This window comes from Apus apus, chromosome 8, assembly GCF_020740795.1.
Source record: "Apus apus isolate bApuApu2 chromosome 8, bApuApu2.pri.cur, whole genome shotgun sequence".
Taxonomy (NCBI): domain Eukaryota; kingdom Metazoa; phylum Chordata; class Aves; order Apodiformes; family Apodidae; genus Apus; species Apus apus.
In genome coordinates this window covers 5,783,080-5,853,888 of record NC_067289.1, presented here as the reverse complement: position 1 = coordinate 5,853,888, position 70,809 = coordinate 5,783,080, and the positions used below count along the sequence as shown (strand labels likewise).

General features: G+C 41.5%; 2 protein-coding genes across 5 annotated transcripts in view; one reads left to right on the top strand and one right to left on the bottom strand.

Annotated features, from left to right (window-relative positions):
• Positions 1–1,361, bottom strand: part of LOC127387802 (transcription cofactor HES-6-like) — a 1,717-nt gene extending 356 nt beyond the window's left edge. The window contains exons 1-4 of the mRNA XM_051626585.1: positions 1,299–1,361; positions 802–897; positions 584–662; positions 1–154 (exon numbers count right to left, since the gene is read on the bottom strand). The exon at positions 1–154 is cut by the window's left edge and continues 356 nt beyond it. Of these exons, the coding sequence (XP_051482545.1) occupies positions 1–154; positions 584–662; positions 802–897; positions 1,299–1,361 (392 nt within the window). The remainder of the gene's footprint in view (positions 155–583; positions 663–801; positions 898–1,298) is intronic.
• A 12,019-nt stretch (positions 1,362–13,380) lies between these two features.
• On the top strand, positions 13,381–54,809 carry CAB39 (calcium binding protein 39). Of its 4 annotated transcripts, none has more exons than XM_051626479.1 (9): positions 13,381–13,520; positions 34,539–34,695; positions 41,542–41,706; positions 45,576–45,694; positions 48,519–48,687; positions 49,445–49,504; positions 50,148–50,213; positions 51,208–51,351; positions 52,221–54,809. In XM_051626479.1, the coding sequence occupies exons 2-9, from the start codon at positions 34,582–34,584 to the stop codon at positions 52,407–52,409; spliced, it is 1,026 nt and encodes a 341-aa protein (XP_051482439.1). In that variant the 5' UTR covers positions 13,381–13,520; positions 34,539–34,581; the 3' UTR covers positions 52,410–54,809. The 4 variants fall into 4 exon arrangements, with proteins under 4 accessions (XP_051482439.1, XP_051482440.1, XP_051482442.1 ...); XM_051626480.1 differs by lacking the exon at positions 13,381–13,520 and adding an exon at positions 13,990–14,403; XM_051626482.1 differs by lacking the exons at positions 13,381–13,520; positions 34,539–34,695 and adding an exon at positions 38,677–38,763.
• Positions 54,810–70,809: the final 16,000 nt, after the last annotated feature.

The following is a 70,809-nucleotide window of genomic DNA, read 5'->3' as shown; positions in this document are numbered from 1 at the left end:
CTGGGTAAGGATTTCAGCAGGTGGTTGAGCAGGCGTGCCCCGAGGGTCTTGTCCATCCACTCGCAGGTGAGGAGGAGGTTGTGCACCTCGTGCATGCACTGAATGTACCCGGTGCTGTACCTCTGCTGGGCTTCCAGGCCCACTTTGGAGTCAGCTGCGTTGGAGCAGAGACAAGGGGAGCCGGTGAGTGGGTAAGAGCTGCCCAGGGAGTTCTTGCTTAAATACTTTCACCAGGTTTCCCGTGGGCACAGGGTCCTGGGAGGCTCGGTGCTGAGGCCGACTGGGCTTTCAAGTGAAATGTTTGCAGGGCTCAGGGGGATGCAGGGTGCGAGCCTGCAGCCCCCGCGTCCTGCTGCCCACCGCCAAGGGCTACGCTAGACCAAAAAGCGGCTCCAGAAGGAAGCAAACCTTCCGTGCGTTAAGCGGTGCCCGGCTCCATCTCCCCATCTAGTGGAGAAAGGCAGAGCCGAGCAGCAGCCAGAGGCCTCAACAGGTTTGAAAGATGTTTTTGCCAAAGTGCCAGCGGCTAAACCTGCTGGTCCCCTCCTGCCCCGGCGCTGCCCGCGAGGGCCCGGGCACTCACCCATCAGCTTGCTGCTCTGGATGTTCTGGAGGTGCTTCACTGTCATTTCGAGGATGTCTGCTTTTTCCAGTTTAGACTGCTGGTAGTTAAAGGGTGCAGCAGTTAGAGGCAGCGAAGGATGCCCAGTTTTTCAAAAGAGACACCCTCCCATCCCCTTCCCCCTCCAAACCAGTCCCCCCACCAAAAGGACAAAAAGCAGAATAAAAATGAGCACTTACATCCAAGTGGAAGGCGCCCACGACTGTCTCCTTCAGCTGGTCCAAGCAGTTATTGATCCTTTCCCTTCGCTTCCTCTCAATGAGAGGCTTCCTTAACTGGTAGGGAAAAGAACAGGAGGAAAAATTGCAGTTGATTTTTTTTTTTGCTTTTTCTCCCTGCTGCAGTTCAGCGAGGGCAGCACCTCATCCCCTGCACGAAGCCGGTGTGGGGTGATGTGATGCTCAGCAGGGACAAGGTCTGGATGGAGCGTGCAACTATCTCCAGCTCCAGTCTGTCCCTCAGGTGGTATCAGCTCTCGATTCTCCCACTTCCACCCAAATGAAAGAGACAGAAACCTTTATAAGCCAGAGAAAGGAAGAAGAAAATAACACCCACGTGGCTGAAATTCAGAGAAAGCATCTTTATAATAAGAGGGGGGGTAAATATAAATGTCCCCTCTCTCTTTGCAAGAAGCAGCAGCCTCAGCCCTCACTCCTGTGCCACGGAGGGGACCTACCTTCCTCTCCTCCTTGGTGCTGGGCAGCTTCTGGCTGCCGCTGGCGCTGGCTGTGGCCGTCATTGTAATCCAGCCCGCCCGGGTGCCGGGAGGATGGGGCCGGGAAGGAGGCACTCGGGCAGCGGGTCGCTCCCTTTCCCGAGACGGGCTCTCGGCTGCTGTATTTATAACCCAGAATTAGCATGTGAAAGGGGACTTTCCTTGGCGGGACTTCTTTTCCCACACAAGGGGTCGAGCCCGGGGGTTTGTGGCCATCAATCAAAGCTGACAGGTCACTGCTTCTTTTCAATGACCACGCCGGCCCCCCCAAACGGCGACAGATGTCCGGCCTCCGACGCCGGGCTTTGGAGGGCTCTTTTGTTAGGGAAGAAGGGAAGGAAAATGGGCCCGCTCTGAGCAGCTTGCACGGCTCCTCGCTCCTTTTGCACAGATTCCCAGGGAGGGAAACAATAGCTGGGAAGCGGCTGAGTTACACCTGGGAAAATGCCCTCTACCCATTCTTTTTTTCCCCCTCCTCTACCTCATTGAAGCAGTGTCTCTTCTTACCTGCTAACCCAAGACCCAGCCAGTTCACATCTTGAAGCAGACTCTTAATTTAATAATAGAGTACATGAGCTATGAGTTCCTGCTCCCAGGAATTCTTACAAGGTAATGATGATCGATTAAAAACTGTTGACAGCAGATGCCTGTAGGAATATTGTTTCCCATCACAGAAATTATCTAGGGAAAACACAGGAACTTTAATTACCTCTTGGGAACCTGAATTCTTGGTTGCACATGGCTGGATGGAGGTAATACACAAATCTAGTTTTGGCTGCTGTGTAGAATTTAATATTAAGTGTACAGATGCTTACAGATCCATACAGAACTTAGGGGTGAGTTAGTTCTGTGGGATTTGTACTTCTTTGATTTTTTTTCCCCCATGCTGTGAGGAGGTTTGGGTGGCTTTGGAGGGAAGGGTGTTTTTCTGTTAGCTCCTCTGAAATGCTAGTGCAGAAGCAGATGGGCCTTTGGAGGAGTCTTGGCACAGGATTAGAATGCACTTTTATGCTTCCTCACTTCTGCCTTGTCTGGAGGGGAGTATGAAGGCATCTTTCATGATTCTGATTTTGCTTTCTGACGGTTGCTTTGCTAATGAGCAGGATTTGGCAGTGTCCTGTTGAGTTCTGCAGGTGAAGCCCTTTGGGTAGGTGTCAAATGTATCACCTTCTTGAAATGGAGAGGAAGGGGCCACAGTGGTTCAGAAGCCATCCTGACCCACTGGTGGGATTTCCCAGCACAAGGCTGGGGCTGCAGAGGCCCCTCCTTCCCTCCCAGCCCTGGGTGGGGAAGTACCCCAGCGATAAAGAGATCCAGGACATCACGTCCCTTGCTTAACTGCTGCGTGGGTGTGTGTTTGCCTGTGTGTCAATGCAAACATCCTCGCAGCATGTCTGTACACCCTGCTGCCTGGGCTCCTCGTGAAAACGTCCCCAGACACGGTATTTCACAGGCAGGGGTGGTTTGTCAGTCAGACACAGTTATGCTGTTTTATAAGCACCCTACTTGGAAAGGGCCTGACATGAGCTGGTGTGGTGGTTCTGCTGGGACAGAAGGGTTTGGGAGGGGAATGATTTGAATGTGTCCTTTGTGCCAGGTGAAGGGAGCAGGGATGGGCTCCTTTATCTCAGGTGCTTTCCCCCCACAGACAGCAGAAGGAGGTCCCATCACCCTGTGAGAGAGCCCCTTTTGTCAACCAGCCTAGACTGTTCACCAGTAAAAGATTCCTTTGTTTTTTCAAGCTTTTTCCAGCCCACTCGGGGCAGCAGAGCATTGCTGGTATTTATAAAAGGTGTGGCTGAGGTATCTGCATTGCCACAGGTCTCAGCAGTTTGGCGGGGAAGAGGCAGTGGGTGGGTTGGGGTAGGGCTCTGCCCTGCACGTGGGTAGGAGGGCACAGAGCAGGCACACTCCTGGTTCTGGGCAGTTTACTTGGGTGGTTGAGGCTGGCAGTGCCTTCTTCTTCTTCTGCCTTACTTTCCCTCCCACTGTCCTTCCCTTGTGAGGTGCCACTGCTCCCAAGCAGGGGGCTGCTCTGCCAGAGGGTTGCACATAGGCTTACCCTGCAAAGCAGCTTCCACCAAAGCTGCCTCCCAGGGCAAGGGGATGTTGGTGACCAGGCAGTGGGTACTGGGGATGGAGAGATGTGATGGGGGGCTGAGCACAGCCTGGTGGCCCTGGCACCCAGCCATGGTTGGTGCCCAGCCCATGCAGGGCAGCTGAGCCTCAGTGGGACGAGACCCCCAGCAGCCTCTGGCCTCTGCTCCGGGTGAGCTCACTGCAAGGTTCATTTATAAGACAGCACCACGGTGAAAAAGAAAAGCAGCTCTTGCTGTAAACAGTCATTTTACACCTCTCAGTCAGGGCAAAGGCCTTTATTTTGGGGGTGGGGGGTGCGGGCAGGAGAGCTGCCCAGGCTTTGGGCGGGGAGGCTGACATCTGTGCTGAGGATTGTAGGGACCCAACAGGCCAATGCAAATGAGCATTAAAAGGAGCTTTCTGCAAATTCCCGCTTTCCTTCTGCATTGCCCACTGCCAGGTTTCCCTGAAAAGGGGATTCTCCTCCATAAACAAAGCCTCCTTTTTTTCCTGGGCTTTCTGGGGGGAGAATAAAAAAAAAAAAAAAAAAAAGAAAAAAAAAAGGAAAGAGAAAGGGGTCAGTGCTGCTTGGAGTTTTCTTTTTTTGCTATTTGTCTGCATTTCACACCCTGGAGAAAGAAAACAACTTTTAACATCTGTTCCTGCACTTTTTAAGAGGGAAAGAAAGGCTCTTGAAAAGGGGGAAAGTGTGGCAGATGTTGGCAGGTTCCCTCCAACGCAGATGTCTTGCTCCGAGGAAAACTTTCTTTGGGGATTGGCGGCCGGGGCTCCTCTTCGACTCGGGACACGCGACTGCCGAGCGAGCGAGGGGACGTGGGAAAGCGCCGGCAAACAAAAGGGCTTATTCAAACAAACCTGAGAGCCGTGAACAATCTAATAACCAGCAGAGAAATGGTCAGTGGCCCCCGGCCCTTCTGGGAGGGGTTCGGGGCAGCCAGGGGCCACGGGATAAAGGAATTTCACCTCGTCCCCAGGGCTGCTGGCAGGGGTGTGCCCTCCTTGCCCCTCGCCTGCTCCTTCTAGGGCATCTTGGCCAAGAATTGTCCTTCTCGAGGTGCTGAATGATCTCAGCTGGTCCACAGACCCAGCTGCACAGGAGCTGGAAGCCCCACGGCAGCTGGGCTGTCCCACATGCACCAGCGAAGGCAGCCAGAGAGGAGCAACTATGGGACAGCAAGGATGTGGCAAGACACAGCATCTTGGTATGCAAATTTAATTAAGCTGTTAAATTAGAGGTTCTGCCAAGATAATGATTAAAGAAACCCCTAACCCTATTGATTAGAACCAGTTGAAAGATTCTTGTGAAACTGCTTTTGAGGAAATAGGACTATTTTTTCATGGAAAGTGAAAGTACTGAGAGAAAATAGTATTTTCTGTGAACCTTTTGTTCACCCTGTCTCCTTCTCTCTGACAGGTAAGCAAAAATAATTTAAAATAAGTTTTTTTTTTTTTTTCTGGTAATATTTCAGTTTAGGGACTTCACAAGATAAAAGTAAGAAGCCCAGAGTAAAGGGAGCAGAGCCAAAAAATCCTCACAAGAAAGTAACTAATTCTGGTTTGCTGTTAAAGCTGAGGAGCACCGTCAATGTTGCTCTCATTCTTTCAAGTTTTGTTCTGCCTTATCTCTGTCCCAGTCCATTTTCTCCTGCCGGTGAGGCTGCCCTGTGCTGGGGCTGCTGTGCCTCTCCTTTGCTTGGGGCTGGAGGGGAAAGGCTGGTGAGATGGAGCTGTATTCCTTCTTTGGAGGTCAAGTGCTGGGGTGAGCAGCCCTGACCCCTGCTGGGCGTGTCCCACATGTTTCTGCTGGCAGCTGGGAAGCAGGAGCTTGAGGAGGCTCATGCCACAGGAAGGATGCTGTGTGTCACCAGGGACCCACGCACCTGCCCAGGGTGGTCCCTCCTGCAACTTGGGGCGATGCTGTGGACACCAGCTCACAACGTGGCAGGACTAACCAGGAGGCCTGTGCAGTGCTGGGCCAGCCTGTGAGGCCAACCCTGGCCTGTGGCTGGCTAATGAAGCTGTCCTGCTAAACTGCTTGAGCCTTTTGCTGGGATGGATTTGCTGTGGGATGGGGGGAGCAGGGGAGCAAAGTGTGGGTCAAGCTGAGCGGGCTCAGGGCACCCTCTGCAGCCTGTGCACCTTCCCTCAGGGACGGGCTCTGTGCCTGCCTTGCCCTAAGCAAACACTCACCAGGAAAGGCTGTTTTTACAGGGGCTTTAGTCATCGTGAATAAAGAGGGTTTTGTCTGGATTTTTCAGAAGGTCAGTTCCGGTTCAAGGCTGAGGTTTAAAAGTGAGGGGTAAAGCTCTCCTTGAAAAGGTTGAAATGTGGAGGTTTCACCATAGCAGCAAATCCCAAGCAGCCTGTGCCGAAGCCCTGTGTCACCCAAGGGTGATTTGCTCCCAAAAATGTTATAGCAAGAGAGGAATGTGAGGAGCAGAAAGACATGCTGGCACAGTGACTGCAGGCGCGTGTCCGGAGGGTGCAGGCGGTGCCTGGGCAGGCTGGCTCCTGGCTGCAGCACCTCAACCACAGCCATTCCAAGATTGCTCACTGCTGGGTTGCCCTGGGGGAACCAGGGCTCTGTCTCCAGGCTGGCCTTGTTTCAGGATGTTGTACCCACCATGTTCCATCTCAGGCCGGTGCAGCAGGGTCCTTAGGGGGACCATGTGTCCAGCAGTCCAGCCAGGATAGAATAGCACTGGAAATAAGATGGGGCAGAAAAGCAAAGTGTGATTTATTTGGGCTTGGGGCGTGGAGAAGAGCATTTGCAGTCATTTGGTATTATGAGAGTCTCCTGAGAACACAGCCCTGATGCAGCAAACAGGACACTGGACTGAAGGCACCCTCACAGCTGTGGCTGTGCTGGGGAAAGCTGCTCTAGTGACCCTCTGCCTTGGAAAGCAGTGCTGGTTAAATCCCTGGGGCTGGGTTGACACTGTCTGTAATCAGGTCATGGTTTTTGGCAGGGGCCTGGGAGGTGATGTGGTTGTGGCTGGGCAAGAGTTGTGTGGCAAGTGGGGAAGGGACCTGGAGATAAGTCTTGATGTCTATGGATCAAGTGGTAGCCTGTCAAGGCAATGTCCTGTGCAATTCACCGTGGTGTAGACAGAAGTAGGAGGAGCACAGTTGGAAATTCCCCTGCCTGAGAGACACGTACAGGTAGAGAGAGAGAGAACTGGACAGTGCTATCTGCAGCATTTTTATCACAGAGGAAGTCCAGCTCCACAAGTGGCATTGGACATTTTCTGGAAACACTGTTGACATCACTCAATCCAGCTCCTTTACTGGGTGCACCAAACCTTGCTTGGCCCAGCTTGGATTCCTCAGTACCAGCTGGAGTTACCATCGTTGGGAGTGAACTCCTGGGATAGGAAATAATTACAAGGCTGGTGCCAGCTGAGTAATTCTCAGCTTTTCTTTCTCACACCCCTCCAGCCTTCCTGTGAAGGATCAGCTGATGCTTCTGCCATTGCTCAATCCATCTCTTGTCTGGTGGGTTAGCAGTGCTGCCCCCAGCCCCTGCACACCCCTCACAGCCTGTGGCTTCCTAGCTTCTCAGTCCCTGAGGCTGCAGGAGGGTCTGGGCTAGATCTGGCCTTGGTGAGCTGTACCTCTCTTCTGTGCCTGTGAGTAAATGCAGCTTTCATCCTGCCTTGGCCACGGGCCAGCAGCAGCTTTCTTTTTATAGGACATGTATACGTGTGCTGACACCACATCCTGACCCCCTGACAGAAAATACCTTGTCAGCACAACCGAGGCGACGGGGCAGTCACTGTCCCTGCCCCCCCAGCCGGTGCCTGGTCTTAGTCCTGCTTCTGCCTGGGTGGGTGGGCAGCAGCACTGCCAGGAGGGCACTAGGCTTAGCAGCAGCATTTCCTATGTGCTGCTCAGATCTGGTGCTGTAGGGCTGGGATTGCAGCACCCCAGGAAGTGAGGAAACATTCACTGGGGTATTTTTTGCTCTGGCTGGTTCAGCCTCGGCACAGCCTGGTTGCTGCTGGGACCGCAGAAACACTAGGGTTTAGTATGGGAGGGCATGAGCCATGGGTCTCTGGTCTTTGTGAGCCAAGTGCATCCTGGATTGTAAATAAAATCACATTCTGCTCTCTAAGCTAATATTTTTGTATCCGTATGTTTTAATCTAAATTTTTATCAACTAAAACAAAAAGGTTTATACTGCTTTCAGTGTTATAAATACTGTCTGGTTTCAACCATCTCTCTCTCTTTAATTTCTTTAATTTTTTTCCCCTCTTCAAATACATCTAGGAAACTCTGCTTTTTTAAAGGAATGGGGATTGCTCATTCCTTTGGAGGATCCAAAGGATGTAGGAAGTCCTGCTAGCTCTTAGGGCACAGTCACTTGGTGGAAGGACAACCAGAGTCCCATGGGGTGAAGAGCAGCCAGGAGCTGCAAGAAGGTGGTTGGGCTGGCCTGTGAAGGGGAAAACCAGAGGCTGCACTTGCTTCGGCTTCTCCATAATGAGGCATGTAAAAATAATAACAAAAACTCCCACTGTCACAACCATTTTTTTCTTTCTTGTCTATTTTTAACATTAGGAGCTGTGCCCTGGGTTTGTTCTGTCATGGTTTTTGTGAAAGAGGCCATGACCAACAGGAGCTCACCAAGGATTTTTCCAAAAAAATACCTGTGATGTTTTGTTGTGTTTTAAAGGTGGTGTTTCCTCCCATCTCCCTGTTCCTGGTACAGACATGCAGACAGTGACACATACATACAACTGCACATAGAAGATTTTCAGAAGATAAAAATTTTAGTGTAGAATGTAAATTAATTTTGTAGGTGAATCTCACTGAGCTGGGAGAAAGCAGCTCAGCCCTGCCCCAAACCAGTGCCTAACTGAAGGTGGAGACAGACAGAGCTCTGGAGTGCTCTCCTTCTCAGGAGCCAGAGATCTCATCGGGATAAGGAGGAGAGGCACAGAAAAGCTTTGGAGAGTCTCAGGGAAGGTCCCTGCAAGTTATTTGCTGGAGGGGCTTGACACATTAAAGTATCCAGTGAGATGGCAACGGCTCCTGAATTAGCTCAACCCCGCAGTGACTGAGACTGAATCCAGCTTAACAGCAGCACTAAGCCCGTGCTGTTCACTGCAGCAGGTTTCTGCTGTAAGAACGAATTAATTTGTTTCTGTAAAGTCCTTTGAAGGGGTGAAGTGCTAAGTAAGTGCATAGCAGTGCTGTGCAGAGGGTGAGGGCTTCAAAGCTCAATGGGTGCTACTTGAATATGAAGTGAGTTAGCAAACTTGATTCATAATTTCTTTAAAACATAGAAGAATGGGGAAAGCATCTGAAAAAAAAAAACACAACACACTTTGCCAGTTGTTTTGATAGTGCTGAGCCTGAGGAAGAGTCACTACAAGAAGCCAGATCCCCAGCAGATGGGCTTCCAGTTCCCCTTCCCTGACTTCAACCTTCACCTAACAGTATAAGCAGGGAAAATCCTTTCTTCTTCAATAATTTTCTGTTTTAGAATTGATTCAGTAGAAGTGGGAGAATAAAAGTGCTGAGAAGCAATCAAGGAAAAGCAGTCCTTGGAGACTGGTGGGGAAACTCAAGTTGGTAGAGATTGTTCCTCCACTACCTCTGAGGTAGTTCAGCCTCTCTTCTCCCTAAGCTTTGGGAAAGTGTTGCATGGCAAGTAGCCCTTGCACAGGCACCGGGAGCGAAGCTGGCTCATGGAAAGGATGGTCATCCAGGCACATTAAAAGGACAAAACCTAAAGGCTCCTTCCAATATATGGAATATCCTTTTAATTGTTTCACCAGTGTTCACAGCCTCATGTCTTTCCTGCATGATTTGGGCTTTGTTAGATGTATTCACTTCCAGTTCTATTGAATTAATGGATGTGCTTGGCTGGTTTTTTTTCCTTCTCTTTTTAACTCAGGAAATACATTCTTCTACAGTGCTGGTTTTCAGGGTGACTTCTGTTATTTCCTTTCATATTTACCACTCTGATGGAAATCTGGTTTGGGCTTTAGTAGTAGATCCTTGCTGGAGTGGATACTGTGCTTTATAGATAACTTCCAATTGTTCCAGGGTAATACAAAGTTTATTAAAAGGACATGGTTCTGCAGAGTGACGTACTGCTCTTCTTTCTGTCCAGGAAAGGAATTTGCAATGGATTATTTTCTTATGATTCTTCTGGCACTTGTTTTCCTTTTCTGACAATCATTACATGCTACCCTGAGTTCTTGTGATTTGCAACAGTATTTTTTAAATGTGTTTTCATTCTGAAATGGCTCCTTGAATTGAGGGTAAATTGTAGCATCCCTGTGAGGGAAAAAACCCAACAAGTTGATATGTATGACAATTACATGTATTTGTGCTTTCTACTCCAAATAGGTTTTTTTATGGGCGTGTGAGTCTGTTCATTCTGTATTAACTGAATGAACTGAAAGATAACAAAATGCTCACCCAGAGACGTTTCTTTGCAGAAAGTTTCCAGAACCTGCAGAGCACACCCCCAGCCAGTGACAGATGAAATGCAGTTTCAGGAACAGTCTCAGGCACTTGCAAAACCTGAGTGATTAAATTCAGCCACTTTGGCTTGGTCCAAAGTCCACAGAAAGACCCAGGATTCTTGTCTTTCAAACTTCAAGTAGACGATTTTCAGCATAACTGAGTAGTTATTAGTCCTAATGTTTCCTCCCCAAAGCCTTTGTGAGGGACCAGGAACCTGGGCTCTGGGCTGTGAATCACACCACTCCACACCTGTGCCCCATTCAAACATAAACTGGTGGTTGGTTATACTATTTTTCCTCTTTGTATATTTGCCAAGGCAGCTAGCAAGAAAACCCAGATTGTTTTTTCAGATGGTCCATGTTGTGCCTAGTGAGCTGGCCATGGAGATGGCAGAGGAGGACCTCCTTCCCTTTGATGGCAAGGTGGTGGCTGGCCTGAGAGTTACCAGGGTTATTTCTGCCTCTGTGCTCCCTGCTTTCCTACCGTGCTTTGTGTCACTGCTCTCTTAAGGAAACGAGCCTGGTGTGAATGACATCCTGCAAATGTGATGCTCTCACAGGGACACACTGGCCCAGCCTTGGTTTTAGCTGAACCTCAGGAGCTGGTGGTGGTCCTGGCAGCCTCCCTGTCTCCACCAAGCCTTGGTCTCAAGGAGAGCTGATGGCAGCTGGAGAGCCAGTTGCTGCCACACAGGACCCAGCATCCACACGGGGACAGGGGCCCTGTGTAAGGTACTGTCAACAGAAGCAAAGAGGTGAGCAAAACAGAGGAGGAGGATTAATTTCATGGTGTGACATAGTATTTTTCCCCACTTCGCTCATTTGTTGGTTCAGGATGGAGGTGACAGGAGCTGAATCTCAGCTGCAGGGCAGGGCACCCTGGCCTCAAACCAGCAGCAAAAAGCCCAGCATCCCATTTGTGTCCATCCTTCCTGGCACAGCACCTCAGTACTTGCCTTTCTCACTACTTTTTTTTTTTTTTTTTCCCCCCAGTGAACTAACTTGGATTTTTTAATATTTAATCACTTCCTTATTTGCAAGGATTAATTAATTCACAATGGATGTCACAGTTGTGGCTGTCAATTAGCAACTTGCAAGCGTACTAAGAGCTCTCTTATGTGCTGAATTTAATTCCAGCTTTTAAGAACTTAGAAAAGTCATGCTCTCTCTGCTCAGGGATTTCCCTGCAGTAAGCTACATGGGGCTGAAAATTGCACTAAACCCATTACGTGCATGATCTTTTTTCCAATGGTCACTTTGTGAAGCAGTAGTATCAATTTTTCAGAAGCTGGTGTTGAATCCCTGTACCAGTGCTTGCCTTTAATTCCTTCTCTCTAGTCAGTTCCCTGAGTATTATCTGTTTAAACTTGAATGTTTTAGCATAATTACAGGTTAATAATTTGGACATACACACCCTTTCCATGTTGGCTTTGAAAACAATCATTCCCAGCTCACAAACAGGATCTACAAACTACCAGTTTTGCCAACTTGCACGCTCTGAGCCCGGGCAAGCTGGGCAAGCCACTCCCCAAGGTCCTGTCACCTCGTGCAGGCAACGTGTCCCCCTGCCTGCTCCAGCTCCAGAGCTGCTTCATCTCACATCTTTGTACATGAGCAAGTACATATTTGGGGGATCCAAGCAAGTGTGCGTATATATGTATCTTTATAGAAATATATATATAAATACATATATACTTGCTCTTAAATCTTTTTAGATAAATATTTTAAAAATACACACACACATATATATATATATACACACACACACACATTTGCTTATACCCTGGAGAGCTGAGCATGGCAGGGCTGGCTGGGGCAGGCAGCTCAGCACCACGGCTGCTGTGTTCTCTCAGCCAGCTGGGGATGGTGCTTGCTGTCTGGGCTGAAGACTGTTTTTGCCTACGTTTGAGTTTGTGTGGGGTTTTTATTTGTTTGCGGGGTTTTTTGTTCTGTTTTGTTTTAAATTTGTTGACCTTCCAGCGAGGAGGGCCCGCAGTCCCCAGGGAGCTGCAGGTCCAGCAGCCTTGCAAACCCGTGGCCCTCCTCCAGCTGTCCCCACAGAAAGTGCTCCTGCTTTGCACCCACCCAGCCTCCTCCCCGGGAATGAATTCCCACTCTGTATGCCATGAGCTTCTGTGGCAGCGACTGTGCCAAGGTGAGGAGCTCAGTCCCCCTGGGCCTGGCCGCCCCAGGCGGTGCTGCCGTGTCCCGTGCTGTGTCCCAGCAGGATCCCGGGGGTGCAGGAGGTGGCTGGGCCACCAGCACCTCTCACTTTCTATAGGGCAGGCAAGGCCCATGGACACGTGGGGCTCAGGGAAGCCACGTGCTGCTGCAGGACAACATGACGGCATGGAGACACCTGACCCAAACCCTCCTGGTGACGTGACGGGTTGTGGGGACACGTAAGAAGGGAGAAGCCATCATCTGCAGCTGCCCAGGGCAGCAGGGAACCAGGAGCTTCAGGACACGTCCAGCAAACCAGGCCGGCAGGTCCCACACTGCCACACGGCTGTGACGCAGCAGGCCACGGGGCCAGGGCTTCACCTCATGGCTTGTTCCAAAAACACACATTTTTCTGCTTCAAAACCGTGTCGCGTTAGTGGACAATATCAGAGGGATCTATGCTGGGAGAGGTTTGGGCTTGTTTTTATTCAGGCTAATCTGCATTTGTCACAGCAAGGATAATAAAGGAATATGACCTGCCAGGGACAGGGGACCATCCTGGAGCCCTTCCACACCATGATGGGAACTAGCAGAAAACCTCTGGACTGTAATTCCCTGAAAACCCAACACGTGGGGCCGGCTGAAGGCCAGGTCCAAGGCACAGCACTGCCTCACAACTCACAGCTGAGCCCTCAGGAGAAACCAGTTTTCTGACAGTGCAGAGGTGAGAGGAGAGGGGGGAATAATGATCCCCCTGCACTGCTGTGTCCACCTCTGAGGTCCCCAACACAGAGGGACTTTTTAATTGGGCATGTAGCAAAAAGACGAAGGGTAATGGCCTTCAACTGGAAGAGGGGAGATTCAAGTGAGAAATGAGGAGGAAATTCTTCCCTGTGAGGGTGGTGGGACCCTGGAGCAGGTCGCCCAGGGAGGTTGTGGAAGCCCCATCCCTGGAAGTGTTTCAAGACCAGGCTGGATGGGGCTTGGAGCAACCTGGGCTGATGGGAGGCGTCCCTGCCCATGCAGGGGGGTTGGGACTAGAAGATCTACAAAGTCCTTCCAACCCAAACCAGCCTGTGGTTCCCTCATCAGTGACACAGGAGCCCCGGGGGCAGCCGGTCGTGTCGTCCCCCCCCCCACCCCCGAACCCCGGCAGCTCCGCCCTGCCGGGGCCGCGCCGCTGCCGCCGCCCTCCCAGCCGGCAGGGGGCGCCGCCGTGGGGCAGCGGGCGGAAGCGCCGCCGCTCTCCGCCGCCGCCGCGCTCCGCCGGGCGAGGGAAGGGCCGCAGCGACGCAGCGGGGCGGGGGGGGGAGGGGGCCGGGCGAGCCGGGGCCGCGCCGTTCTGCCCGCCGGAGCCCCGTTCTGCCCGCCGGAGCCCCGTTCCGCCCGCCAGGGGCAGGACACGCCGCCGAGGAGGCGCCAGGCCGCGCTCCTTCCCCAGGTACCGAGGCAGCGCGGGGGGGAGGCCGGCGGCGCGGCGGGCCGGGCCCCGGCCGGCGGTGAGGTGAGGTGAGGCGGGGCGGGGAAGGAGGCTTCCGGGCCCGGCGCATTGTCCGGCGCTGCCCCCCGCGCGGGGCCGGTGTGTGCGGGGCGGCCGCTCGGGCAGGGCCGGGCCGTGCGGCCCGGGGAGGCTGCGGGGAGGGGCGGCCGGGCCCGGCCGGTGCCCCGCGCGTTCCGGCCCTGTCCCGCCGCTCGGTGGCGGCCGCTGCTGGAAGGGACCGGCCGGGTCCTGCCCGCCGGGCTGCCCTCCGCGGCGGGGCTGCTGCTTTCCTGGAGCCGGCCGGGGGCCCGGGGAGCGGGGCAGGTCCCGGCGGGGCTGACCCCACCGGGGGTCGGTGTGTGCAGAGGTCGAGCGCGGGCGGCAGGGGAGGGCGCGGAGCAGCCCTGGCTGCTGCGGCGGCGCCTTTTATCCCCAAGTTCCTCAAGTGCCATCGCCGGGTGACGAATTAATCTGCAGAACTGCGCAGGGTTTACCTCAGCCCGCAGGAGCGGAGCCGCTCCGGGCTGGGAGGCGGCCGCTGCTGCCCGGTTCCCCCGGCCGGGCGGTCCCCCCTGGGCCGGGCTGCGGGCCGGGGGGCTCAGGCCGCTCCTTTGTTGCGTCCCGCGGGGGTGAATCCGTGGGAGGCGCGGAGCAGGCGCTGCCTCCGCGGTGCCCTCCGTGCCCAGGTCGGAGGCCTCTTCCTACAATTGTTACTCGTGTTCCTAGTCCTGAGAGGCCTCTGTGCAGGAATAGCTGCATGGGGGGGGGGGCGTTAAGGTCCTCATGGTTTTGCAAGCCGCCCCACGGAATGCGGGCACGGCGTGAGCTCAGTCGTCCATCAAAGGTAAAAAGTTTTCGTTGTGTTTTCCTACAAATCTGTGAAGCACTTTTAGGATTGATACTAGGATATATCCAGTATTTGGAGGCTTTTTTTATTTTTTAGTGTTTTTTTTTTTAAAAAAAAACAACTTAAGGTTTGGTAAGTGATCCTGTAGGTGCATCGGATTTATTTAAACCTATATGTTGTCTTATGAGCATGGTATGATTTAATTTGCATGATGAGTCAAATATTAAATTACATGACCTGGGCTCTTCAGTTTCAGTTTGGCAAGTAACATTGCGTGGAAGAACAGTTTAAATGTAGATTAGCAAGGAGATGTGATTAGCATTAGAATGTTCCAAAGTTTTATGTGGGGGCATTTTTTTTGATTTGTTTTAAACTTGCCTGTCAGAAAGCCCAATTCTAGGCCCTGTGTTTTCCTTTCAGCAGCATAGTTCATCTTCAGGAAACATGTCTTCCTTTTTGATGCAGCAAGCTCATGAAATCATATACTGTCAGAGGAAACTTTACATCCTGAGCTTGGTCCTTGGCAGCTAAGCTTTTAAATAATATATTTTTACTATTTAAAACACAGTCTACCTTTAGTTAAAACCTCTTACCTAATGCCTGTTGATGTGGCACATGCCTTTAACTGCAGAGAAAAAAACAGCCAGGAAATATTCTGGGAATTACAATAAGTGTGGTACCTGTTTTGGGGTCAGAAATAACTTGTGGGCTTTTTTCAGTTGTTGGGTGTGAACTGACAGCTTACCTGATCTGTAGGAGTGGCATGATGCCCCATGGCACTGTGTCTTGGTGGGCTTCCATCTGTCACAGACTGGCTGTTCTAAGAATCCTGCATTTTATGATGAGCTTCACGATTGTTTTGTGACGTGAGAAACTTTTGCATCGGCCAGCAAAGATACACTTGTCTTAAACCTACTAGTGTTTAAACTGTAATCTCGATGGTGGTGTGATAGACATGTTGCTGGGGACTTTCCTTGCTCAGAGAGAAAAAGTACCTCAGTATGAGAGGAGATTGTGTCTTGTGGCATCAGGAGCAAGCTGAGTAAAGGGCTTGTACTGTAAGTTTGCATGTATGGACTAACATACTGTGGAGTATTTCTAAATACTGATAATGTTGTGTTGTTGTGTTTTTTTTCAAGTTGCATTCTCTTCTGTTGATGCAGAGTTCTGACACTTTGATGTGTTCTGTAGGCATTGAGCGCATGGTTATAGATGGAGAATTATAAAACAGTCTCCTTATTTATATAATAAATATGTATACCTTGAAAAATATGAGTTCTTTGTGGCAATGTGTTGTTGAGAGATAGTGATGCTCTGTGGGTATTATCAAGCACAGACAAATGTGTATTCCCAGTGGGGGTGCGATAATATTAAGAAAACTCCACCTCTTGGAATTCCTTGATTGATTTTATGAAGCATTTATTCAGGAGGGAATAGTATCTATGTTCTGTTCTCTCATGGAAGCTAATGCATTAGTCTCTTACTAATTAATGGGTTGTAGTCAAATGAGACTTTACTATTGTGCTGTACATGCTGCACTTTCTAGGGTTTTATGGCATTTTTGTGAATATTAGAATTACCAATCAGTTGTCCTCCCTTCTGAACCAATTCTGTATTTAGTCTTGGCAGGGTTGGGTTTTTTTGTAATGAGATGTTTGCAGCCTTAATTTTTCTGTAAAATATTTCTGAAAGCTTTGATAATCCCTGTAATGCGCTTATGAAGCTTTAGACACATGCTAAAATGAAGTCTGATTTTGTGGAGTTTTGGAATGGTGCACTGATAGTTGGAGCTGGTTTGAAGCAGGGAGCAGGAAGGAACCTAGATGACCTTTTGAATTCCCTTCTGGCCCTGCTTTTCTGTACATCTGACACTTTATAAAATGGTTTAATTACAAGAGCGTCTATTGAAGTATGATTACCTTTATCTAATTGGAAGCATCTTGCAGCTTTCTGGAAGAAATAAGATTTAACTCATCTGATCCTTCAAAATTAGTAGCATAACAGCCTTGCAGTTATTTATGTGACTAATGTGCAAAGCAAAAATATGAGTTTTAATTCCGAATACCATATTTTCTACAGCTGAAATCTTGTAAATTTAGCAATTTCTGGTGAGGAAACAGTGGGCTACGTGCACTATTACCGCTTCTTAGCTACAAGTGGAAGACAGATATTAACCACATTGGACAAAAAACTTTTCAGTTGTTCAGTGATCCCAAGTCACACTGTTCACTGTAACTGTATTTTTGTAGCTGCAGATGAATCTCAAGCAAGATGAAAAATGCCTTTTGCCATTAGTCTTCAAGTTTGTTCTCTTCTGACTTTTAAAATGCTGCTTCTCCAATTTGTTGTCTTAATTTAGAGTGTGTAATAGTCTGAATTGTTTGGCAATTCAGCTCTTATTCCCCTTCCGGGCTCTCTCTTTCCTGGTGTTTTCTCTCAGTATCCTGCTTCTTGCACCACAGAATTCAGAGGTGTGAACCATAAGGAAACTGAATGTCTTGAGTTAGATGGTGAAACTTTATGCTGACATCCTTCCCCACCCCCCAAGTGCAAACACAATTAGACGATGATGCTGTCTTGAATTATTTTAACAGGCTTGAGCTAGGCTTTTAAATACCTGCTTCGGGAGTACCTAAGGCTTTAACTGATGTCATGTGAGTTTGGTCTTTCTTTAGCCTGAGCAGATTTATGTGCTTTCGTTGTTCTGCCTTATGATAAAATGGCACATTCATTTGTCCCTATTTAAATACTCATTATAATGAATTTAATTCAAGATTGATCCAAACTGGAAGCAGCCAAAATACTTTGTGTTTACTGGAATAACTGTGGTCATTCCTCAGTAGCCTTCATGGCCTTTTTTTTTTTTTTTTCCCAGACATTAATTTAAGAAAATAAATTGCTTAGGTTTAAATAAACAACTTCAATTTGCTTTCTAACTCCTTTGAGTATTCTGGTAATACTTTGTATAGTCGAAAGACACTATAAAAAGTTCTAGACTGTGGACTTCAAACAAGCTAAAATTTTAAGCCTGTCCACTAGGGCATAAAATTCTAGGGAAAATCACTAAAGGTTGTGGCTAATCCTTCTGTTGTTTGGAAATCTGCTACTACTAATAAAATACCTAGCTCCTTTCTAAAGAGCTCTGTAATTCTTCAGTCCCTTTCAAACACTCAGATAATTAGTTGCTAAAAAGCTTAATATAGCAAGACTGTTGTAAAGTAGTTACATGTAGTACAGAACTCTAGTGTTAATGTAATATGTTTTTCTAAGTTACTTAGGAGTTACTATTTGGGGATATATTAAAATGTCCAGGTATACTGACAAGTGTTTTCCAGTGAAATGGCTGCATCAGTGAAAAATTGTGTGCTGCTTTTGATCCTAACCCTGCTGTGCATTTAAAAATGAATCTATATTGTTAACCAATTAATTTTTATTATTATTAGAATGCAACTAGAAGTTTAACTGCAAACCCTGCAAGATTTGGAACCTGACACTTAAAAATAACTGAGAGAGAACCTGGCTATAAATTAAATTGAATTAATATGTCAGCTTTTCAGGGAGCTGAGTGTGTGTTTGTGTTCAGCCATTCGTGTGTGAAATGTCTTACCTCCTTTGAAGTGGTCTAGGTTAAAACAGATGATTAAAAAATTGAGTAGCATTCCCAGAAATGTGGCATGTGTAATCTTCTGGCTACTAGGAAGGTAGACCACTGATATCTAAAGAAATACCTTTTTGACATGTTTTTGTTGTTTTATGTACTGGCCTTTAAGTCAAACATACCAGTGCACAGAAAGATGAAGAAAACTTGTTACACAGGCAGCTGTGGAAGGCTCCTGTCTCGCCATCCAACTCTCATCTCTGGTGCCACTTTGAATTTTGCCAGGCAAAAGCTGACTGTTACTTTTCTCATCATTTTCTCTCCATTCCCTAGGCCAAGAGCCCATCTGGGAAGGTTTACTATGATTGATACCCCTTTTTTTCCAAGTATTTATTCAGAGCCACACCAGCTTCCCAGCTCATCTGCTGAGGGAGGTTTCTTTAAAAAAATCTGTAGATATTGAATTATCAGGAACATCTTGTATGGTGTGGTAGATGTGTGCTGATAGCACACATTCAGAGCATCCTGCTACTGTGGAGTCTCTGATCTTTTCCTCTGGGTAAGCAGTTTCAAGAGTTTTTGCTACAGTTGTAAAAATGAGGCAGAAGTTACTAGTGTCATTACATTTTACTTGGACTGGTGCATGTAAATAAAGTGTGCACTTCAGCAGATGATGGGCTTTTTATTATTAAATGTCAGAAGATATTTTTGCCTGATATAACAGTTTGTAAAATTAACCAGCATATAACGTTTGTACTTTATTGACCATCATGTCTAGACAAAGAAAAAGCAGGAGAAAAGTTCATTCAGAGAAATAAGATTTTAGAAAAGAAAATGTACCTAATGAGACCTTGGTGCTAGACATGCATGGAGTGTTACACAGGTGAGCACTGAAGCCTCTCCCACACAGTATATGAATGCCTTGTTCTTCTAACCTGTAACACCTGCTATTCAAGTCCTAAGTTTCTTCTGACCAGAAATTAGATGTGATGGAGAAACTTTACAGTGGAATTTAACAAGATACCTTGTAGGGGAAAGAGTTGAGGCCGGTTACTTGATACAGAGTTTTTGTGTATGCTCAGTACTACATTAAAAAAGTGTTGAGAAAGCAAAGTTAATCTCTCAAAAGTTAACAGATACTCAGAACATCACTTTGCTTATGCTGATTTGGTACTAAAAGTTTTATGATATTCTTGTTTTCAAGTTCCTTTCAGCAGCACCATTTGTTCAGTCAATGCATAAGAGAGGCTCAGTGAAGGGACATCCTTCTCATGTACGTGTTTAGTCATGATGTAGTATTTGGTCTTTCAGTATATAGTGTAAAACTTAGTTCTGTGGAGACAGAAGGATTCAGGTCCTTGTGGGTTTTTCTTTGGTTTGCTTTGTTTCCAGTGAAATCCATTCATGATGTGAGATTCAGTTGCCTAAACTTAGATATCTAGTATTATTTTAGATCCTCCAAGGCATCTGTCCAAGACAGGGAAGAGGTTTATGATTTTCTGAAGGATTAGTTGGAGACCAGCTCTGCCCTTACAGTGCATTTCCAGTGGTATTTGTCATTTAGGTATGCGATTTGCTACCATGGTATTAATTGTTAGCCTCAGAATCTCTCCCCTGGAAAGGGGACAGTTACTTAAATAGTGACCACATGGCAGACACTTGGATTATGTGTTGCCTAATGAGAAAGGAAGATTGAGGATAAAATTCTGATATCTGGGGCAGTACTTGAGAGTCTTGACTGAGGGACCAGGCAGGTTTTGCTGCCCTCTGCATTGTTGCGTGCTTTCCAGCTTCAAAAGGCAGAGTTTCTATGGAAAATTCTTCTTTTTTGCAGCCTGGTATAATTTGTCAGTGGAATGAAAAGGCTTTTCTTAAAAAAAGTACAATTAAGGGAAACTAAAATAATAAAGATAAACAGAAAACCTTAAATCTTGAAGTGTTGGGTGTTGGACATGAGGGCCTTGGCTACTTGAACATAAGAAGTTCAGCTTGTGTCAAATAGGGTCTGACAGTAAACAGGTACTATCCTGCAGGGCTGTGTAGGATCCCTTGTTGACAGGCAGCAAACAAGCTGCTCCAGCAACCTGGTGAAATACTCTTTTTTTCCATGGGTTTAATAGATAATCATTGACAACAAAGGAGGCTCCATCTTTTCTAAACTAGTGCTATTCTGGTTATGATTAATTAGGTTTGTAATCTCTAAGAAAAGCAGTATATTGACTCATCAGCATTGACTAATATAGTTCCGTTTTACATCTATAATTGACATTGGGCAATATTTAAACTCTTGCTAGCTCTGTAATAGGGTGGAGCTGGAGTAAACAGTTTTTCTGTTAGGAACTGCATCCATTCACAGAGCAGTTTGGGCAGAGTCTTGGCATAGCTGTGCAGTCAGACTGGTGTGACCCTTACAACATGTTACAGTGAGGGAATTAATGTCCTTGGGTTCAAGAGCGCCTTTTTATTTCAGGCTTATGGAATATTTTCTGAAAATGACACAAAAACTTCATGGCGTTTGCACATGGTGATAAACTTCCGAATATATTGAAGTTTTAAACTCTGTGAAAGAATTGCATTTCAGTTTTCTTCATTTATTTAACTTTGAAAAAACAAGCGGTCCCAGCCACCAGCTTTCTAGCTGGTGATTGTGGTTACTCCTTCTTAACTGTGTATATACATTTTAATCTATCTTAAGGAGACATGAACTCTGTTTAGTGAGCTTTCCTTCTTGTTTTGGAACTTTCATGTGTGTGTATGTATAATTTTAACAGCCAAGGAAGTGTGAAAGTAGTGTCCATTCAACAGAAGACAGATTACATTTTTTCCATTGAGACTAACCATGCAAGGCTTCTTGCATCCCTTAGGAATTGCGTTGGATAGTTGCTGGAGTGGAGTCTGAAGAGCAGTTCTCTGTAGACTGTGCTGGCAGTCACCTCTCATGTATTACACAGGTTAAGGACTTTACAGTATCAAATGTAGGAAACAAATTCTGTTTCGGAATGAGCCATCCTTGAGCTCTTTAGCAGACAAGGAGAAGGACTGTTGGCCACAAGTACGGAATCTTTCCCCTCTGAAGGGGTTAATTTGAACTTTCAGAATTACTTATAAGCACTGAAAAGTCTTATTAAGCACAGCAGAAGTTTCTACTACTTGTCACTTCTATTTATTATGGTACTTTAGCTTCCAGTGTTGTGGATTCATGCCTCTGAGATTTACACAAAAACAGAAAGCTTGGCCTTTCATCAAGTCCCTAAATTAGATAGCCCAACTAAACTATAATTTTAAAATGGTTGTCAATGGTAAAATTTAGAGTTTGTGTTTTAGGAGTTAACAGGGAAATCCAGATAGTTAGAAAAGCAGTAAATATGGAGTCTTGCACATTGTTTATTTAAATCTTGTTTGACTTAGTAGTGAAAAAAAAAAAAGTATTTTAATAGATATCTGGATTCTGTAATTTCCCCTGGTTTACTTTTGTATCTAATGGGTGGTTGACTAGATTTTGTGATTGTCACTGCATGCATTGTACTTTTGTTATTTTCAGAAATTTTAAAGATACCATTACAGATTACCTTACAAAATTTATAACCAATAGTACATTTTGACTGCAGTCAAACCTTAGGTTACAGTTTTAAACCAGAATCTTGAAAGCATAACCTTACCACTCATTCTTGAATTTAGCATTTTCCTAATATGTTGATTACTTCTGTTGTTGAAAATGGAACTGAAGCATGGGAAATGTTTTTGAGAACTATGATTTCTTTTTGCTCACCTTTAGTAATTAGAAAAAGTCTTTTAGCATCCAAGAGGTGTTGTTTTTTTTTTAAACACTTAAAGCTTTTTAGCACCTTCAGAGTTTATGAAGACTGTGAATTTTGTGTCTGTAAATTTTTACTTCTACAGTATTTGAATGTTTGATTTAAGGGCTTTTGTTTGGTTGGAGACTTGGTGATGTAGAAAGCAATGACATTATACTGTTGTAAACTCATATCAAGGTAATTTTTATGATCCCTATTTAAATAAAATAATTGTTAAGCTGGTGTACCAATTAACCGTTTTAAAGGTGGTTGTTTTTAACCCTGCATAGCCCTAAGGAGCAGAGGGGGTTGACAAGATACTGATGTGGCAGCCAACATTAATAATATACAATGTAGGAGTATAACTGTCAGCTAAAATGCAAGCCTTTCCACCTGGGCTTGGTGTCAGCCCTTTGGAAGATCTTCTGTCCTTTGGAAAGGTTTTTTCAGTAGTTGCAGGGATGATGTGTAATCAGTCATTCCTTGGGTCAAATTCTAGAGATGATAAGTTCTGCTAGTGTTCATGTTTCTCTTGGTAGCATTACATGTTAGAGGAAAGTTGGGAGCTCTTATTTTAGTGTTGCAAAACAAACAATTTGATAGTTCCTTTTTCCAGTCCAATTCTTCTTAGTAGATCAGATAAGGGAACTCTGTCCCTCAGAGATGCTTCAGTTTTTCCACTGTGTTAGTTGGCCTAATACTGTTGCTTCTTGTTACAAGCCTTATTTTTTACTGACTGTCTCTAGACTGGTAGCTCCCAAACATTTTTGGTTTGTGAACTTCAGTGCGTGTTGCAGCAGAGATGCGGACTCCTATACAGAAAATATCAACAGTCCTATACAGAAAATATCAACAGTCCTGGTTTTAGATACATTCTGTGAACCGTCTGGACTTGGATAATCGATCATATCTACAGCAGTTATTGCTAGCTGCTTAGAAGTAAAATCAGTTGGGAAGTCTTCTGTTTGGAAAGGTATCTTTCTGCTATGGTATTCCCCTCTGCCTCCCCTTTTTAATACAAAAATGCTTTTTTGAAACTTCTGGGCAACTTGTCTTAGTTGTAGCAAGTGGGACCTGTAAGGTATTTTGCTCTGTGTTTTGGGTGGATTAAATTTAAATGTTGAACTTCTTATGAGTACCTTCTACCCACCTGTCCCAAGGTGGTTGTTTTATTGTATTTGTTACTCTGATGGAAACAGAGAAGTTCACTTGTCATGATGTAGCCTATCTGGAAAGATAGCACAAGTGTCCTCAGAATAGAAAGCCAGATGAAATTAGCATGTATCTATATGTTATGAAATACCAGAGTCATCTGGCACATTGTTTCTATTTTGTTTCTTTTTAGCATACAAGTAGCTTTCGGTAAGTAACTGGAACTCTTGGGCAGTGTTGGGAGGGAAAACAGCTCTCGTGCGTTTTCAGGAATACCTGACTTTTCGGAGCGTGTATGTTGACGTACCCTGCTGCATCTTAGATCTTTGGATTGGCATCTTGGGAGTCATTGGAAGGACTCTTAGGTTGGCATGGAAAGAGCTCAGACACATTTTGGAGGACAGTCTGGATCATTCCCCCTTCTTGATTTCTATGCTGCAGAGCATTTATTAGGGTGGAGGTCAGGGTTAACTTGAAACCTCTCTCCCTCTGCCTCAAATGTTTGCTACAAAAGGAAAATACAGTGCTGTGGTTTTAAAAGTGCTGGCTCTTGCCTCATCTCTCCTGAAGGTTTGAGTTATGGGTAGTTGTCCTAATCCCAGTATGCATCATCTCTGCCCTTAAATGTATCTTTCTGTGCTCTCTTGCCCCAAAGGAACACACCTGTCTTGGCAGTTGAGGTGCCATGTGATTTATGTAGCAGAAATCAAATACATTAGTGACTCTGAAGATTTAGACCAAACATGAGGTCTGGCAGGAGAAAGAGGTGGTTTCAGGGGACTGTGTAAAGGACATTTTTCTTACAGGTGCTTTATCTTGACGTTAGTTACGTGGCATTTCTGTAACACGATGTTTGGTTCTTGGGAAAACTGAGTAAATTACCCTTTAAGGTTTGTTTTTTTTAGCTTGTTTGTTTTTTATTATCATGGCACACAATTTGATCATCAATTAAAAAATGAGTTCTAGATTTAGTTGAAAAGGTAGATAACATTATCAATGCATTTTCTCTTTCCTGAGCCTATGACAGTTTTCTTCAGGCTAAATTTCAACCAGCTGCTGTTCTGATAGCAGTGAGATGTACATTTGAATGTCACAGAAGTTCTAGCCTATAATGTGTATTGATTTTTTTGCCATTTCAAGTGGTGCCATGAAGCTAATGCTTCATCTTGAATATTTAGGAAAAAAAGAGGAGTTTCTCCTGATTAGCCTCTGATTTTGCTGATTTCTGCCCTGTTCTCCAATCTGCCTTGTTGTCCTTGGTGCAGTGTTCTTGGGAGGAAGCGTGGATTTTCATCTGAGGGTAAGCTGAGTGAAAGTTTCATACTAAAAGATACCTCCACACAGCTAGTTTGGGAAAGCAGCACACTTGCTGTATGGTGATACTGATGTTGGCTGGGAGTCTGAAGGGAAGAGTGTTCTTCATAATGGTACTTACACCAGTAGAGCCCAAGCACAGCTGCAGTTATCATGGTCAGAGGTTGTGCTTTTTACTATTATAAGCTGTATCTGCACTAGTAGGATTTACCCACAGAGCTGTGTCAGTAAACCCTTTGTATTGTCATGAAAACCTTGTTTTAAGTGCCAGGGACCATGGCAAAAAAAGTAGTTTGATAGAAAGCAAATTTGTCAGATGGGTAATGACCTTATGGATCAACTTGGATATTGCCTGTATGTCAGCTGCTAGTACTAGGTAAGAGGGCATTTAAGGAAAAAAAAGTAACAGCTTTTCCCATTTATGGAACAAAGATGTAATAGCATAGAAGGAAAGGATTCACAGTAATGGTGGAGTCATGATTCTGAGTAATTTATTGATTACCCTCTCCTGCTGTCTCTGTGACTCAGTATGTAACTCCCATAGGTTGTCAGGAACTCCCTTTCACAGAGGAGATATGTCATCACTGAATAATGTGCTGAGTTCTCTCTGTTCTGTGTGGCAAGAATCAGCTTGGATTGTGAGAGCTGATCTTGGAATAATTTACTTTTTTATCTTTGTGTCAATCCACTGAGATATCTCTGTGGAGGTAAAAATGGCAGAATTGAGGAGTCATCTGTGATCTCAGGAGTCTGACCAATTGACTCAAAATCTTTTTGCAGTGCAGGTTGCTGTGCCTGGGCTTAGGTTTCTGCCATGGTTATGTCAAGCCACTGCACAAAAGTGAACCCAGAGACATTAAGTTATGCTTGATTGTATGTCATCTCAACTAGTTTCTATAGGGCTGTTGGGACTGAGGTGAATGTGCAGTAGCCTACCATAAATAGTCTTTAATTGTGAACTCACAAATTGATAATTTTGGAAGGGAAGCCTTAACAAGTGTAATATGTCAAAGCAGAGACTGATGTATTTTGCTGCATTCTGCCTACAACAGTGGCCAGTAGTAATAAGTTAGGAAAGATGGATACTCTTTGATGTATCTTCCCAGTTCTTAAGTCTGTGTTTTCAGGATACTCCTGTGCTACATCATGATCCCTGCTTTATAGCCCTTAGTAACTTCCTGCTTTAGTATGGTTGTTCCTTAAGCAATCTTGTTCTTTTTTAGGTTATTTTTCGTAAAGATATGTTGTTCTTCAGATAAATTAGACGAAGAGCTATGATATGTTGACTTGAGATAAACTTAAGTTGAACAACAGAAGTTTCTAGCAGGACATGGAATTTGGTCTTAAAGGGAAGTGAAGGAACCATGAGAAAAATGTTGTTGATGTTCTTTTTTTTTTTTTTTAAAGTAATACTATAACAGTTTGTATTGAAAATATAGTTGCGTAGATTCTTTTTCCATTTTGTTTGTTGTTGTTTTTTTTTCCTAGCTTTTTTACTTGTGCTTCTAGTGAATGGCTTTACTGAGTGTAGTTTTTTGTTTATTGAGGGAACATTCTCTAAAGAAAATTAGACCTTGGATTGTACCTGAAGAGATCCCAGGACCATTCTCATGGTTTAATTATTCTCAACTTCTCTTCAAAACAAAATGCCCAGATAGTGCACACACATTTCTCTTCCTGTCTTGTGCTAGTACTTACGATTCTCATCCTCCTTCCTTACGTAAGAAATGAATGTTTTAGATACTCTCTTTTTCCTGTAGTCATTGCACCAGCTTTCTGGTTACAAGCTCAGTGCTGATGTTGTGTTGCTGCTGGGGTTTCCTGTGTCTCCCCTGTGCAGTTTCTGGTATTTGCACAGCCCTCTTTAGTTACTGGGACATGTTAACTGTGGACCATATTGGACTATGTGAAATGATGTCAGAGATTAAACTGCAGCACCCTTTCTGCCTCTCCTTTTACCACTTCTTCACTGTCAAAATTAACCCTTAGATGTATATCAGAAATCTGATGCAAAGATAAAACCTCTGGAAAGAAATCAAAACAGTATGTACCAAGGAATAGAAATAGAGAGGAGGATCTATTGCTTCAAAGGTGGCTAGAATGGCACATACATAATTGCAGAGTTTTTCATGTGACAAATACTCTGGGTTTTGTGATGATGTGCTAAAGGCATCTGAGCCAGAGGGGTTGACTGTAATGCCAGGTTGTGAGAAAATTATTTGAGCTTCAGCCTGGCTAGAAGTGGGCATATCAACTGGCAACTTTTCTTACAGCTCCAAGTTGTTTTTGTTTTGTGTGCAGTGGGCTGGAGATACTAGTTAGTAGTGAAACTTGTGATTATTTATTTTTTTACATTTACCAAGGAATGGTTGAGGCATTTACATGTTTGCCTGTATACCATATTGCAATATAGCAGTAAGGTTTGTGGGGAAATGAATGGGTGAGGTAACTCTAAATAGCACACCAAGGAAAAAAAGCTGAGTCATAAGATTTCCTTGAGTATAAAGCAAGAGCTGGAATCTAAAATCCTTACCATTACTATTAACAAACGTTTATGCTTATGCTGTATCTCTGAAGCCCCTTCAGTGCAGCAGCCTTATTTAAAAACAATTTCTACGTAAGTTTTGCAAAAGCTCTGTAGCTCTGTGTTGAACTGCAATGAAGAAAATAATGTACAAGTCACAAAGTATAATGTAGCTTTAAGAGGCTGCAGTGAGCTAGTAGAGCTTAGTGGCAGTAGCTGCCTGTCTCCTCCCCCAGCATGGTGCAGGTGTCTGCTGGAGAAGTAGGCTCTTGAAGAGGAAGAAGGATCAGTAAAGTGATTGAGTGGCAAAAGAGAAGCCTGCTAAATTAAAGGAATCAGCTGGCATTTGGTGCTAAAGAAACAAGCAGGCCTGTGAACTGCTGGGAATTTCTTTTTAAATTTTCAGAAAGTGTTGAAGCTATTTCAGGTTATGTATCTCATTTTTACACAGAAATGGATTTTCCAAATTTTTTTTCTGACTGCCTTGATTTGATCTTTTTTTGTTTATTTGTCATCTATGTTAAAGCAGGTAATTTTTCTCTGAGTTAAGTTAGCATTCATAGAGGATTTTTTCCTTCCATTGTCATCTTTAAATAATTCTGTGGTGCAGAATTGTGAGACTGTTTTTGAATCACACTAAAGCTGGTGTACTGCAGACTTGATGGAATAAATGAATAGCGAATTTTAAGGAAGGTGCTAGTGTTCAATGGTGAATGGGACATGCCAGGGATGAGATGAACATGCCTGTGTTGCAAGAAAATGTGTATGTGTGTATATATATGTAAAACCAATATTCCTCACAAAATATCACAACAGATCCAAACACATCATTGATTGCTTTAGCCATTTACTATGTCAAAAGTTTTACTACTCAAATGTGGAACATCGTGATGTAGTCCTTCCGTCTGTGTTTTCAAGTTATCTTGAAAGAAATTATGAAAAGATTAATAAAATTCTTTAGAAGATAGCATAGATATCTTTGAGCTGGAGTAAAATCCTAAACTTTGCCAGATGGTAGTGCCAGTAATTATTATTTGCAAGCTTAGCTGTTCTGTGAATTACATGCAGGTAAAGCCATGTTTATACTAAACAGTTTATGCTGGAGCCCTGAAATGGATTGAGGTGTGGCTTCTGCTCTTTATCAGTCTCATTTCCTCCATTGATAAATTTTGCTATTTAGATACGTATTTTGGTGAGAATGTTTCTGTTTGTTTAGCTTATCATAAAGAAAACTGGAAGTTTACTTCAGTACAATGCAGAGGCACTAGAGTTGGTAAACCATATAACTAGAACCAGGCTACTGAAAGATGTAGTAGACAACAGCAAGTGAAAAGTCTGGAAGAATGTTTTAATGATGAATGTGAGTGCGCAGTTTAAATAATACACTGAAGGAAATTATGGATGCTACTCTTGGTTAACTTTACTTCTGCAATTGGGAGTTGTAAAGCCTCTCAGGAAGATGTGCCATAGCCAGAAATGTACAGGGGTGAGCTGGCAGTGGCATTTTGGATGCCTCAGAGTGGCACCTGGTTGTGGTCCTGCCATGCCAGCTGCTGGCACTTGCCTCTTCTTGCTAAGGGTACCTACAGAAAGTGCAGTCAGTAACTTAAGTTATGGGTGAATACTCATATAACCAGTACAATTCTATAATCTTGTACAAGAGGGCTGAATAGCTAACATGATACCTGCTTCTGGCTTTGAAGTGCTTGAATATTATTTTCCCAAGGAGTACGGTAGCTTGAACAAAAAAATAGTTCTTGATCACAGGAATGGCTGTCAGTCTTCCTTCTGGATGCTGGGTGTGTCAGAGAGTGAAGCAGTGCTTTTAAAAATACATAATTTCGTGTTCTATTTCTGCTTTTTTCATTCCAGACAGCCTGCACAGCACCTGAATTCTAGCTGAACTAATGGCCACTTGTAACAGTAAGACCTGATGAAAACTGATTTATGTTACTGTCTTCAATATTGGCTTAATGGTCCTTGTTAAGCCAAAAGGCATACAACAAAAGAGCAGGTTCTGCAGGGAAGTTGTTTCTATCAGGACAAACACACACTTGCTGCCTTTTCTTTTTAATACAAACGTGCCTCTCTTTAGGAAGATGCAGCATGTGTTTTCAGTCGTAGAGTGATAAATTGTCAATTAAAAATCTGTCTACAGAGTAGGCCCAACTGTTCATTGTGAATCAAGGTATTTTGCCTTTGTCGACTCAATAACTTATTAAATTGTATTTGCTTAAGTCGATCTCCCATGTGTTATTAATGCTGTTGAAGGTAATTGACAGATGATAGGATTTCAGGACAGAGGTTGGCAGCTTCCTTCTGCCTGGATGTGCGGGGAAGGTGGTGTGCCCTCCCTTCCTGCTTGCCCTAGCCCACTCCTCCTTTTTCCCTTGGGCTGGATCTGGCTCACAGTGTCTTGTGCTGGTTTGCCTGAAGAACCTTTCAAGAATATTTTTTTCTTTCCATTGTTTTCATTTGGAGGAATAGCAGACCACTCAAAATAACTGATGGATGAACCTTCCCCCTTCAGTCTTACTCTTGATTCAGCTCCAGCCTTTCTATGAAGTGCCCTTACCTTGAGGTCATGAGATGAGGGAGCTGGTTCACAACTACTTGCTGGTCAAAGGGATGCTTCTTCTATGTTCCCCACACTTTCATTGCTTGTTTTCCTTTTGCATGTTAGTTTTCTGGTAGCCTAGTGGGTTGAATCAGCTCCTGGATGGGTCAGCTGGCCCTGAAGTAAAAGCAGGAGGAGCTCAGTAGAGGGGCAATGCGACCTCCTTGTCATCAGTGGCCAGCTGTTGGGTTGGCTCATTTATCCTGGGGAGCCTTACCACATTAAAATTATGTTGGATTTTCTTTTGTCTTTAGCAGTTTTCTACTTATGTGCACAGTCGCTGGATGTTACATATGCTTTTTCACTAGGCTTGAATGTTTTTAACATGTCCAGAAAGCTTACCAAAAGCAGTCCCTTAAACTCTTGGTGTGAAACAAGGCAAGAAAATCTAGCTGAAAACTAAGGCAATTAAACTGTGAGGTCTACAATAGAATAAGAAACTGAGTTTACTGTATCTGGTTGTTTCACAAAATTGGGAATGTAGAGGTTTTTACATTGTTTTAAGTAGCATTTTGCATGGGGGAAAGGTGAGCATTTGCTCTCCTGGACTGGAGTTGTGTGAACACTTCAATTCATCTTATGCCTTATTTATGGATTATACTTCTATGCAGAGGAAGAAGGTTACAACTTATTTCTGGTGTGTGTGTGACAAGCAGGAAGGCTGAGTTTGCTGTTTTCTCTTGGCTAATACAGCTAGTGTCCCTTTGCCTTCGTTCTAGCTTTAAAAGCCTGCAGTCACTGAGACTTCAGTGTCAGTAAGTCATTTGTCTATGGAACAACATTTTGCACATGTCACTGCAGTCATGAGCATTATTGGACTATTTATTGTACCAGTATTTTTCTTGGAAATAGTAATGCAGGCATCTTACCATGTGGCTTACTTAAAAAGCCACACCACCTACAACAAATAAACCCTTCTACTCTTAAGTCATTTTTTTTTACACTTTAGTAGGTTTCTGCTGTTACATAGGTTACATTTTCTCACCCTTCAAATAAGAAAAAGTTAACAATTGCAGAAGGAGCATACTCCAGGCTAGTGAATTTAGATAATTATTATAAGAGAGGGATCTGTTTATCTTGCTTCTCTATTTCTGTTCTTGCAGCAATCTTTTGCTGTGGGAGAGCTGTCCTCATAGAGAAATGCTTTTAAATGTTACCTGCAGAATGAAAAATGCAATCTTATGTATGAAACACATTAGTTTTTAATTGGACATTGATTGATTGTATGGTCAATGCAGTGAATGAAAAATATAAAGCCTTATATACATAAAGGAAACTATGTATGGATGCATGCTGCATTGTCAGAGTTGGAAATTATATACTGTGTGAAACAGTGGGACTACTATCTCTTGATATCACAAAAGCCCAAATGTCCCAGGGTGCCTGAGTGTGTGTCAGTCACTTTGTGTCACTCGTGCTGAAATCTCTGGGTATTTGGCTGCATGCCATGTTGGTATTTGGCAGTCCGTTTGGATTTATAACACCATTTAAGGTTTCTAAATGTGGCCGTGACACCAGTGCTTTGAGGACCTTCAATTTTGTGATTTTTGGCATGCTTGAATAGAAGTGAAATTAAACACATGCCTAAGAAAGCTTAAGTTCTGTGTGATGTCGATGATGGTCTCTTAACAAATGGCTAAAAGCAGTGAGGTGTCTGGGAAGGTCAGGTGGAATTGAGCAGCCCAGCAGAGCCCAGAGCTGTCCATGTATGTGTTGTAGTTTAGCTCTTCAAGATTCCTATGTCCCCTTTCTTAAGCCACAATCAGTATGTTAAAATATTAAACAGTTATCATTTGACGTGATGTAAAGTCTGTTCTTATTTACAGAAAATGTCATCTGATGATGTTTCCTTTTTTTCTCATTCTGCAGATGTGGGTGGCTGCAGTTCTTTCCGATCGCTCACAGATGTTGTCATTGTCTATTGTTTGCACAGTGCTGCTTGGGGTAGTTTTGCTGGGCTGAAAAGGGAACAGCTTGTCTATGTTCTCACTGCATGAAGCTCTGAGGGACAAAGCACTGCCCCTACCCTTTTTTGGCAGGATGTGGCACAGGTTCTTTATTACTAGAGTTTTGCTTCATGGTTGGTGGGCTCTTCAGTCTTGAGGCCCCAGATGATGTACTTGGCAGTGCCATTGCATTTCTTCCCCTAATAAAATTGAAATAGCAGAAATAATGCATTTCTTTTGTTTTACATAAGTGAAATACCCTGAAGCAAAATGTCACCTTCAGTAATCAGTGATGTAAATTTCCTCCTTAATAGTGTTGGCAGTCTTTCCTCATTTTTCTAATTTGCTTATGAGAAATTCATACAGAAACTTACCTGAATAGAGAAAAATGTTTAGAATAAATATATGCTAGTGACTTGTTACTAATTGATTATTTTTTTTTAGATATGCTCATACATACAGTAAAACTTGTGTATGACTTGTGTATGCCAGTAGGTGTATCTGTTTTGTGCAGAACCTGGAAGTTTTAATTTAATAAGTCAAAGTGGTAGATAGACTGTAATTTAAAGAAGAAATTGAGCACTATCTGGGGAGGAATCAGGTTTTGCTAACCTAGACATTTGGTACACGATGAGGACAATTTTTTTGTAATTACTTTGTGTTCCTTTATGTTATGCATATTATGTATGTAATGCAGTCTTTTAGTTTAGAAGTAACGTAGTTGTGATCCAGAAAATGACCGTGCAGACACATTTTCTTGTTTTTTTTAAATTTTCTTTGTATATTGCTGTAGTGCCATCTTTGTGATTCCATATAATTTGTTCATACTCTCCAATAAGTGTTTTGATTCCTTCTGGATATTACTCTGTTTTAAGGCATCATTGAAGGAATTAAGACTAGCTCCTTTTTGAGCCAGTCCTGCTCTGTTACATGGGCATCGCAATCTTCCAGAATGAATATGCTGAGTAGTTGTTAAATACTGTTATTATGAGTGATGGCATGCATGTTTGAAAGAATCCAGCTTTGTTTTCAGGGCCCATCTTAATTTGGCAGGGGTAGTAATCACAGGGAGAGATAAAGGGAACATTTCAAATGTTGCTGTGATGCTCGAGGTATGTCATTTATGTTGTGGGGAAATTTTATGTATTTTCACACTTGTCTCTTTCCTAGAGAAAAGAAAAATCTGGTGTGAAACTACAGTAATTTTCATTAAATGTTGTTTTGAATGCTGTTACATTTTCATTAAATAACAATGAATAGTCATGCTTTTCTTGAAGGTAGTTTTCTGTTCCACTACATGTGACAGTCGAGGTGTAGAATTCTCTTGCCTAAGTAATGACCTGTGGGCACCTTTTTATCCGTTAGGGTACCAGTTCTGCATTTTTAATTTCAGTGTTACAACCTCATGTTTGTGCAGATTATGAATGAAAGATTATTCTAGTGAGACAGCTACTACACTGCAAAATAGAAACGAGAAAGTCCATGTGATCAATTAAAGAATGGAAATGGCTGGTGGAAGGTTTTGTTCCAACCTTCATCCTGATACTTTTGTCTGAAATTAATCTGATGAAAAACTACCTACCTTAGGCTTTTTATGAGCTGTGTTAGGTCAGTTGCAGGCATGGAACAGTGAAGGTATGATCTCTATAGCTGGTTACCTGAAATACCTGTTTATGGAAATTTTTCTTGGGTAAAGATCTGAGTGCTTCTGTTTGGGGGACAAGGGAAGAGTGACTGATGTCTAGTGAAAGGTGTCCCTGCCCATGCAGGGGATTGGAACTAGATGATCTTAAAGGTCCCTTCCAACCCCAGCCATTCTGTGATTCTATAATTCTATCGTTCTTCATCTTTAGCTGTTGCCCTTGGGCTAACACAACTAGTTTGTGTTTAAAATGACTCAAAATTAACATAAAATTGGTATTTTTAATCCCTGATCAAAACATTATTGAATGAGATCAGGATTAACATTTTAGAGTTAATGGTGAATGAGCTGGTATTTTAATCAAGGATCAAAGTGCATGGTGTTAGATAAGAAACATTACCATGTACTGGTTATGGTTGACTTGTTACTGACTTCACAGGCGTTGTATGGAGATAGAAATTACTAACTTTCAGGGTTATATCCTTTCTTTGTAATGGCAATGTAATCTCTGCTCGGTCAGCTTTAGCTATCTTTTGTGTCTAGCATAAGTAGCACTGTCAGCATTTTTAATGCAGGATTTCCTGTTCTTTCCTGTCTAGATTAGAGTTCTAGAAGTATACTTTATGGAATTCACTTGCAAGAAGCTTTTATTATTGTTTAAATGGGGCTATATGTGTTTAGTAAGAAAATATTTTGTATACTTATTTATACTAGTAATACTTTCCTGTTTTGTACACAGAAGTGAATGTGTGTGTAAGCATATATATGCAAATATACAGAGAAATGGAAAATGTATTTGATTCAAGAGCCAAATATTCTTAAGGAAGGAAAATTGCTCCAGTAAGATGAGTTTTATCTTTTTGGAAAAGCTGCATATCAGGTGTTAATATTCCAAAGAGCTTTATTTATGTCCCTGTTATTGGTGACGTATTTTGTTTCCCATTAAATGTGTGGGGTGAGACTGTGTTTCAATATGAAGTTACAGTAGTATTTATTGATACAAAAAAGCCAAGACAGACAAGTGCTTTGACACAGGAATAAGCTGACGTGTGTAGCCTCATCATGCTCGTGGTTCCTGCACTAAGGCACAGGCTTTGAGGTCTACTGTGCATTTGTTATGGAATGAATATGGGTGAAAGATGTACCTGGACAGCCATTGCAGAGTGACTGAGACGTGATCACTTGTGTGTAAAAGACCTAATATAAGATGACATTTTGCTTGATAGCATTAATTGGAATGATTTATCCTAGTTAGTCTTGTCCATATGTAGCATTTGTACAGTATGTGACTTTGGATATAATTAATGTACTTTTTTGTTTGTTCCTGTAGCATAAGATTGCAATCTTATTGTGAGCTCTTGAATTTTGAATCTTGTGTTTTAAAAGAATCACAAACAGAAGCATTTAAGTTTTTTGTGGCAAGCTGTCAGAGATGGTTATTCTACATACAAATACCTTTGCTACACTCCTTTGATCTTCCTGTGTGTTATTACACTGACTTCATGTTTCTATTTCTGACATGGTTTTTTTCTTCTCCATTTCCAGGTGAAGCAGGAGCTGTAGAAGGAAGACCCTGTGGCTTGCAATCATGCCATTCCCCTTTGGCAAGTCCCATAAGTCTCCTGCAGACATAGTGAAGAACCTGAAGGAGAGCATGGCAGTTCTAGAAAAGCAAGATATCTCTGACAAAAAGGCAGAAAAGGTACAGTTGGGAATTTCCAATTGCTAAACAGAAATTGAAAGGGCAAAAAGAAATTTACAACTGTTGAAGCTGAATCAATTAGGAATTAATTTTAGCTTTTATACTCTGACAAAGGACAAGGTATTATGTACCACATACCTTTAAACAAGGGTGTTTTGTATTGGTTGGCTTTGCATTTTTATGCCACTGGCAGCTGATATGATACTTAAAGTAATTTGGCTTGGAACTGTAGGATGTTGCATTCTTTAATAAGCAGCTCACAGCCATGCAGTGTTCTGGTACTTGTGTCCACAATAGTGGCTTTACTAGTGTGCAGTAATTTTTCTGTTTGTGCTTGTCCATGCAAATGTTTGCAGAGGAGTATGGCTGTTACTGAAATGGAGGAACTTTGTGTCTCCATAGATGTCAGTAGAGGATATACTTTCTCCTGTCCTTGCCTTTCCTTAAATGAAAAGTCCCTGTCCTAGCGCAGTTTCCTTGAGATGGGATGGTTTGCTACTTCAGAATCTGAGCTATCTTTCAGGATCTGTACCTTGTTACAGTCATTTACTAGTAGTCTTGAGGGCTTTACTGAAAGTTGCCTTCAGGTTCAGCCTGTGTGCAGCTGCACCCCACCTAGTGACTTGTATGGCAGGAGGATTTACTCTTTAGATGGAGTTTTTCCTTACAAACTCAGCACAAGAGCATAGGTTACAATACTTTTTTAAAAAAACAAAACAAAACCCAAAATCAAACAAAAAATACAAGCAAAGTATCTCCCTCCCCAGCCTACCAGCTTTTGAAGCAGGCTGTGAGACTTGTCTTTTATTCCCTCCTGACATTGTTTTAAGTGTTCTGTGCCATTTTGGCATCTTTGCAGAGTCACGTATAGGAGTTAGTCACAATCTTTTTCATTTTCACCAGCATTTTAAAGCAGAATGTGGCCAGTTTCTCTACATACAGGTTCACTTAGATTTGGCACTGTTACTTGAAGTGCAGAAGAATCTGGGTCTTAACTGAATTGCAGATTTCATCCTGATACTCTTCAAAATCAGCATCTTCTGCCCCAGTGCCAGTACCTGGTATGTTCCAGGTCTCTTGCAGTGTACTATAGTATTTTTCCCTGATGGTTTTTCTTCTCTTGCTTGAGCTATTGTTTTGCAAGCCTGTGTGGAAGCTGGAAGGATCTTGATTTGCTGCTGCTTTTCTTTCTTTAATAAAGTCATCTGTCAGGAGAGATGGGGTAGGTGCGTTCTGAAGAGTCTGTGATGAGACATAGCTCTGCCTCCTTCATCTCAGCCTCATTATTAATTCCTGGAGATGTGGCTTGATCTTAAAGTCTGTGCTCTTTCGTGTCATCTTTTTCTTTTTGCTTAGACCCCTAATGGGGAACAGACCAGCTTCATTCCTTTGTGCATAGCTGTGCACTGTATCACATGCCTGTGTTCCTGATGCTGCAGCTGAAGATTATTATGTACCATTTGCTTCTTGCTGGCCTTTAATTCTCTACCTCCATCTTCTTTAAAGACCTCATTTATGTGAGTCTGCTGCTCTGTCTAGAAACAATATGCTAAGCCTGTGGAGTTTATCCTGAGTCATATAGAAAGCAGCACATTCTGCTTGAAGGAGAAAAGAAGGCAACCCATGTTCACTAGGTTAAATGTGAGGACAGTTAAATACTGACTTTCACAAGACTGGGCTGGGTATGGTAGTGCTGGCCTCTGTCATCCTCGTTAGTCACGAAAGAGACCAGTGGATGAATTTGAACATTCACGACACCGGTGTCCACATCTCCTTACGGACATTCTTCAGGAAATAGTTGTCATTGGCAAGCCAGGACTTCCACGCAGGTGACTGTGGTTGTAGCAGTTTATCTCAGGCTCTCAGGTTGTTTGCTGGTTTGGTAGAAGTTCTTCAATATCTTAAGGACCAGGCATCACATCACTGAGGGTACAGCTCTGATTAAACACCCTGAATTCGTGCCCTCTTCCTGTCCAGTCTATAGAAATGACAGGAGTAACTTTGAAGTTTAAAGATGTCATGGGTCTGAGCAGTAGCCATTATTAAAAAAGAAGAAAAAATTCTACAAGCCTGTGTCTCAATATTTGGGCATTTTTTTTTCTTTCACTGCTGCTTTCATTACTATGGTCCTTTCTGCAATGTGTCTTCCCAGCCTCCTTGTGTGAAGAATGCTGTGCTGCTGAAAGGCTGAATTCTGTGGCTAGTAGTGGAAGAAATACAGAAAAACTCACTAGACATAAAGCACAGAAATTATGACCCTTTAGGAAAAAGGGGGACGAATGCCAGGGCTTTTTATCATTCCATTTTATTAGTGATTAGACTTGTATGAAATCTTTCTCTCTCAATTATTTCTGTTTTATTGTTGCTGTTTCATCCAGGGGTGTGCTTTTGTAGGCTGTCATATAACAGCAATGAACTTCCAAGGCATGGTACATACTCAGTGTTGATGTACTATTTGTGGTAAAGTCATTCCTTTGGGTGCAGGCAATACTTCTTATCCTACACTACTTTTTTGTTAAGTACACAGAGTAGCATATTTTCTTTAATCTTGAACGTACGGAATTTGAAATATGTATGTTGATTTGACTAAAAAAAAAATCGGCACATGTTGAAGTGAAGTGAGTTTTTCAAAATTTAATTGGAGGTTCCAGAGACAAACTAGTAAATTTCTACTGCAGTACCACAGTGGGTTTATTTTTAATATATATTTCCCCATAGTTCCCACTGCACGGTGGCAGCACAATGCTGTTATGAAATGTTTAGTTTGCTACTATGAAGAGGAAGCTTGTGCATAATTGGCCAAAACATTTGCAAATACAGATTTCTAAGAAAATGAGACAAATAATTTTCCATCTAAATTATCCAGATTAATCCAAATTAATTTGCAAATTATGCTTAAACAGAATACTTCAGGTTTTTTCAGTATTCAGATTGAAATTTAAAACCTTTCTTTTGTGAGAGGGGGGGAAAAGCAAAGGAGGTAAAAAAGATTCTTAAAGCTTGGACAGTGTGTATTCCTGTATGTTGTTTATAATCAAAATGGAAGACATTTTTCCAAGCAGAAGATGTAAAACAGTAGTGGTCACAAGGTGTCTTCTTCAATTATGAAACATTCTGCCCTGTAATGCTGGAAAATTTATTTTATAAATTAAAATCTGAAATTAAAAAAGTGAATTCTAGTTGCATGTTAATCTACCTTTTTTTGAGCTCTATGAATACTGGAGAAAAAATAACCAGGTTCTTCTCCAGGTCATTTGGAAACATTCTTTAGGTTTGTGGTATGAAGTGGCTGTGAAAGCTGCCCGGGGTGTTGCTGCAGCACCGGGGGCTTGTTGGCTGCAGCCTTTCCTTTAGGATAGAGGGGATGGCTTGCTGTCTTGTAGTGTTTTTGGAAGGGAAACTTGAAATGACGATGGTAGATAATTGAAGATGTATTAATCACATATGCTGTTAGTTTTCCATTACTTGTGTCTTTTCAGAAAGGGGCTAAAGGGAAGGGGAAGGAAAGCTCTGTACAAAACGGACCTACCCTTGATCTAGCCCATTAGTTAGTCTCTCACTCGTATCTCTTCCTCCTCTTTGGCTGGCATCAGCATTTATTTTTATGCTGCCAGTTCACTTGGTTTGTGGCACGCGTTTACTGTTGTGAAGGTAAATATTTACTCATGTAATAAACTTGTTCTTCCCTACCCTCTGACCTTGGGTTAACCTGCTCCTAACAGCTCTGGTTTTGGCTTTTGGATAATTGTTTCAGCCGTGTTGTTAACCCATGGGGGTTGACTATTGCAGGCATGGTCGGTCTGTCTTCATTAAGTTCCCAGCTCAATATGAGGAACAGTCTGCTGCCTTTATGGGATAGTGCAATATGCTATTTTGATTCAGCTGAGTGTAACGTGTCATGTTGCCATAGACATAGCTCAGATTTCATTCAATGAGTTAACACTGTCATTTACAAAGCAGTAACATTTAAAATTTGTTGTGCATGTGTGTACAATTAATTAGTGGTTGGAAGAAGGCTAAAGGTTAAGTAATCTGCCTTTGCTGCTTCATGGGGCTGTTACTCCAAAGGTACAGATGGGACTTCTTCTGGAAGTAATGGGTGAGAAGATAAGCTTCTCTTCTAATTGAACTTAGCTCGTTAATGCTAGATGTCTGCAGAAAAATAATGCTATAATTTTTGGCCTTTGAAATAAACTAGTGGTACTGCTGTAGATAATAATACATCTAGAGAATTGTAGGGTTTTGTAAGTATTTTGAAATCTAATAAATTTAAATAGAATTACAAAATGGTGTTTGTTACTTAGGATAGATACTGCTTTAGACTAGTGAAAAGATCCACCACATACAGGCTCAAAATTATAGCTAGTTTACCTTTTTGATAGATGCTTTTATTAATAGTGAAGTTTATGTAATTGAGTTGTTGATGTGATAGAATCCATAGCCATAGACCCACAGCCTGCTGAGCTCACCTGAAATACATAAGGACTCGTCATGTGTTCTTTATCTTTTTCTACTGATTCTGGAAGTAAAGGCAAGTGTAAATACTTGAGTTGTACAAGTCTAAATGAAGTACTTGATATTTGATCTGCTTAGCATTTAAGGAAATAGTGAATTCTGGGTGAGGTTGTAGAGTGCCTGTCTATAAAGCTGTTCAGAGCATGGCTGACTATGGGTCCAGTAGGACTTTGAGGCTGGCTCTCCTTGAGGTGGCTGGACCCTGATGACCCTCTGAGATACCTTGCAACATAAGCTGTTCGGTATTTCTGTGTCTCTAACCATTACTTCCCACTAAAGCTCTGTTTCGTTCCAGTTCAAGTGAGGCACATTCTGATGTTCTTGACAGTTGTGAACAGCATGAGAAATAAATTTAACTGCTGGTGTCTCTTGAAGTTATTGAGTTTTATGTTCACCCTAGGCCAGAGGCTTTTTTAAGGAAAAAAAGCCAACAAAATAACAAAAAAACCCCACCCCACTCAGTGCTTGGAAACACTGTATTTTTTTTCTGTCTGCTTTGTAAGCTTTTCCATTACTATCATCTTTCTTGGGGTGGTGGCTAGGGAGGGAGCCCTCAGTTGTGGTTATTAACATTTTGGGAAGATAATTTTGTTCTCTGAGGTTTTGGTATGAAAAATTCTCCACTGGCATTTTTCTTAATTTCAGACATACCCTCAGTATTGCCAACATCTTACTTAAAATAGGTAGCTTCTTGAATGTCTGCCTTTCTTCCTCTTTCATCTTGCTTTCAAAATTAGCGTGCATGGACAAACTGCAATAGAATCTCTGTTGCTCCTTCCTCTTTTCTTGGTATCCATGCTTCAAAGGCGGTTCTTCAGATCTCTACATTTGACAGATGTTCCTGTTCTTTTCCTAGTAAAGAGATATTTCTTCTAAACTTTAAAGAAATAGAACAGTTGTGTGGTGTAATACTACTACTATATGGTGAGCTGGCTTTCTCATTTTGTCTTCAGAAGCTGTCATGAGCAGTCTTATCAAGCACCTGTTTCTTGATGTCTTGCTAACAGTGCACAGAAAATCCTTTGGAATTTCAATTAAGGAGGAGACAACTGGGACTAGGAGCCTGCAGTTAGTAACGGGAGGGAGGCAGCAGAGAGTGGAAAGATTTGGAGGAGCTAAAAATCATATGGAGCCTCCTTAAATGTCATGGAATCTTTACTTGCATACCTAGCAAAGCTGAAATGGCTTTGACTTGAATAGAGCATGGGTCATGCTGGTCTTAAGCCTCTCTAAATGCACAAATAAGTCTTTTTACATACCCCTTATAAGACAGGCAGTAGCCAAAAAGTGATCATTTTTTTTTTACTTAATTTTACTTGTGCTACCAATCATAAATACTTCACATTAAAGTGTATCCATAGCTTGTTGGCAGGCTTATCTAATTACTAAAAATTAGTTCACTTACAAGCCATTCACACTTGTTAGGCACGTGAAGAGCTAATACAATATAATTAAACCAGTTACTTGTGATAACTTTCAGCATTTGGTCCCCACGCTACATAAACATATATATTGAAAGGAGTAGTTCTTTTTTTCTCCCAGGTAGCTTTGTTTTAAAAGTCAGAAGTGAACGAGATAACTCTGCTTCCGCTGCTAAATGTTGCTTTAGCACATCACAGCAGCACAGGAATTCCTTGCTCTGGCTTCCCTAGGCAAGAGGTCAGACCTCTCTGTGTTCCTTAAGATGGACTTGAAATGAGAAGCACCTTAGCTGTATTTTTTTGAGTGCATCTCTTTCTGGGTCTAGTTGTCAGTTTCTTTTTGTATACTGAGTTAATAAAGGAGGTTCTCTTCAAGGAATTGTTAGTTGGAAAGGAAAAATTTTGTCCCCACTGACTGGAATGGGAGCCTTTGTATTTGAGAAAATCTGATGAGTGCAAAACCCGTGGGAGGGGTGGATTTGCTCTCTCTGAGCACTTTGCTATAAACAGGCAGGTGTCTCCATGTCATGTTTTCCAATCTCATCCTGTGTGTACCTCTGTTTTGTAGAATGGAATTTTTTTCAGGTTCTTATATTATCACACTGCTGTTCTTTCGGGGATTTTTGAATGGGAAGTTTAAAGGCAATAAAAAGGAAGTGATTTTTTTTACTTTTGGTAACTTGTCAAAAAACTTGTGTGTGTCTTTGCCTCTGCTTTTTTTTTTTTTTTAATAACATATAACAGTCTTATTTGCAGAAATATTATCCATTGTTTTTTTAACAAGTTGTCATTTCCTGATTATTTTTTTTCCCCTTAATAGAAGTTTACAGAATACAAGAATAATAGAGTTCACAGTTACAAAGACAAATGACATTGTACTCTAACTGTATTCTTTTCCTATTTTCTTTAGGCCACTGAGGAGGTCTCAAAAAACCTTGTTGCCATGAAAGAAATCTTGTATGGCACAAATGAAAAAGAACCACAGACAGAAGCTGTGGCACAGCTTGCTCAAGAGCTATACAACAGTGGTCTCCTTAGTACCCTAGTAGCCGACTTGCAGCTAATTGATTTTGAGGTAAGAGAATAAGTTTGGCATTACTTATATTGTGTATGTTAAAATAAATACATCTGAGTTGGTTAACCTCAGTTGGTTAAGACAACTTTTAATCTTCAGCTTTTTTTTTCAGGGTGGGACAAAACCACTAGAAAGAGAACTCATTGCTCCAAACTACCTAGAAAATTGAGATCATATAGAACATGAAATCCATTAATACCGTCACATAAACTACACAAAATTGAAGTAGATAAACCTGTAATCCTGATGTTACAGTTCTGTTAAAATTATGGAATCATTCTTAATTGTTGTATACACAGAAAGGTTAATCACTTAGTAATGCCACAGTAAATACACAATATAATACTACAAGACAAGTCTATATTCTCATCTGATTACATTAAATTACTTTAAAATATTTAAGGTAAGGCTGCTATGAAGAACTAACAGTTCAGTATCTCTCTCTCTTCAGAAACAAGTGATGCAACCTTTTTTCTGTTTTCCTCATCTTTTTTCTGTTTATTAAAAAAAAGAACAAACACAAGTTTTGTTGATTACTTCAGAATAGCAGTACTTAATTGGTATTATATACACATGCCTCTGTACAAACCTCTATCTGGCATTTGTCAGCACGTCATACAGAATCATTTAGCTTCCCAGTGCCATAGTGAAAAATCACCCTATTTAGTTATAATTGGGTTCTTCTGTTTTCCCTGAGGTCCGGCAAGAACCATTGTCTAGGAAAGGAGCCAAAAATCTATGTATCTCACTCCACAGCCTTGACCATAAAGACCATCCCGCCTAAGGTTGCCTAAAAATGATACTGTTCATAAACAAGTTGTTGATGTTGCAAGCACAACAGTTTAAAGCCCTATTGTAGTGTGACATTCCAAAAACAATGGCTTTCTTCCCTGTTCTTTCTTCTCTCCTCTACACCCCACCCATAGCTCCCTCTGATGTGTTTAATTGCCATTCTGGTGGTATTTTTTTTTTTTCCCTACCCCCACAACTGTTTATACTAAACATAAAACATTCAAGTTGTTAAATAAGCAAGGAGACCTGGGAAAGCTGGGAGGGAATGCTGAAATGAAATGGCCTTTAATTGCAGAAGAAAGGAAACGGTGAAACGTCATCTGGATTCTGCTGACCTCTAGATTCTTATCAGCTTGGTGTTTACTCAGCCCGTTATTAGTGGAGGAAACCTTCATTATCTCCTGGTAATGAAGAATGATAACAATTTGTACAGGCTTACTCTCATTAAGGAGAACTATTCATTTTATTCTAAGGGGACGTGAAAAGATTGCAAGTAGTTTCCTGCTTGTGGACTTGCTTCTGCCTTGTTACACAAGGGTATGACGGTTCCCCCTGGAGAGAGAACAGGTCATTCAAACTGCTTTCTAGGCTGGACCAGGTCTGCTTTTTAAGGATAGGATCTGGCAGATTGTCCAGCTATTGTTGTTACCTAGGATTAATGTCAACATACCTGTGCTCCAAATCTTCAGTAGCTTCCCAGCTGTTACAAGGTCAATCAGATGTTGCCTTTGATATCCCAGATCCCTGTGGCTGGGGGTTTACTGCATTGGAAATTATTTCTCCATTACTGATGAAGATAGGAACTTGATTTCCTGTTGGCTCTTAAACTTGAAGAGTAGGTCTAGAATTTATTCCTTCTGGTGCCCCACCACAGCTTGAGGTCATTCAGCAATGAAGTAAGCATAATTTTTTGTGTGTCAAGAACTTCACTCTCATTTCTGGAGGTTTCCTTGTAGAGCAGGAATAGTGAGCTAATTAATAGGCAGGAACTGTTCACTCTGACTCTTTAAGCTGTCTCAAATTTATTTGAATCTGAACAGTATGGTGAAAAAAAAAAAACCAAGAAAAGTACAAAGTAGAAACCAGAAATATAACATGTAGTGTTTTAATTAAGAAAATGTCTTGTTTGTTCAGACCTTGCTGTATATAAAGGCCTGTTTAAAATTATTTCCTTAACAGGAAGTTTGTTTTCCACATAAAGATGTCAACTCAACACAACCATCTACTTACCAGTCTTATAACCTGACTAGTTATCTCCATGCTGATTCACGCTAGTGTGTCTGTAGGAGAGGTGGTATCCCATGTGGAACTGTTTTTTTGTTCTTGTTTTTATTTTTAATTAAAAAAAAACAACAAATAACACAAAAAAAAACAACCAAAAAAATAAAAAGACCTTTTGCATAAGGGAGCCTGAATCCTTCTGCTCAGAAAACAATGCTAGCACAGTCTCCCTCTCACCTCTTGCAGTCGTGACTATTGGCACAAGGTTCAGTGTCTGTTTGCCCTTGTTAGGCCATGAGATCACTTTGTAATACATCCTTCCAACAATAACTAGCTTTGGTATAACTGTGTACCACTGTCTGTTCAATTATGTGCATAATAAGGAAATGCTGTTCTTGCAGGGGAATCCAAAGCAAGTTGTGAGATCCAGAGCAAAACTGACAATGTTAGTGAATGAGAGTTGATGACTATATTATGTGGAGTTTGAGTAAAGCAATTTCTGGAAACACTGCTCTACTCATTTCAGAACAAAGAATTCTGGTGTTGCTTTGGGCTGCCTTTCAATGGAATTGTAATTAAGAAAACAAGTGTTCACAAACAAACTCTTATATCCTGCAAACAACACTGTAACAAAGCCATCCATGGCAATTCACAAACATGCCATTTGTAAAACTTCAGTCCTCCTACATTTTTATAAACATTGTTTTTTTTCCTTATTCAATCCTGACATTGATTAGAAAACTTAAGCTTTGAATAATTGCTGTTGCTTTTTAAATTCTTCATTAAATATGCCTTGCATTTTGCTCAAAAGCTTGCTGGTGTTGCTCAGAGCATCTATAGTACAGCTGGAGATTGGCAAGAAATATTATCTACGTAAGGTTTTTTTGTATGGCATTCAGGAACCTTCAGGTGGAGTTGCTTAATGGGCCTCTATTTGCAAGTCCAGAATTAGTACAAGTTTGCATAGGCTTTTTCTGGATCAGATCTGGTAACACACAGGAATGAAGTTGTCTTTATGGCAATCCAAAATGGAAAGTTAGTTGCAGAAATCTGACTTGTAAATGGTGAATGTGAATGACAGTGCAAAGGGCTTATATTCATAATCAGCTTTTTGTTAGATGTCCATGCCAGTTTGTCATCTTTAGCTGTAGTCTGACATGAGAAATAAATAGAAACTGGATATATATTCAACCAAGAGAACATTTCCAGGTAATTTTTTCCTGTGTAGTGCTATCCTTGGGCATTGTCTTATGTTTAATCTGTGCTGAATTCCAGCATCGTCATCTTATTTGTACTTCTTTTTCCATTGAAAAATGCAAGACTTGCACTTTGAGTCAGTGGATGATTTCACTTTGTAGTTTTTATTTATTTATTTAGCTTCCATAAGGTACAGTTTTAAGTTTGATGTTGAGACTACAGTCAGAAATGCTCTGCACACTCTGCCTGGTGGCATGACATCTTCCTAGGCAAGGGAGAAGATAATGGAATATTGAAAAAAAACCACTTTCAGGCAAGAGCCCATTTAAAAACTGGTATGTTATTAGCAAAAGCAAGTATAAAACAAGCCTAGGAGATTGATGCTACATAGAAATATCTGTTGAAACATCACCTGGCTTTATTTCTTAATGTAAATTACCTGTGACCTGGCTGCAACATGATGTAGTGCTCTGAATGCTTTGGAGTGTTTTCAGGTGGGTATAAAGAATCGGAGTATTCGCTCTGTTTAAGGTCAGAGTACAGAGGCTGACTGAACTGCAGTACTCAGATGGTAGGAATGCCTCAGAAGATGATGTTTCATTGTTACTTGCCTAGTGGACTTTGAATATTGTGTGTTTAACTGCTGATGTTTTTGACAGGGCAAAAAAGATGTCGCACAAATTTTCAACAACATTCTCAGAAGGCAAATTGGTACAAGAACTCCCACAGTTGAATACATCTGCACCCAACAGAATATATTGTTCATGCTATTAAAAGGGTATGTACACTGTGAAGCATAAATAGGCTTTTACATTAAGTAAGAAGTTGTTAGTTTTGTTTGTCTTGGGGCCTGTAAGTCCCCTAAGTAAAGGAAAATTTGAGTAATAAACTGCCAAAAATACACTTTTGCATGAAATGTGACTGAAAACTGAGAACTGTTAGTAACTTGAAATATTTTTACTGGGGTAGGGTAGACATTTTCCTTTCAAAATAACTATTTGATCCTATTTAAACTGTTTTATTGTGGACTGAATCCTTCATCAAGATTTAAAGGCTGTTTCTTTTTCTTTAACCATTGTAATTTCCAGTTTTCCGTCTTACCCCCAGTTCTTAGTCTGGTCTTAGACTTCTTATTCATAGGGATTTATATTCCTGTAGTGACACAAATGCACTAACTCAAACCTGACCAAACAAAGGAATGATTTGGGGCATATGGTGCATGCCAGATGGCTGTTTTCTTCCTCTATTCTTGTGTTGTCTGGTGTGCTGGATATTGGAAAATCATGCCATCTTGAATAGGCGTTTGCACATGTAGAGCTGTGGACCTCAAACAGGAAAGCAGAAAGGTGGTGTTAACATTTTCATGTTAAAATAAGATTTTTAAAAAAACTGAGAATGTGCTCTCTCTAATTAAAAATAATTGCTCATGTTTCTGATAACATTTACTAAGAAAGTCCTGAAAATTGCAATTCCAGTGTGTTATTTTGGGATAGAGAAGTTAATAAAAAAATTAATCCTTTAAAAATTCAGCTATTTCAAATACTAGTTTTATAATTTGTGTTGAAGGTGCTGATCAGTACTTTCTCCACCTACTGGGATTGGGTATGAAAAGGTCCTGCTTCCCAGCAGGATACTTGCCTGTGTTATGATGGTAGCATTGAGATGAGGACAATCAAGTATAATTTTAAATATTTAAACAGGAAGCTTTTTTTTTTTCCTTTTCTCTTCTCCTAGTTCGTAGTTAGTCATTAGAGATGTTGACTTACCTGCCTGACACATATGCTGAATTAATTTCATCTATTTTATTGTCGTGTCTCTACATTTACCTAATCTTGGCCATTGTGTAGGCCACTGGAAAGTGGATCATATAAGAAACCTCTGTGGAGAAAGCAGGAGTTTTATATCTTCTAGTTTCCTGCTAGCTCCAAAGGCTTAGCACTAGAAGCAGTATGGAATATTTGCTTCAATTCGTGACTATAAGATGAACATTTGTCTGCCAGAAGTGCTCTGTTGGTTGTGTGGTTTTTTCCCCCTGCGTTACAGCCCTGATTTTGGGAGGAAGTCAGATTTAAATATTAGAGGGACAAAATGAATATATTAATTGTGGCATAACACAAAAGAAAATACTGATTTAGTACTTCTTAAAAATGAATTGCAAAAGAAGCAAAGACATTTGAGGTGCAGAGAGATGAGACTACTTTCTCAGCATGCTGTCTTTGATATGTGACTGAATGAGGGCTGTAACACATTCGTCCTCATTTTTAGTCTGTTTGTCACTCTTCAGAGAACATGATTCTGACAGGGATTGTTGAAACATTTATTCATAAATCAGGATGTTTGAAGTGGGCATTTAGTTAGCTTTAGTGATTTAATTGTACATTTGGTATCCAACGGAGTCAAATTTATGTATGGCATGAGTTCCAAAAAGTTCAGTACATTTCTAATCTCTGTGACAGGTTAAATGGGAAAGTATTGCAGGATTTAACAGGAAAATTAATAACAAAATGTTTTATATGGTAATATAGTTAGTGCTTAGTGTGCATAATGATACTTTGCTGCTGAATTATTCTAGTGAATCTAAGTTAGCTGCCAGTGGTATAGGTGGGAGGCCAGAAGGTATGTAAGAGGCTTTAACTGCTCCAGAGCCAGGTAGGTAACAGCAGACCCAACTTTTCTGTAGGGTGGGATAGCTAGATTGCAATGGGCTGAAATGGCTTGGAAAGGCAGTCCCATCTTTTTTCAGGTTCCAGCTGTTGGCTTGCTTGGGAAAACAAAGACCTAGTAGCAACTACAAAGGTGCATTTCTGTCAAAAGTGTCTGAAACACACTGTTGTGAGGGTTTGGCAGCTGCTGTTGATGTCTGCTAAAATCAACTGAGAGAAGCCTCTAGTATTTCAGCAAGAAAGCTTGCCAAGGAAGTATAGAAGCAATTTCTAAATGAAGCCATCAGGGATGGCTTCATTGCTTCCATCAAATCAGAGATGGACATGTTCCAGAGGCCTCTTGCTAAGTATCTGCACCTCCTTACGAGGGCTGATGAAGACTTGGGAGCAGAGATGATGTTTAATATTGTCTTTACAATCAGAGGAGAGTTGCCAGTTTTCAAGTTTGAAGCCCACGTAGCGTAGAGTAGCCAGTGATGCTGAAAAATGGTTTCATTAAAGAGGAGACATGAATTTTTGTTCAGTATTGGTAACCCTTTATGCTTATATAGTGGGTAGCTTTATGTAGATTGCTGTTATGTTTAAGCAAACAGCTTTCAAGACAGAAATCACTGCTTTCCAGATGTCTGAAATCCCACCAATATGAAAAAAAACCTGATTTTGAGTGTGAAGAAAATATTTTTGGTTAGTCTTGCCTCTCAGTTTGTGAAAGACATTTGTATTGACTGTAATTTGGCATTTAACTGGCAATGATTTCAGTAATATTTCCTAGAGGTATTTAAAAGTGGAATTTAATGTTTAAATAAGTACCTCTAATGTTTTGCATTTTTATTTACTTGGTAGTGCCGAAAATAAATTGGCCATGTGGTGTTGCACTGTTAACTTGTGAAAGTATTTATAAAGAATCATTGTGTTTTGTTGTGCTTTTTTTTTAAATAGGTACGAATCTCCAGAGATTGCTCTAAATTGTGGAATAATGCTTAGAGAATGCATCAGGCATGAACCACTTGCTAAAATAATCTTGTGGTCAGAACAATTCTATGATTTCTTCAGATATGTGGAAATGTCAACATTTGACATTGCTTCAGATGCATTTGCCACATTCAAGGTAATTTACATACAACATTTGAATTACTATTTCTGTAGTTCTCTGCTTAAAGAACCCAGATATTGTGTGTTTCATTTTTGGGCAAAACAAGCCTGGAGGTGAGGGGGCAGGAGGGAGGAAAGGTGTGATGCAAATGGGTAAGTTGGACACTCTAACTCCTTATTTCTCAGAATGCAAGACATTTTTTAAAAAAAAAAATTAATAAATATACACACTGTGTTCCTCATAACTTTTATTCTGGAAAGCAAGATTACCATGCATTAGCTCAATATGTGTGCACTTGGGGGCTTTTAAATTTGTGCCTCCAGCTCTTAAAGTGAGCGAAGTCCTTTTCACTGTGTTATGAACCTGAGTATATTTGATGATCACACTTTGGGAAATTTTTTTGTTGTCCTAAAACAACCAGTTATGGGACTTAAAGTATAATATCAATCAATATTAAATAGAGGGTCTTAATCTTGGTTGTATACAGTTTTGTGCATAGAGCATAGCCCTGATCCAGGAATAGCATTCTGCAGTGATGATTCCACAGGCTGTTTACCTGTGTGACTTAACATAACACATAGCAGACCTTTCCTGACTGATGCCAAGATCCTTAGCAATGTCCAGGTAATTGCATTCATGTCCTAAATTTCTTTATTTAGTGAAATAGCAAATTTTTCTATTGGTTGCCTTATGTGTACTCAGTGTTTAATAGGAATGTATATGTACTATTGAAATATCTTAGTGACAATATTGGTTTTGTGCTCTTTTACAGGATTTGCTTACAAGACACAAGTTGCTAAGTGCAGAATTTTTGGAACAACATTATGATAGGGTGAGCAGATAATGTTTTAATATTCAGAATTTCCTAGTGCTCTGTATCTTATTTGACAAAATCAGTATTTTCATTCCTTGTGTAGCTTTCTTTTTGGACATTTACACACAATATTAAACCAATTGAACTTACAGTAATTGCTGCCAATCAGTGAAGATCAAGACCTTATTGTTGAATGCAGAAAGGTGTAAAAACAAGAGAATGTGGCAGAAATCTAGTTCTGTGAAAACTAGATCTGATTTTTCCGCTAGAGGGAACCCTTTTCTTGTCTTTTTCTTGTGTCTGTATTAGCCCATAGGAGCCACAGAATACAAGATAGCCGTTATCCACCTGCTGGGGACTCCTGAAATTAATGAGCAGTGTTCAGTACCAGGAACTATTATCGTTTAAGAAATAAGAGGATAACTATTTCCACCACATTGCAGTCTAAATATTAAAAGCTCCTAAAAGAGAACACCAAATTTGTTTAAAATGTTTACAAGGTTTAAATAATACTGACTTAGAGAAGTCTACTGAGATTTCAGATTTTGTTTACTCTTTTGTTATGAAATTGCATCTCCTCCAGTTTGTTATAATCATTTGGAAGAAGAGCATGTATGATGCTTGGAAAGGTCCTGACCCTTCTCTTTTTTCCTGTGTTTAGTTCTTCAGTGAATATGAGAAGTTACTTCATTCAGAAAATTATGTGACAAAGAGACAGTCACTTAAGGTAAGGCAATTTAATTTTCTTCTTAAATGCAAAGTTAGAGAATTCCTTTAATTTCAAAGCTGGTTGACTTTAATTGAAGTGGCTTCAGTAGCTGCCTTGGATAGTGCTTATTTCAGTTTTTCATATGTTGATTTTTGGGATCAGCTAGTTTTCTTTAGTCCAGTCCTTCCATTATGTAGTGTCCAGCACACACCAAGGCATTTCTCCCTCTGTCCAGAAACAGCTCAATGCAAGTGCAGAGTTTTTTAGTGAATTTTTTCCTTTAACAAATCTGGACACATTTAGATCATTTAATAAATATTCACATGGTGTGACTAGAGCAATACAAATCTTAAATTCAAGTAGGTCAGATGTAGTGAATGTAAATATAATACATAACTTACAGCAAAAGTGGTAGTTGTGGGGAATATCTTTTTACTCCCTTCTGGACAAAAGGTGGCAAAAGAAGTGTAAATATTTCTCATGTGAAGTAGTAACTTTATTTGGTTCTTTTGTTGTTGTTGTTGTTGGCTGGTTTTGTTTGGTTTTTAAAACTACATTCTTATTGGTAATATATAGCTTCTGTATAAGTGAAAGTTATAGAGTTGCTTTGGTTAGAAAAAACCCTTACGATCATGTCCCTCAGCACCACACTTACACATCTTTAAATACCTTCAGGAATGGTGACTTGACCAGTTCCCTGGGCAGCCTGTTCCAGTGCCTGGTGATCCTTCAATGAAATCACGGGGCAAAAAGAATGAAAAAGACTTTTCATCAGTTTCAATTCATAAGAAGGGGTGGGGAAGGTGATTTTTCACTTGTTGAGAAAAAGGCGAAGCTGGGTCATCAAAATAGGAGTAAAACACACTTAGAACTTTGGGCATTTGAGTTCTGTTGTTGCTATCTTTACAGACTGGTGTCAACTATTCAGTGTGTTTTAAAGCACTTATGAAAAAGTTGTTTCTTATGTCCAATGTCAGGAATTTTTTAATTTGGGCTTGCTTTCCACTTCTAGCTTCTTGGTGAATTGTTACTGGACAGACACAACTTCACGATTATGACGAAGTACATCAGTAAACCTGAAAATCTCAAGTTGATGATGAACCTTCTACGAGACAAGAGTCGTAACATTCAGTTTGAGGCCTTTCATGTGTTTAAGGTATGTTTAAAAAAGCCCAGAGTAAAATAAAGAACAAAAGGAACCCCGCCAGAAGTTTTTCTGTTAAGTAAACTACTCAGCTGAGTCTAAATGAAGTTTATCTTGATGTTTACTAAGTTGCTAAATAAAGAAGAGTACTTATGTTTGTCTTTATTATGATCCATCTTTACAACTAGCTATCTTTGTATCTTTTGATAATTGTATAGACTTCTAGGGATTTTCATAAGTTTGTCAGTGTTATTTATTAGAAAATTTTGGAATTAAGAAAGGTGAATTGCAGTAAGATAAGGAGGAATGCATGTTTTCATATGAAATCGTGAAGCATCTTGGAGTTCCAGGGTTTTCTTCCATGCTTCATAATCTGAAGTATAGCAGTATTTTAGTCAAGTCACCTACATTTCAAATCCTGAATTGTAGCTTGCACATTGTAACAGATACCTTCTTGCTTTGCAGCAGACAGGCAAATAGCTAAGAGTTTGGAGATACAGTTTGCAGTATAAAAGTTTTCAGTGACCTTTAGGATGCTGTATATAATCTGAAGCCATGCATTGCTGCATGATGTAACTGTGAAGGGTGGTCTAGTGGTTTCTGCTGAGAGTGCTGTGGCTGATCACCTCCCACAAATGGAATTTACCTTGGTACTGCTGTTCAGCCTCTATTCTAGTAATAAAACAGAGTAATTTTTTTTAAAACATGCATTTACTCCATTATTTTTGCTGTAGAGATACTCGAATATGGAATGAATGAAACATCATTTCAAGTTACAGTCATCACTGTTTTAAGGTTTTATTTTTGGTTGTGGTTGGTTTTTTTTAGACTTAGCCTTCCGTTTCCTACGATTCTGCTAAATGCCTTTTATTTTCTTGCAGGTGTTTGTAGCCAATCCTAACAAGACACAGCCTATATTAGACATCCTTCTAAAGAACCAGACCAAACTTATTGAGTTCCTCAGCAAGTTTCAGAATGACAGGACCGAGGATGAACAATTTAATGATGAGAAGACCTATTTAGTTAAACAGATCAGGGATTTGAAGAGACCAGCACAGCAAGAAGCTTAATCTCCAATAAACCCTTAAAATATTAAACCCAAATTCAGCATTTGCTGTTAGATATTCAGCATCAGGCACTCTTATCGATTCATGAGGAACATTACTGCTAATCTGCTGTTCAGTGAACGGTTTTTGTTTTTCTCTTTTCTTTTTTAGTCCAAGTTGAAAAACATAGCTGCTGCTTTCTTGCACAATGTGGACTTTCTCGATATTTGTGTCATTTCAGAATTCAAAGACACTGCTTGTTTTAGGAGTCCTGAAAAGAGAGATTCTAGGTTCGTGAAAGCAAACATATAGATACTAGTTTGGTTTAGGAGAGGTGGTGTTCATGTAGTTAAGTAACAGGTTGCATGCTTGCAAATCTGAATAAATCTGTATGTTTGCACTTACCTTGTTTGAGATATGAGCACAATGTGACCTGTGCATACCTGGCACCGTAGTATAAGATTATATGCCTTGATTTAAAAAAAAAAAAGTGCAGTGCTTTATTTGTAATCAAGGGGAAATGTATCCAAGATGTGAGCTTATTGGGATAAACAATTGTCTTGCAAATAAACTGATATTGAAACTTAGCAACCTTTAAAAGAGTGAAATCTCAAGGTTCATAAGGAAAATGTATATATGCCTTTCACTGCTTTATAGATTTTTTTTTTGACATGATTTGATTTTCTGAGAAATGACTTGTAAACTTGGAAATATGTTCTAAGGGTTTTTGTTAATTTTACTTTAAAGGTATTTCAGACAGTAGACCTAGCAGTGACATTTTGCATTTCATTTCAATGATGCTTGCTGGTTTCTTTTGTATATAACTCCTAGGCTGCTCATTTCTTTAAAATATGATTTAATTTGTACAGCAGAGGAATGTTATTGTATTAGTCTGTAACTATTACCTAATATTGAGTTTTGCAAAATGAATGCTCATATGTAATGAATACTTCAGATCACATGGAAATGCTGATTTAACAATCTTGAGTACTGCAGCATTAAAAAAAAAAAAACAAAACACAACCCCAAACAAATTCTTTGTATTCACTTATCTAACGGGGTGCCATCAGTTAGGGTAGGCTGAAACAGAGAACTGGAACCCTTTATACTACATTCTTACTGGATAATATTGGCCTTATTCAATTAAACTAGGATTGTGCTCACCAGCTCTGCAAATGGCAAAGATTAAGCTGAATTAATATTGATTCCTTTTACTTCTGAGGAGCCTGCAGTATATAATTTCTTTCTTACAGTAAATAACTCAGTGCAGTAGTTGTGCCAGTGAATGATTTAATTCCCTCCAACTTCAAGAAACAATTTAATGTCCCCAGGGTAACAAAATAATTTGATTTTGCAGATTTTGTTCTTTAATGCTGCAATCTATCAGTATTTATAAAAATTTGCACCGTGTACTGTGACCGTACAAAAGGAATCTACTAAGGATAGCTAAATGATGTTATTAAAATTGTATCTATCCATCATATAGTAATGTTAAGATCACAACCAACCAAACTTATGGATTGGAGTCTCAAAAGTTCGAATTCTGCATGGCTGAGTCTGGTTGAGAATGCTATAGAAAGTGTTTGTTGCTTCCTGTCCTCCTCCCAGTTAAAATACTGTGCAATCAGCAAGATTGAACTCCTAAGTTATGTTTAAGCTGATTTGAAAGCCTTCACAAGGGAAGTCAGGTGGCTCCAGAAAATGGAGTGGTTTCACTCAGTTGTTTAAAATTGCTCTTAACATTATAATTGGTCTTTTGCAGGTTCTTAACATGTCCTTTGCAAATCGATTCATTTTGCCTACAGGAAAGGAAAGAGCTTACTCTTACTGAGGATCACTTAGGCAGAATTGGCCACGAGGTGGCATTGTAGTTCAGTACTAACAGGCTGTTATATTTTGATTTATCATAGCTGAGTGGAGGAAAACATTATTTGCCAAGTTATTCACCATAATATGTAAGGCTTCCTCTTTAGAAAAATGTAGATGTGCTAAGGATTTCTGTATGTAAAGAAGTGAAAACGTGGACTGGGATAGAGGTTACTCTATATTAGGCCTTGGAAACAATGGCTACAGTGACTTTTTTAATATGTGGAAACATTTGAATGTTGGCTTTTGAAAAGAAGTTGTATTTAAATTAAAGCTCATTTGATGTGCTCTTCGTATTAAAAACTATTGTTCTGGAAGTGGTTTCTTATCTGCTTGAAGGCTTAAGGGTGTTACTAAAAGTTATTTAAATGTGAGCGGGTTTGGGTTTTGCTTTTTTTTTTTTTTTTTTTTTTTAATTTTTAATAAGAGATGTATACAATTGTAATTCTACTTCCGTGGTAGCATTTCATTTCTCCTGAGGAAAATGCATTTCTTATAAAAAAAAAAAAAATCTGGCTGGCCCCATAATTTAAATTGAAATAAAATTTTGAAGAAAAATGTGTGTTCTTTATTGTGTTACTGAAGAGGATGAGTTTTCTATGGACGTGTGTCTGTTCTCCTTTATTGCCTTAAGGGGTTCACCTTTCTCCCTTTTTAAATCATTAAAATCATTTAAATCATTTAAATCATTATAATCATTTAAATCATTTAATTTTAAATCATTAAAGACTCTGGCTTGCAAAAACATTTTTTAAGGAATTAAGCCAAAGTGCTGTATTAGGCAGGTAATAAATTTTAATTGTTGGTAGTCTCTCTTGCCTATTTGTAGCATTACTTTCATTGATTCTATTCCTTTTTTGCATGACCAAAGGCAAAGTGAGGAGATGCCATTTCCTGAGTCATGTCTAGAGGCAGGACCTGATAGGATTGGTTGGAGTGAATCCTTGATGATTTTTTACCCTTCCCTTCTCTCCAAATTTCAGGAGCTGGAAAGTGTGTGCAACTGGTACCTCTTTCCTTAGGATATCTTGTGGTCTCTTTCTCTTTGAAGCTGTCTGGCTGTTTTCCACAGGTAACACCCCAAGTTATACAGAGTGGCAAACGTCCAGAGAACATGTTGCACTTAAAAAAAACCCACAAAAAACAAACCCCCAAAACATTCAGTTTCTGATGCAGATTCTTCAGATGGTTTTGTCTAGCAAAATGACTGAAAAATCCTGGTTTCCTGCCAGGAACATACCTTGCAGGCAAAAATATTTGCTCTTTTATAGGCCCCACTAGATGTTACTCTTGTTTGAGCCTTTATATAAAATATATGTTTTCCCTTGCTGACAGTAAGATGACAGGTTACAAGGGGAATGAGTAATTTATACTTCCAGTCAAACAAACTGCAAATTTTAATTAAAGAAAGGTCAAATTGGGTACTTGACTGGGTGTTTGAATGACATGGCCCCAGTGGGGGGAGGCACGGGAAATGCAAGGAGGTGCTGCACTGATTTCTTAAAATCTGTTTTCCCTGCAGAGCTGATCAGCAGGACCTGCCTTAGGAGTTGCCATCTCTAGGAACCTGTGGAAGTTGCCCTCGGAGCCCACAGGAGCAGGTCATGGACAAAGCTGCTTTCAGTAAGTTGCCTCTGTGGCCAGCCAAGTCATTCCTAGTCAGCAAACTTCACCAGTCTTCCTTTTGCTGCTACCCCTTTCCCCCCTTTATTCTAGGCCTTTGCTGGTTGCTTTGTTGAAAGATTTTGCTTTCCATATTGCTTTCCCTTCCGTGGCTGTTCACTGGAGCTGCTGCCGTCCTTGTGTGCATTACCCTTATTTTCTGTCATAATTTTGGGTTTTTCTCATGATACATCCGTACTCTTTTCTCCAAGGATTGGAGAATGGATGGATCTCCATGCTTGTTTGAGTGCTGTTTTTCTTAGCTTTTCAGAATATTGTAGCTTAAGTTGATGGTTGGTATAATGAGGAAGAATTAAGCCTTTTCTTTTTCATGTTACCTCTTAAAAAAAAATCTGTGTTAATCTGAGCTTGTGAAGAGTTGTTCCCAGTGTATGAAATCTGTATTCACAACTGTACCTGGGTAGATCCAGTTTCGATCCCATGTCAAAATATCAAAAAATTCAAAATAGGGAAAGAAATTAAAAGGAGGAAGGAGGGGGACCCTTCCATATTCTGCATTCTTGGAAGGAAATTGGCTATTTCATGGGAGAAAAGGCCTCTTCTGCTTCCTACATAATGGTATTTTGAATCACCTCTAAAAAGCACCACCACAGAACCCTGAGTTATCCAGCCAATACATAATTAGTTTTTTGGTAAGTATGCTGTATTCACAATGAAATATAAAGGCAAGCTCCTCTTTAGAGGACTCGTGCTGGAGATTCTGCTTTACAGAAGTGAAGTATGGATATTTTCTTTTCTTCCTCAGAAGTGTCCTGTCCAGAACTGCCTTTGTGTCACTTGTCATAAATAGACCCTTTGTGCTAAAGGTTTCTTCACCCTTTATTGCAGAAGGGCTTTCCAGTGGTGGGGTGGTGGGGCTGAGCATGACACCAGTAGGTAGGGTTGGGTTTCCACCACTAAGGGAGAGCACCACATCTGGAGCCCCATTGCAGAGTGTTCCTAACACAAGGACTGATTGAGAGGGCATGTTTGGGGGGAAGGAAGATAAAGAATGTGATGTAATATGAAGATATTTTTTCATATGTTTGAGGCTGGTAGTGGATCTATTTGGAAAAACAAGTGATAAATGTATATGCTACTTTTTGTATCTATAGGAGCAGCTATGTATGTGCTGGTTACGTTGAAGGGTTCCAACTGAAGTTGTCTATTCCTGCCTAAAATTAAAACAACAGTAGATGTTTTTCCATTTTTTTCCCCAGCAAATTCCTTGCACTGAACTCTCATGGAGGACCCTGTTGCAGTTCTTGTTTCTTCCCCTTCTGGCAGACCTTTGGGAAAGCCTCACATCCCACCATGAAGAAACCGAGGGTGATAAAAATGTGAGTGTTGCTCAGCAAGGTTCTGCTGCTAAAACAGATGTTGAACTGAATTTAATATTGCTTAGTGTTACTTAGAGACTCTCAGGAGAGGATTATATTTGCATTTAATTTGAACAAAAAGAAGAATAGAAGCTATAGATTGGGGTTTTTTTAGGTCTGTTTTGGCAAGTTTAAAAATGCTGTGTGTTTTAACATTAAATAGCCTTTGTAACTATAATTTGGTGTATCTCAATAAGGCATGCAATGTATGTAGTGCAGTGTTTAAACAACTGAGTGGTGAGCAAGCCAAGTTCTTGGCCTCAGCTCTTTAATAGCCTCAACAGATTATACAGTATTAAAAGAAAACATGTCTCTAAGAGAAATCAGACTGTATTGCAGGCTTCTGGGCATCTAGACAGGTAGAGAAATACCATCTGGAGAGACTAAAAGGTGCAAAGGTTCAACCGGCTGCAAAAGTTAGCTTGCAGCAGCTCAATTTCCTCATCCTTTTCCATCTCTGGAATCACAGAGTGCTGGCTTATGCCACCTAATATCCAGATAATTATATGAAAACCGCATTTACAAATGTACAGTAATACTACATTTCTGCATAAAACATTTTTGCTCCAGCAAAACTAGGAGAGCAATCTCACAAACAAAACCAGTGAACTGGCAGAGTTAGGCTTTTCTAGAAAGTGTTTCTTCAGGCTATTTGAACAATAGGGAAATCCTTTAGGCTTAACTTTGCATTGCTGCACATTCTGAAAGATTGAGGAGTCCTTACAAAACACAGACATGCAGGTTAGGGTTGAATCTTAGTTGTAAGTAATACCAGAACAATGCTTAGAAAGAAAAAAAGCATGATAAAGCTAACATAACAGGAACAGTTACAGTCATACAGACTAGCATAAGATTAGCTCACTGGAGGTTGTGAATAGCTTGTCAATATCTGCTATTAAAATTAAAGATGAAATATTTTCCCTTATTAGGTTGTAGGCTGTCAGGGTGCAATATATGTAATACAATACACACTACACAGCCAGGATTGGAGTTTTGGCTTCAGTTTATCTGATGTAAAAACCAGATATTTTATGAATAACAAAGCATGTAAAAGTTATGATGGACAGTGACTGCAACTGTTCCTGCTTCTTGATGTCTTTGGGAAGCTGAAGCCCAGCTTTCCAGTTTCTAATGCCAGTCTTCCCTTCTCTTGGGTATTCACCTGCAGGTGGAAGAGGACAGACCTGGTGACAAAAACAACATGATAAAGTATCGGGGGAAAGCACATGTCTCTTTGCAGCTACTTTACAATTTAAAAATGTTTCTTCTTTATATCTTTGCTACAAGAATAAACTGAAAGCTAGCATGGGTTAATTTAAAGTTTTGTACAAAAACTTTTAGAAGAGCAGTAAGTTATGAGTTCATTTCTTTTAGCTGAATGTTTCTTCTGAACTATGTTTTTGCTTTTATTCTTGACTTCTGTGAATTAAACTTCCCGTGGCTGCACATTGCACTTTTAGTAATTAGTAACACTTACAGCTGTGCACAGCTGGTTTTGTAGTTTGTAGTGTGCTCTGTTGTAAGGTTCATATGGGAAAAAGGAAGCAGGCTAAATTAATGGGCACAGTGAGTTATTGACAGTTTTAGATGTCCTGGTTCTGAGCAGAAAGTCCTCTGCATTTTGCCAATAAAGATGTACAAAACCTAGGAACTGCTAATAATTGTATGGATATTGATGCTGGCTGTTGACTCTTCAGAATGAGCACTAAACTGCTGTCTAGTTTTGAAAAACATCTGCTGGGCAGGTGACTCCCAAGGTGAAATACCACGCTGTGGCTTGTGTTTTCAGCTTGCTCCCACCTGCTGCACCAGCCCTGCTGCCAACCCCTGGGCAGGAAGGAGCCAGCACTGATGCTGGTGCAGCTGCCCCTTGCAGCTCCTGCCTCATCCCTCAGGCTTCTTTCACATTAGATAAAATCCTCCAGGAAAAAGAACATGGCTTAAGATAGGGCAGTGAAGGGGAGGGTCAGACAAGATCCTGTTTTGCAGCAGAGCTGTCATCATTCTTGTAGCACAGCATTGCAACGTGAACAGCAGTTTTCTGTTATTTGTCTTTGACTCAGAGAACCATGTTTAGTCAGCCACGTGAGCTGAAGTGTTTCTGATCTGGGGATATGATAGTTTGTAGATTTTCTTTATCTCTTCCAGTGTTTCCACTCCTTGCTTCTTAACTTCCAAGTCCATGAAGGCTGTTTTCTGCAGGTCTGTTTTCTGTTAGTCAATCGCTGTCTTGCTGAGTCTGATCCTTCACTTAGAAAATCTGAATCCTCTTGGCAAATCTCTTCTTTCCACTCTTGCCCTTCCCCAGTTTCTGTGGTTTGTCTTTTCAGTCCTTTTTCCAAGGGGCTCTTGAATATTTTGGGAAATTATCTGTAATGGCTTCTTGTAAGAAGTGCAGTTATTTATGTCTAATCATTTTTTCTGTGGTTGTAGGAGTTTCTCATCCACTATCATTGCTGCAGGCAACATGTGGTTCCCTACAGGCCACTATTTGTATATCATTAGTAAACAGTGAGTAAGCAAAGTGGGAGTAGGTGACAAGTACAGCACATATGGGGCTCACAGCACTGTGTCAGGCACGTGAGGATTTTGCTGGTGATGTGGAGAAGGATGGGAAGAGAACTGGTGTAGTTTGACAAGGATGAACCTTAGTAACAGTTGAGGTGTGCCACAGGTTTGGCCTGGGGGTTGATTGACCCAAGTAATGTTAGGAAGCCAGGTGCTGTCAAACCCACACACAGCTGTGTGGGGCACTAAATACCTGGAGCTGATCACAGATTTATAAAGCAGCCAGTGTTTCACCTCTGCTTTCAAAGTGTTGCCCTGTTTGTATAAACCCTTATGTTTGGGTTTCTAGTGTCAATCATGGGCTCTGTCAGTGACTGACGTTTTGCAATCTTTCCTGTCACTTCTGTGCTGTAGGTAGATGGCTGGGACAGTCTCCTAATCTCAAGCTAGCTGGCAGGATGTTATTGCAGGTGAACCTTGCTCTCCAGACTGTCAAATGGCATCTGTGTCATCCTGTGGCTAGACAGCAGTCTGCACTGAATCTTCTGAACTCAGCAGAGGAGAGCCGATCTTTGATTTCCTATTCTCTCAGTTCATTAGTCCATAAAATACTGTTTCTGTTGCAGCAGTTTTGCTGTGCCTCTACCAGAAGTGACAGGTTTAAGGACTAATCTTTGCCCCTGGTGCCCAGGTGTTCAGTCTGACCCTTGCAATTTCAATGCGGCATCGATATCTCAACCAGACCCTGTTGCCCTCCACTGCTCTCTTATTCATTACCACTCTCGGGATTAGAAAAGGGAATTGCAAATCAAACAGCATTTAAATTGGTACACCAAAGGGGTAAATGAGCTTGAAACATTGCCTGAACAAGAGCTTCTTGGCCTGACATGAAGGCTGTTCTCAGGACTGGCCTGCAGCCTCTCCTGGAGAGCACTGGGTGATGATACCCATGTCGCTGTTATTTGTTGCCTGATGGAACTGCTTTTTGTGCCAACATGTCCACACCTCTCCAGCCTTATCCTCTGGCACAGTTTAGAGCTCTTTGAGGGCTGCTGGAAATTATTCTGTCTGCTGCAGTGAGGTCCTTCAGGCTGTAGGTGCTGAACTTCCTAACACTCATGGTCTGTTTCTGAGAGGTCTGCAATGTGTGCACTTTTACATTCACATTACAAGAAGATTTTGCTTTATTTGAGGTGGAAAAAAAAGAAGTCCACAGGTGAAGGTTCAAATGTCCTGTGACAGCCAGGAGATGGCTTTAATTTTATTGTCCTTATCATACAGTGTGGCCTTTTACTGAGGAGGCAGAAGATGAGAAGGTACCTCTACCCCAACAGAGTACTGGCAGTTCTAATCGGAGGTTCTCCACACCTCAACTAAAACCTCTGTGCCCAAATGGGTAGTTCTCTGTTGCTTTCTGCCTCTGAAAGTATCCAAAATTCATGTGGATTCTCAGCAGCATTGTGCAGTCTGGGTAGTCCACGTCATTCAAAATTAAATACTATGTTTCAATCCTCTTTACAAACCAATCTTAAAAAAAATAAATTGGCAGAAATAGCCTTTTTTCCCCTCATGAAAAATTTCTGTTTCTCAGAATTCTCTTTCAGAGGAGTTCCCTATGGAAAATTCCCAACCAGCTCCAATTCTAAAACTTGATGCCAAAAAACATCTAGCAGACATTAGCGGAGGGTGACTTGGGGTGTAATGTATCATTTAATCCTAATTAGGACAACAGAGCCACATGAATTTGACAACACAAGCCAGCACTCAGCATCCCTAACTCAACATCCACCAAAACCACACATACAGAACAGGGAAAAAGAGTTACAATCTTTTTTCAGTTTTGAAACCTCAGTTCAACCCTGAGAAAGAAGCTGGCAAAATGTCATCAGATGCACTGTATCTTCTTCCTCTTACTGACTTCCAAATCTAAAGTCTTTACTTTTTAAACAAGATTATGCTTGTTTTATTTTTTTTTTAGCAGATATTTTCACCAACAACCATTCAGAGAGAGAGGAAAATCTCCTCCTGTAAGAAGTCTGCTGGGGAGAAAATTATCTGGCATGTTTGCAGGCACAACAGACTTAAATGTTGAAGTTTGTTCTGCTGATGTACAAGAAATAGTAGTCTTCAGTCCTTCTCCCACAGCTCTGCTGCTGCTTTTCTACTCCGAAGAGAGACCAGCTCTGACAAAGTCCTGTTCCCTTCAGCAGAAAAAGGATTTGGGATTCAAGCCTATCACAAAAGGTAACTTAAAACCCATTTGTGGAAGCTTCTGGGCAGGAACCATGGCTTGGTATTGCAAGATAGTGTCTGAACTAAATTTGGTTTAGTTTGTTTTTTTGGATTTTCGCATTTGTTGACTTTCATCTGCAGCCTTCAGAATCCAATGCAAGATGGGCACTAACCAAATGTCCTTATCAATGTGCTTCATTCTGACTTGTGCATGTCTTTGATGCTGTTTGCCTCAGAGCCTTCAATTCAAGGCAAGACTTGAATTTTCAATGTAAAAGAGAAGCAGCAGCAGAAAATTCTTCTTAGAATAACAAAGAACTATGAAGAAACCCCTTTCATGTCCTCCATGCATTATAAAAAAGGAAAGAAAGGAGCAGTCCAAAGGTTCTGTGCCCCCTTCCTTTGAGGTCTCCTTTCATGATTTGTTCAATCAGTTCTATCCTTGTTTTCTCTAGTGTGAGCCTTCCCCACAAAGAAAAAGATGAATAAAGTTTCACTTGTTTGTCATTGTGTAAAATATGGAGCTTTCACTACTGCCTTTCAGGTGCCATTGTGAGCTGCTCTTGCACTTTGAAACAACAGTCAAAATCCTACTGGCTTTTCCAGTTGTTGCATCTTGTTTTTGAGATTGCTAAAGATGAAAGTCAAAATGAGGTGACAGCATTTAGGACCTGTTTCATTTCTCAGAGTTGCGGAGTGAGAAGCACTCAACATTTCACTGCTCCTGCAGGGAAAGACCAGCCAAATGAATGAAATCTTGTTTCTGAAGAGTTGAGCATGGTTGCAAATCTCATCATGGCAAGATTTCCACATGAGCAGCTGTTGGCAGTTCTGAAATGTTCAGTTAGCCTGGTATCTCTTCAGAATATATGAATACAAATATGTATTTAAAAAGGAAAAGGTGGAAAGTAATAGGAAGTCATGCAGGGTGATATGCAAACCCCGAACATTCCTTGTTTGTCTTGTGTCTTCTCATTGAGTGCAGCACTGCAGAATGTCACAAGTGCTGAATACTTTCTCTAGCCAAGTGATGCATTTTAATTCAATTCACTGTTAAAAGTTCAGTTATTCATTAAAGGCACCCAGTTGTCCAGAAAGACATGCTGACCTTGGAATACTGTTAGTGATATGAACTAGAAAAACGTTATTTCATGTAATTCACACACAAAAACCCATGGAGAGATTCTTGGCCAGTTAACTACACAGATGTTTATGTTTCCCCTTGGCTAGTTCATCTGAAAATGTCCGTGTGATGCTGCTCATTTTCTGATATCAGCAAATCGGGGTGGGAGGTGTGTGTCCTTTGGCTTCTCTCTCACAGAATCTGGACTTTGCTGCTGCTGTTAGTTGTCCCTCACAACTGGGAGGCTGAGCCTCAGCCCCTCAGGCAGCTCCAACCTCTCCTTTGACTGGGGTGGGAGCCCTTGGGCATTCCTGGTTAGTGGATCACCTCTGAAGGGTGTTTTCATGATAGAAGGCAACAGATACAAAAGCTTTGCAAAATTCAAGCTGCATTTATCCACAACAAGGAATGTACAGTTCTCAGCAAACAGTAAAACCTTTATGCATTTCCATGCTCTTAGTTTTTGTTTTCCAGTGCTCAAGTGTTCTCTGTGTTGAGGTTGAATCTCTCAGGGCCCAGGAGCACTGTGCCAGCAGATGTCTTCTTTCCTGTAACAGAGAGGTCCTCTTTTTTCCTAGCATCTTGTGCCCTTGCTTAGCCTCAGTGTAAAATATCCTTCGCTGAAGAAACATGTTTCTTCTTTCTCTCATCTGCCCAGGGCTCTCTTTATTTTTCTTTTCTTTGATCTTCTTAGGTCCAGCACTAGTTTGATCTTGTTTTCCTCTGCTGGTTGTTATCCCATCGTCAGCCAGTGAGAGAGACATTCAAGAAAACCGGCTTTGTCAGGAACAGAGTTACTCTTTTGTTCTCTAGAATTACAAAGGGCTTGGCTTCTAATGGTCTTAGCTCAAGCCATGCTTGAATAAGCAGATATAAGACACTGTAGTCTTTACTCAGCTTAGGAACGTGGGCCAATGGGCAATGAAAGATGGTCAAAGATAAGGAAGCAAAAACTTAAGTTTCAAACAAATAGATTTGATTTGTGAGGTTTCCTTACCTACAAAGAGTCAGTGAAGCTGTAACAGCTCAGTCTACTTGTGAAAACTGGGCCTGCAGCAAAAAACCCAAGTGTGCTTCAGCAAGGGTGAAGGCTTGAAAACATATGGCATATTTTTTGGTTCTGTCAAGACAATGTTATCTCCTACTATCTAGGAAAGTGCGATCAAAGAAACACGGTCTTTGGGGGTTGCTGGTATCAGCTGAGCAAGTGAAGTCAGTGATGTTTAAAGGTCAGAGCAGTGTTGATGAGAGAGACGTGTTGAAAGGGCAGAAGAACCACAGAGGACTTCCTGCGTCACTGCAGCAGGTGCTGTATGAAGTTGAGAGAAGAGCTGAACAAAGCAAACCACAGCAGTGACAGGATATTTAAAGCAAAATGGGGAAATAGTGAGTCATCCTGGTTTATTAAAGCGGAGGGAGAGAGATTTCTATCTCTGTTAGTTTCTCTATGGGATATAATGGTAGCCTTTAACAAAAGGGGGAGGAAAATGCTAATTTCATTCCCTTTAACCTTACCAACCAAAATCCCTGTAGACCATGAAAGTTACCAATTATGTAGTGTTGTTAACAAAAAGTGAGTGTTTTTCAGGAGTCTTGAGTTTAATCTTTATTTGTAACTGAAGTGGTATGGTGCTTGGTTGTAAACAAACACATCTGTCTTCCTAAGTGTGTCTCCGATGTCCAGAGTTACACAGTTTTGGTGAAAGCAGGTAGCTGAGGACATCTCCTCAGCCATGGCAGTGCTCTATGAAGACACCCAGACTCAAGAGTGTGATGCCACAGGTCTGATTGTCTCCTAACAGACCTCTCCTGACAGCTCTCCTGGTCTGTCACCCAGCTAGTGGTTCAGGGCAAGCTCAATAACTGCTCTGCTGTGTATTGATCTGAAGACTTGCTTGCAAGGCCTTAAACAGATGGCAAGCACTGGTTTATTTGGAGTAGATCATCCCCGTACAATAGGTAATAGGGTTGAACTGGGCATTTATTTTCTTGGATTCAATATTGCCTGCTGAAAATTGGACTCTGAATGCTTGTTTGGAGGAAGACCCTGCCAATGCTTTTCCCAAGAGGTTCCTGCTGGTTTATGCAGGTTTATACTTCAAACCCTCCAGTACATTAACTGACCACTTTGTCCATCTGAAGTTTTTCATAATAACTTTTATGCAAGTTCTGTTGCTGCTTATTACTCTGGTAGTAAACGAGGTTGCACACAAGGGATGTCTGTGGTGCCCAGCTCTGACACAGGTGATGCCCTCCCACTTAACAAAGCAGGCTGGTGCTGTCAGGAGAGCTCACCGATGGAGACTGTCCTTATGGTTTGTTACTATCTGTCTTCTGGTATGAAGACAGACACCTTGCAAGAAATGAAACTCTGATAATGTGCACAGTGTGTGTGTGTGTGTGGGGATAGGTTAGTGTTGACAACATTAGTGCTTGGTCACCTACGTGATGGATCGTGCTGCTGTAGTAGCCTGCAGGATACATTACTCATCAAATACTAATTTTAACAAACAGGAATGTTTTAAGATGTTTGTGTCTTGTATCCCCCTGGGACTGTCTGCTGCCCTTCTGAAATCTTTACAGGAATTGTAAAATGAGACACTTAAGTAAAGGTTCCCCATTTTTTTCTTGGAACTATGTCCTGGAAAAGACCTCAAACTCAGGATAGAGATTTTTGAAGTAATGCTCTTGCTTACGCCTTCTGAGCTCTTGCCTCTTAGGGCCATTCCTCACTGAAGTAGCTGATATTTTGACTTTTATCCAGGGGAGTTTGAGCCAGATCAGTATATACCTTTAGGCATCCACATGGATTTTTTATATACTTGTGCCATCGTGCATACCTGCAGCCATGTGCTGTTCTGGAGTCACGTCTGGAACATGGACATTCTGGGTATGGCTTGTGGTAGATTGTGGGATACTGTAACTTCTTTTTCTTGACCCAGAAAATAAGTTATTTTAATACACGAGGTGCTTTCAGCTCATTAATAGCATAATATGTTCATTCAGGGATGCAGCCTTAAGTGCTGCTGGGTAAGAGATTTTCTTGGATTCAGACACCAGTGTGTTTTCATGTGTCACTGAGATCTGTGAAAGATGATTCAGAAGTCACAAGAGCACAGGGTGGCAAATCAGCTCATAAGACTACTGATTTTTTTTATTTTTTATTACTAAATTCAAGTGGTCTGTGTGTTTTCAGGAGCTACACAGTTCTCTCTCACTCTGTTCCCCAGTGTTTCATCTTCTTCACTTGGACAATAAAGATGGCAGGAGATTTTTAAAATTCCTGTATGGTGAATTCTTCAATGCAAGAGAGGTTTTTAGCTTAGATATACAGTTTTTCTCTCCACTAGTCTGACCTGGATGACTATATTTTTTGCTTTTTTGGAAAATTTTACAGGGGATGAGAAAAAATCTGGAAAAACACTAATGAAGTCAAACCTGTGAGTGATTAAAAAGGAGACTGCCAGCTTCCTGTGCCACTTAAGCTGGGCACTGTGGGCTTACTAAGAAGATGGAGAAGAGTCAAAATGTGCACCCCAGGACTTCACCAGGGCAAATTTCAATGTAAATGGGGAGCCATAGAATGCAGCAGAAATAAATATGTGGAAATACCCCAAAAGGTAACCCCAGTCATGCTTGAAATGTCCAAGAGAGTGCTCACCTTGCAGAACTGAAGCTTTGCCTGCTCCTTGCACAGCCAACTACATGGCTGTTGATGCAGCTGTGTTACATACTTTGAAAAAGCCTGAGAGGAATCTTATGTTCATGGCTCTCCAGCCTGAAAATACTGCCCCCTGGGTGTTAAGATGACTCTGAATGCTCTACTGACCAGCATCTTCACTGGCAGAACAGGGCCTGGCTGTGTCCACATCATCTGATAGCTGATGGATTTTTTTTTTATATATGTAGGATTAAAGTAAAATACACACTCTTGGGAAGGGGGGTAATTGGTGAGGAAGGATGCAGTTTAATAGGCCTTGAAGGTAGAAACAAAGAAGTGGAGGCTGCCACTGGTGGATTTCTTGTACAAGAAGAGAGTGTGGAGAGCTTGTTTTAGCTGCATGACTATTGGGCCCATGTAATTAGATGGATTAGAAGTAATACAAATTTTTCATTGTTTGTCCATTGGCACTATTGGCTTCTAATTGTGTTGGAGCCCAGTTGACCCCATGAAGCAGTCTGTTCTAGTGTTAGACTAGGCCAGTTTTCAAAGAAACAACAATGAACAGTGAAGTGGGTGTGTGTTTGAGAAAGGTTTCACAGAAGCTTGTTCTTCTAAGTGTTTCACCATTAAATATTATTTCTTCCTCAGTCCCTTAGGAGGCAGACTCTGGCAGAAAGAATTTGCCTGTGGCTCATCAGCTGGGTGAAGTTGAGAGTCCTGGAAAAAGTCCTTAATGACTGAGTTCTGCAAGGAGCCTTGATCTTAATCCCTAGTCTGTAAGCTGACCAGGCTAAAGTGCTGCTGCCATGTTTGTGAAGCTGGAGCCCTGTGGTGTGAGTGTACCAGACACTGTACTTGGGAGTGAGTATCTACAACCCTTTTTGTGCCCCAAAGGAAAGCCAGCTGCTTTTCCTTAATCCCTTGGAAGATAAACTCAGTTTCCAAGTAATCAGCTGAATTTCAGGCTCTACGTCTCATCTTTAAAAGTAGTCAAGGATAGTTAATAGTAGTGAAGAAGGAGCAAATAGGTGGGAATTAGTAATGCCTCTAGCCCTATATTGAATTGCTTATCCTTTTGTAGGGCTGAAGCAAAGAAAAGCTGAAGACTCCTAGAAAAGGTGTTTCCTGACAGCTTCTTTAATGCTTGAACATGTTTCAGCTGGTGAGTGTGAGGAGAAGCAGACAGATAATTTCCATCACTTAAGAGACTAAGAATAAATGTTGGTACCCTTTTTCTTCTCAGTAATATTAATCTCTCAGAGTTGAGGAGTAGTGGCTCATGGGCACATCTGCAAACAAAGCAGTTTTATTGTTCACCAGAAATGCTAATGGGTGACTGGGCCAAGCCAGCTAAATTGATGGGAGCAGTTGAGGGTGAAGGTGGAGCTGATGAGGCCCTGCTTGGTGCTGTGCAGAGAAACCTGGCCTTGGAGTAAGAGAGGTTAGAGAAGTCAGTGATCCTAGATATAGACACCTATGCTCAGGGTTTGAACAAAACCTGGTTTTGGTAAAGGTGGTCTTAGGTGTCATCTTTGTCCCTGGGACCTTCTGAACAGGAGGATGGCAATTACTAGATGTGGTTGAATTTGCTTGCATTGGCTTTTATTTCATTTGGGCTGCGAGGCAGAGGATACTGACCTAGCACAGGCTGATCGTTTTCTGCCAGTTGCCAAGGCTGAGCTTGCTTGGATTTGTATAATATGTGCTGATGCTATAAATAAAAGCAGCTCTGTCTCTTGGGCTGAAAACTCTGTCAACCATGCAATGCTGAGATTTTGTTAGGTATTAATTAAGTTAGGGATATGTATAAGGCACGTGTGCTGCCAGCAGGAATGGCAGATTCTTTCCATGTGACCCAGTTTGCAGCAGGTTTGGGTGTGACAGACAAGGTGTCTGAGCAAAAGAGTTGTTCAGAGTCACCCTCCCAAACAGAAAGCAAAACTGTCGATGTCCAAGCTTAGGTTCACAATGACACATTATTGTCTATATGTCTGTCTGACATGCTGGCCATGGTTTTGTTCTTGTTTTTTCTCATCTCTCTGTTGTGTATTTTCAGTGCTGTGTTCAAAGGCAAGGCATCAAAAAGAAGTACCAAACTGAAGAAGCCAGGGCAAGAAGGAGGGAGCCTGCTGTGCAGATGTTTTGGGCAACAACCAGGCACCAGACAAAAATTTCAATAAAGATATAAAGGGTGAAAGGGTGGATAAGAGATTCAGGCTCTTTCTTGCTCAATACCACAGCCAGTCTCCATCTCCTAAGGGTTACTGTTATTACCACAGTGTCCTGTGATACTTCATCCCTCTTGGGTTCAAGGTAATGGTAGTTTTCTAAGTGTGTAATATAAAAACCTGAGATGTTCATTAAGATCTGCTAATTAAAGAGACAGCAGACTCATTTAGAGGATGTGGCTGTCCCAAAACACCACAGCAATTATCTCTGAGTTTTGAAAACCAGTTCTTCAACAGTCCAACTCCTGGAAGGAGACTGCTTTTTCCTTCCTCCTTCCATGAGTACAGTCTGCTGGAGGACTGGTGGTGGCATTCATTGTCACAGTCTTTTCTCTTCAGTGTGTTCTGCTCTTGCCAGAAAGCAATTTATTCAGGCTGAGCATGCTTACTCATTCTGAGCAAGCCCTGAAGAGGAAAATTGAGAGATAAAAGTGGAGTGGCATTTACTGACAGTGTGTTTCTTGCATGATGGATGGGTGTGAGCTGGTGAAAACTGGGGGCTGCTGGTGTGAGCTAATGCACACCTCTGGAAACTACCCAATTTTTCTGTAGCTGACTGAGTTACACTTTACACTCAGAACTGCAGTGGCAGGCACCTGACAGCATAGAAACTGGAGTCCATGGTGCTTCACTCCCCACAGCTGAGCCTGGGACTGTGCTGCATCTGCACCAAGTAACTTCACGTGATGAGCCTGTTGGTTCAGACTCTGCTTCTGCAGAGCTCATGGTGAGGGAATGCTTGCTGCACCTGGCAGAAGATTTTGCCATGGTTAATGACTTTGGGTTATCAGTCCTTACAGTGAGGGAAGTATCAGCCAGCCTCTCAAAATCCCTTCCCACTCTTTTGGTTTGCAGATCCCTGACAGGAAGGAGAGGGCTTTGGTTCAGTTTGTTGCTTTCAGACAAGATGCATACCCTGGCTTTTCCACATTGATTGGCATCTTTCAACACCAGACAAGCAGAGTATTACAAGGTTAGTGCACGCAGAGCAAAAAGTCCAGTTCTTGAATGCAGAACTAGAAATGAGGTGACATGGGAAAGCAAAAGCTGGGATCATCTTCTCTTGAACTTGGGAGTCTCTGTGAACTGGGGAAGCATGCTGCTGAACTCTGTGGGGCTGAGACCTCCCACCTCCCTTTTCCCACAGTCTAATCCTGTCCCTTTTATCTTCTAAAAGCAGCATCTCCCCCATATTCCCTTTCTTCTACTTTTGTTCCTAATCTGGTTTTTAACACTCGCATTCATATGTAAAGGTAAGGACTAGGGCCCTTCCCACTTCCCGGGCTTTCTTAGCTTTTGGACTTGTATCCCATTCTTTTCAGCAGTGCTTTCCCACCGCCTCGAATGCCCTCTCTGCTGGCCCCAGCCTTTCCAGAAGTGATACAAAGCACTCTGTGCAACGTTTTCCAAAGTATTTTGATTTGTGGAACCCCCAGCATGTTTCCACTTGAATTGTGGATACCTCTATAAAAAAATCTCCCTTGAAATCATGAGAAGTATAAACTGTGCAACGGTTCTGGTAATTTTGTTGTCTCTGGTATGCTCCTTGCTTATCCTATGACATAAAAATACTGATTGGTTATTTAGAATGCTGTCTCCAAGTTACCTTTTTCCTTCCTTTTCTCACCATCTCTCCTCACTTTCTTGCACATACCTGTTTGGGGGTTTTAGTGCCACAGCAGGCAACCAAATGTTAACAAGCTTCCTGGCTGTGATTTACACCAGTCCCACCTCCAGTCATTAGTTAACGTAGTGGTTCAGG

Bases quoted from the DNA above. Each gene is read 5' to 3' on its own strand.
- CAB39 (XM_051626479.1), top strand. From the start codon at position 34,582: ATGCCATTCCCCTTTGGCAAGTCCCATAAGTCTCCTGCAGACATAGTG. The intron at 34,696-41,541 runs GTACAGTTGGGA...TATTTTCTTTAG, and splicing joins CTGACAAAAAGGCAGAAAAG to GCCACTGAGGAGGTCTCAAA. The intron at 51,352-52,220 runs GTATGTTTAAAA...ATTTTCTTGCAG, and splicing joins AGGCCTTTCATGTGTTTAAG to GTGTTTGTAGCCAATCCTAA.